General features: G+C 38.4%; 1 protein-coding gene across 1 annotated transcript; it reads right to left on the reverse strand.

Moving 5' to 3' along the window:
- Window positions 1–3,390: 3,390 nt before the first annotated feature.
- Window positions 3,391–40,769, reverse strand: KIF5B (kinesin family member 5B). The gene is made up of 26 exons (XM_076331828.1): window positions 40,423–40,769; window positions 31,635–31,722; window positions 29,892–29,965; window positions 29,338–29,442; window positions 28,877–28,925; window positions 28,505–28,560; window positions 28,313–28,400; window positions 26,656–26,780; window positions 24,820–24,924; window positions 24,241–24,386; window positions 22,214–22,362; window positions 20,666–20,859; window positions 19,801–19,869; window positions 18,471–18,677; window positions 16,386–16,529; window positions 15,581–15,769; window positions 14,606–14,723; window positions 14,198–14,259; window positions 14,001–14,110; window positions 13,717–13,818; window positions 11,503–11,563; window positions 11,317–11,388; window positions 11,036–11,140; window positions 10,307–10,523; window positions 8,354–8,486; window positions 3,391–5,968 (listed from the first exon to the last, which is right to left on the reverse strand). The coding sequence occupies exons 1-26, from the start codon at window positions 40,546–40,548 to the stop codon at window positions 5,962–5,964; spliced, it is 2,901 nt and encodes a 966-aa protein (XP_076187943.1). The 5' UTR covers window positions 40,549–40,769; the 3' UTR covers window positions 3,391–5,961.
- Between the last annotated feature and the right edge of the window lie 31,320 nt (window positions 40,770–72,089).

Consider the following 72,089-nt stretch of genomic DNA (forward strand, 5'->3'; position numbering starts at 1 on the left):
TAACACACTTTTTAATGCTGCTGCTGACAAAAGCCAAATTCAAGCATCGACTGGAACAGCAAGTGGCTTCACAGGTATCTCTGGTATGGTGGCATCAGCTGTGAAGTGTATTCATCTCCGGTTGCAGGAGACAATTTGAGCTGACTTTTGGAACAGGACAGGGGCTCACAGGTACTCGTTACTCACAGCAGGCACTGTGGAAGTAGCTCTCTGAAACACACACCTGGGGGCACCTCCGAGTCATTTCCACACCCAGTTTTGCAGGTTTAGGAATGTGGAGAACATGGGTTATGCTGCTGTCCTTACTTACTGGAGGTAAGCATCAACACTTCCCTTGGTACCTTAGGTAGAAAAGAGAGTTGATGAATCCATCAGCAATACCGGTATGCCTACACTGTGTAGCACACAACAGACCCTGTAGCGAGTATTCCGCTGAAACGTACACCTGCAAGGTATCCGGGGTGCAGATATGCCACACCATGCTATGCAACATCCCTTTCTTTCCCCTTTGTAGTCATTAGGCTCTTATTTTCCTTTTCAAAGGTAAATAGGCCAAATATGCTCTATTACAATAGTCTCATTTGCATTGTATTTTTCTTCTTCAGGTAGCTCTTCCTCTCCCCATTACACCGGATAACCTAGCTGACCGATACCCTCTGCACCTTCAATTTTCATGATGAAACACTTAAAGGAGTTAGCAGCTCAAATTACTCTCCCTGCCCAGTCCCACTTCACTTGTAATTCCCCCCAGAAAGCACTGGTTAAAGATAAAATGATGAACAATCCTGTAGGGAGTTCAGGAAGATTCATTAGCTCAGAACTTCACAGGCAAAAATTCTGACATACCCATCAGTCTTCAGTAATCATCTTCCAGACGTCTCTTCTGTATCATTTAGCGAGGTTATGTTATGTACTTAAGGGACTCGAGACAGTTTTGCATGTAGCACATGTCAAATATAGTGATGCATTTTGACACTTCCTAAATTGGTGTTACAACTTCTCGGTCCACTCAAAAGGGAAGCCGCCCCAAGCCAGTCAACAGAACAAACTTGTTTTGTCAATGAATTCCTTCGCAGTTTGTGGGTTATCAGTGCAGGTAACTGCAGTTTTCCCTTGTCAGAGATGTAATAATGTTTTTTTTCTTAATTTCAGAAGTAATTTCAGGTCATGCCATTGCTCATAAGGAACTCCAGAGCAAAAGATTTACTTTCCTTTTTGAGCATCCCTTAGTCCTTGTCTGCAATTAGAAGGGTTTGAGTTGGTCATGCCCTAGTAAAGAGACAGATCTATTCAAATGCGAGCACTTCACCAGGGTGACTGAGCCATCTTCTGTTAATAGGATCCACTATGAAATACTTTATAGTATCAGATTAGCTCATTATTGAGCAGTTTTGCAGATGCATTTCTTCCTCTTGAGATCTTTTCTTTTACATAACTGTACTGGCAGACCTCCTTTATGCTTTTATATATATATTTATATATCAAAGCTCTATAAATTCAGCTAAATCTTTTTCTGAGAAAACTATCCAGAAGATGATTGCAGCCTCAAATAACTAGATTGCTCCATAAAAAACATCAGTTCAACAGCATTCAGAAAAAACAGAATCAACTGTTACAGATTACTGGGAAAAGATAAATTGGGGGGGGGGAAGAGGTCTACAAAAGTCCAGGTGGCACAGAAATGCTGGAAAGGGATTAATCTCCGAAACAAGAACAAGAGGTCACTAAATCAGCAGAAGCCAAGTTAAAAAAAAAAAAAAAAAAAAAGGTTCATGAAGCAAGTGGTAACTCATGGGAATTCCTTTCCAACCGAAACCAAGGCAAGTTTACATGGATTCCAGAGACAACTGTCCGAGCATGTGGATAAAAGGAGAACTTTGAGCATCACCATACAGACAACTCACACCATACTCAGGAAAGCCCCTGAGGTGACCCATCTAGAGAAGACTATTGAAAGAAATCATCACGTTTGACTGATTTTCTGGGCAACCCATAGATCTGGCACCTCTGGAGACAGATTTAGCTAGATGAGCTCTTGGTCTGAACCGAACCAACCGTTTGTTCTGTCAGACTGGCAGAACAGAAGATCTCCATTTCACTTCCCTCCTTCACTGGCTAACCGGGAGTACCTAAAGCACGAGCAACTACAGCTCAAGCTGAAAATACAGTAGGCATCAGGTGCTGCAGATGAATTGGCAGTTTTCAGAATTTGTAATCTGCAGGCTGAACAGCTGCAAGCAGGCACCCATTGCTTCGTGCATCCTGAAACAGATAAAATGCAGTCATCTTAGAGTCTTCAAAATTAGATTTTAAGTTGCTCAGGAACTAAATCAAATGCACATTATGTGCCCAAACCCCTGATCAGCGTCTACACTGTTTCATTTCAAAGTTTTATTTTAAAGAACAAGTGTTGAATGTAAGTGCATCTATGGTTCCTTGATTGCCAGTAGGCCTGAATTAAGGCAATCTCCTCTAGTTCTTGAATTTCCTTCTGCTCCTGGAAAGAAGAAAGTATAGCTGTCTCTAACCTGGCTTCAACTTACCCTAGAATGCAACCATTAAAAAAAAAAAAAAAAAAAAAAGAAATCCCTTGATGAATAGGATGTAGGAATACTCTTGCATATCTAACTCCTGATTACAGCTAAGAAATAACGACATGTAGACATAGCTTGAGGAGAGGAGGGTTGAGCTTGTTGGTGAGGGGTTTGGAGTTTGTTTTTCAGGTCTGTTTTTGAAAAGCAGCTGAATACTAAGACAGAGATCAGTGCACTAGAAACAAAACCGCTGCTTTGAGCAAAAGAGGAAGTCTCTCCTTTGAGAGAAAGAATGCCCACATCTACACCATATGCCAAGGGAGAACTCTTTCAAGTGTGTGTCACTTATTGTATCCAAGATAGATAGGGTGGAAGTTGGTGTTTTAAAAAAACAAAACAAAACATACACAACCCAGAGAAGCCATTAAAAATGGATATTAAGTTGGCATATTTATGAACTACATAGAATATACACCTTTGGGAGATGTCAAAGTAATCCCAGGTTGAAGGGGTTCAAATTCTGATATACTGCAGCTGTAATCAATTTCTGAACATTGCCACAGGCAGCAGCTGTTGGGGTTTGTTTGTTGGGTTTTTTTGTTCATTTGTTTGGTTTGGGGTTTTTGTATTTGTGTGTTTTTCCTATCATGAACAGTCTTTTGAAGACTAAGACTTAAATATTCATATTTGTGTGTGGGAAAGCTTACTTGTATTAACAAACACTGGAATAAGAGGTTAGAGACACCATGTGATCACAATTTACATAGAGATAACTGGTCATGAAACCTATCAAGTGAAAAATATTATATGGAGACAATTTAACAAACCAGTGTAGAGACTGAATAAATGCACAAAGTTCAAAGATTTTTCTTCTCTTTATTTAAACACAAATACATTTACAGCATGCAGGTAAGTTAAAACTATATGGCGTCTTCCCCAAACCAATTGTTTTAATGCATCTTAAGTGTACTGAAGTTAAATCATATTCCACAGGTAGACTTGTCCTCTCATGTCAAATTTAGAGTTACACACAGTAGTGAGTCAGCATTTAAGTTACGTAAATAATTTAGTTGTTCACCAGAAATAAATATTATTTCACCAAGTTCCTATTCTAAACCATCTTTTAAAAAATATGATCTAGAGGAACATAAGAGTAAGAGCCATTCAAAGACTGCAAGTTGAAAGAGCAGTGTTGAACATTCCCCGTATAGCCTGAATATTTTAATTTACAAAAAACAGTAATTGTCCTGTCTGGCTGACCTATAACAGCCAAAACCAGAAAACAAAAAAAGTTGGTGGTTTTTTTCTTTTTTACATTTTAAGAGGCAGTTCTTGGTAAACTTCATAAAAGGTTTAAAATAAAAAAAAAGTTCAAATATAAAAAGGTGATGTACACTGAGCTACAGGCTAGTCACCATTTAATTTATTTTTTTTTTTTTTTAAAACACAGCGATTTTCAGCACCAAAACCCATGATAATTACCTACAGGAATGAAACCCCCATTCACAGGCCTGAGAAAAAAATCCTGCTTCATTTGAATGTACTTTACAGAAAGTGGGGTTTTTTTGGTTTTATGATTGCATATTAACAAATGAAGGTCTGAAAACCTGTAGTTAACATTGAGAAAGATAATGGACAGTGCATTTTCCATTATGAGAAATTTCATTCAAAATAGTTTGCTGCTCCTTTGTTTTTCTTTCCTCAGTGTGCTGTCTTTAACCATGCTCTAAAACAACTGCAAGTTTGGAGTGTTTGGCAGCCTTAATGAACAAACCAGTCTTAAAAGGTGAAAACTCCAAAATAGTGAGATTTCTGACCGATACACTCAACCTTTAAAAATCAAACCATTAAAAATTCAGACTACTGTATATATAGAAAAAAGTGGTTCAAGGTCTAAAATCTGACTACACTCCATCCTAATATAAATATTTTGTCTATTTATAATATAAAAGTTGAGAGTGATTTGCTGTCTGAACAGTCATAGAGTCTCTACTGTTTCCACAATAACTGATGAATACCCAGCAAAAAAATTCAAGCCAGCACACACAAAGTGGTACCAACTGGGTCTGGAAAGCTAACTGAATTCTTTCAGTAATATTAAGTTCCTTCTTTCTCAAAGACCTGGTAATTAATTTCTATCCAGAAGGCGGCTGTTCTAAAAATTATAGTGGCTAAACCCTATGAATAAGTTAGGCAAATTATACTATAAAATTTTAAAAACCCAGATTCAGCTCAGTGGGAGTACTGGAGCTCAAAAACAAACAAAAAAACCCGTTTCATTTGTTAGCCACTTTACAGGACTTTATTGCAAAGAGAAGAAAAATATTCAACAACTACTACTTTGGACATTTCATGTACCTACTTACAAACGTATTACAAATACAATTCAGGGTAGCACTTTATTATTTTTTTAAACACGTCTCTGGGATTTCCAGACACATCAGTTTTAAAAAGTTGTATCCTTTATTAACGTATCTGAATTCATTGGCCAGTTGCTGAAAATTTTTTTTAATTGGAAGTTAAAATTTTAGCCAAAAATTCTAGTACTGTGTATGTAGTGGAATATCAAGTTAAATTTTCGATTGCGCTCATTTCACTATTATAAAATAGCAAAAGTGAACCCTCACAGCTACAGACAAATTGATAGACAGGCTCATCAGAATGAAGCAGAATGTTTTCACTCCACCAGACCGTACTGTGTGTAGAATCAAGAACAGGACAGATGGGATAATCCATTGCCAAAGTCTTTTTTGTAAACTTCGGTTTACTCTTATTACTGTACAATATTTAATTCTAAATTACCCAATAAATGGGCATTTAATCAGATAACAGTTAAACAGCCTTGTTCATATTGAACTCTAGTTCCATGGTGTAGCGATCGCAGTGCCTTATGGCAGTTGTCGTAAGCACACTTCAGTATTCTTACACTGTACAAATAAATTTAGTTCCAATGCTCTATGCAGCATTCCAAAAGGAAACTGTAATGTAGAGTGCCGCTCTAATTCAGTGGGACATGTAGTGTTATGTGAAGTGATAAAAATGAAAGTATACTTAAACACTGTTGCACATTCCCTAAGACAGTAAGATGTACACAAATTAAGCTAGAAAATTTGAACTAAGATTTTCTCAACGTACATTCAACTTGGCACAGTGCAGACTAAATTTAAGACATGAAAGACAAACTGTGTAATGAGCAGAGCTACACTTTAAGTAACAAGTCATTTTTCAAGACGCCAAAATTGCACTCTAGTTGGGTTTTTTTTGGGAATCAGTTAGCAGAATTTGTAGAAGGGGGAAGAGCTGTACAGGCCAGGTATAATTTATACATTTTCAAAAAATAATCCTACAGTCCCCAAAGGGAGAGATTATTGTCATGGAATGACTCCCTCTACACAATATCCAATCCTCCTCATGCCACGTTTACTTTTCAGCAACTGTAAATGAGAAAAATAACAGAGTTAAGTGCTTGTATCTCATAAGCCAAAAAAGCCAAGTTATTTACATTTACAGTAGACTGTATTCACTATTTACATAGCCTTTAAAAGCCCGCTTCTTAAACCAGTCAGGTAAGTGCTAATAAGACATCTGCTTTAGAATAAGAAATTGTGCAACACAAAGCATTTCAGCAATGCTGTCTGTTACCAGCAAATTGACAGCACGGTAAACTGACTGGGTATCCAATCTTGATTGCCTTAACAGAATAAACATTACAAAGACAAACCAATTATAACCCAGCTCCATTTCCCATGACTGTTGCTACTTCTCCAGGCCAGTGAGAACTGTCTGGATACCACCTACCAGCTGCTGCAAAGTTTTGACTTTGCTATTTTGGGAAGATGAAATGGGAGTGAAGAGATCATTCGGCATTAATCACCCTAAAAAAGTTTGATTTGCATAGGAAAATAACGATTTACCATGTCTGCATTTATGTTTCCAGAATAATTTGTTAAATGGTGGTCTCCAAACGTAAAACAGTACATCATGTTCCTACTGTACCAAAAGTTCTTCTCTAAACAGAAGTTCAGATGCTTAGTATCTGTATTAATCCTCAGAAAAAATGTGACATTACCACAGAGAAAAAGGATACTGCCTACCTGAGTATTCACAAGCTTAGAACAAATTTATATTTAATAGTAAAATAAAGTTCAAAAAAGTTTTGTTCCTTTACTTCCATAAGGGACAGGTTCTTCGAAAAAACAAGATAGAAAAGTTGGAATAAATTATGACCACTCTCCTGCCTTTAAGTGCTAAAGTCTGCTTGGTTCTACAGCAACAGCTAACATGCTGACATTAGAAAAATTATATGAAAGCTTTACAACTGCTTAAGGGATTCTGTAAGCATATTACGTGGGAGTTTTTTGGTTCATTTGTTAAAAAGGGGTTCTAGCCAATACTTAGCAATTTTCCACTCCTTCTACAAATAGTCCAAAAGTCAAAGTGCCGAGTCTCCTATTTAAATTCCCCAGGACCAACAGTGAAAACTCTTCTCCAAAGCAAGATACAAGCTCAAAATTTAGTTAAAGTACTCTTAAAGAAGTATGAGACTAAATAGGCTCTCTTCAGTTAGAATTCGAGGCAACATCAGAGCATGTGCAAACTCATGCTAAAGTAGGCACCTAAAATAAATTAGGTCAATCATACCTTGAAACGTCTCTTCATTGGACAGCTGAGATTGCCTTTGTAGTCCAAGAAGCTATCTATCTGAAGATTAATTTCACCATATCAACATAATCAAGAATCCATGAACTGCTAGCTCCTTGGTCATTCAAGTAGATGTTATTCAAGGTTAAAGTACATATCGCTTCAACCTCTCATTTACTAAGAGACACTACTGAACATGACCAGGTACCCTAACCAATACTACAGTCTGATTTTCTCTAAATTGGAGAGAAAGCTTTGAAAAGTCAGTCAGCTAATAAAAAGAAACAAATGGAAACAAGATGAACGTAAGCTGCTCTGGACCCCTTCAAAAGAGAAGCACCCAGGATTCAAGCACCACACATTCATTTTAGGAGTATTTTCAAACTGAATATGCAGATAACCTTAACTAAGAGAATGCCTAGAAGACATTTAAACAAACACTCAAAAGTGAAGATGATGACAGAGAATACGGCAAAGCATTACTGTTAGGTGACCAACAGACCAACTATAATGCAGACGTTGATTAAAAAGAGACTTGATTCTGTGAGCAACTTAAGTGTATTAAGTACCAGACTACATATAATCACTTAGAAGATTAGAGACATTTTCAAGTAAGCGCACATATTAATTTCAGTTACTGTAACTGTATTTTAACTAAGCTAACATTTTAAATTTACTGGATGAAGACATGAATTTTTCTGTTAAATACTTCCAAATTACTTACACATAAAGCAGTATGCAATCGTAGTAAGAACAGCAAATAAACAACATATAAGAATAGGGTCATTTTTTATTTCATCACTGAATGTTTTCTTCAGAAAACCATATTTTAAAAGATACTAGCAAGCCAACAGAATTTAAAAACTGTCCACTCCTTTCCCAAACAGTAGCTATTAGCTGTGACTGGTAACTGTCTCCAACTGACCGTTTTCACATTTTGTTCGATTCCAGCAGAACAACTCCAGAACTACCATTTTACAACAAACACCAGTTTTATAACAAAAGCAGCAGCAACATTAGTCAGATGTACACGTATGCTGTTCCTCTAACTATAAAATTCTGTAAAAAAGAGAAGTTAATTTGATTATTTGGGTGATTTTATGCCACAGAATGAACTGTAATAAACTAATATGAAGTAGTTTAATTGCACATTTAAAAATCCTACAAGACAAACTTACACTTTGTCTTGCCGTCCTCCACCTCCACGCAGTGCCACTGGCTGGCTGTTCTGAGTGAACGCACCTCCACCACGAATTGCACTTGGATGAGTTGGAGAAGCTGCTGGATGCTGGCCAGGACGGATAGGCTTAGCTGCATGAAAAGAAACATGACTTACAAATACATACATCACAATTCTACCTTGATTATTCAAATTTACTAATGCTTTATTTTGCAGTGTCCCAAATGCAATAATCCAAACTGAACACACTTTGAATAAGAAAACAAGTTTAGGAGATGTTATTTTGAGAACCTAACAGATTAGTATCAACTATAACAAGCCCTGAAAAATACACAAGGTTTTGCTTTTATTGTCCCTATTAGAATTAAAGCTAGCAAAGCTTTTGATAATGATTATCTTCATATGTGCTATCTGCCCCACCTAATGTATTTCCCTGTAAGAGTCCTATTTCTTGGCAATAAGAACTCAAATAAGACACATCGCTAGACAAAGTTTCATGAGGGTTATGTTCCTGTAAGGAACCATTATACCCTGCTGTATTTCCTACATCTACTTGATTGATAAGCCACTACTCTGCTCTACAAGTGGTTCTGCGTATCGATTACTCCACAGATAACATTGCTTCATCAACTTCTTACCACCACATAAAAATAAAACTTGCTCTATTACTGAATTCAAAAACAGTAGTTTTGACAGATAATTCAGAAGCTGCATACACTCGGATAAATAAACTATTTTCAGTCAGTTTTGCACTAGCGCTTAACAGGACATGCACAACAGTATGACTTTACAGAGTTCTCTAATATTAATCAGAAGCATTTAAAGTTTCAGCAGGTAAGAGTAGATATAAAGTACCTACAGGTAGCAACTGCATCAGAGAAACACTTCTCAATTTCTGCCTTATAGGAAGCTGATCTCCAGTAAGACATGCCTAGTTCAACTAGACATTTAAGTACAAGAGGTTTTATACTTGTGGTAAGCTCACTAGAGAATTCTGTTTGTCTTCCTGGAGATCACTTGAGAGAAAGACAAGACAGGAAAGCACCCATCTTCAAGCCACTGTTTGAAGCGACCAAGAAAAAAAAATTAGAACTTTATTCTGCAACAGCTCTTTGCAGACCTACAGAATATGAGCGAAGTATAACTGCAATGCTCATTTTGGTGGCATTAGCATTTAAGAGAAGTGTATTAATTACTGAAGTCCTGACACAGGACAACAAAAAAGCTGGAACACATAGTTGCCTATTACATTACTGTTGTAGAAGTACAGTTAAGTCCTCCACAGGTCACACACCCTCTTGGCCCTCAGCACTTTACAGCATAACGGCAGGTGGAAGACCAAGGGAATATGACTGCCTTCCCATCACATGGTAAGAAACACTACTGGCTACTACAGATTTCCGTTTTTTCCATTCTTTTCTCCTAGGGAGGGCTATGGAGTACTATATGTTTCAGAACAAAGAACCGAAAAGGCAATTAGGGATCTTAGGATGTTAGTTGTGGGTTTCTGTCTGCCCCTCTCCCACCAGATCAAGAGACAGCAAGACAATTTTGTTGTTGTTTAAGGTGATGGCTTAATCTCTCTCCTTACTTTGGAATACTACTTAGTCTTAGAAATTCTTATGGAATCATGTTAAAGACCTAAGACTCACATTCAGTGTATTGTTTTGTTCTAGGAAATGGAACACACATTCAGGCTAGAATTCTAGGTTGGTAAGCCTTTCCCAGCATGTACAAAAATCCAGCTACCAGGAAAAGACCCATTTAAAATAAGTCAATAAAAAAAACCCCCAACCAATGATACACCACCACCCACACACTTACAGTCTATTAACCAAAACATAACTCATGGTAGAAAATACACCATGTTCACAGATGCATACATGCACAAAGATTAAAAAAACATCAGGAGCCAGATGAAGCTTTACGGGGCAAGGGATTTTTTACTAACCAATTTGTGCAGAATGTCCTCTTCTGGCCATATTCTTGGATCTTACAGCTTCCTTTATACGATCTACTTCTTGCTGATACCGTTTGCGATCACGAGAAGCATTCTCTTTGGCTTCCTTCAGTGCAGATTCCAAAGCTTTAACTCTTTCAGCTGTAGCTCTAAGTCGCTTCTCCAATTTAGGAAGTTCACAGCGAAGATCTGCATTATCACGTACCAGCTACAAAACCAGAATCAATTTTCTTGGTATCTCTCTTCATGGGAAGAGCCAACCAAACACCCTCCCACCCCTAAACAGGCAAAACAGTAGGGCTACTATATTATCTTTGCTTAAGCTTTCAGTAAATCTAATAGTTCATCAGTAAGATTGTAATTTGAAAAATCAGTTACCGTGGAAGAACATACTACCCAACATAGGCACTTTGGTTCTTTTTCAGTCAGAGAGAGACAGGCAAGCATCCCCCAGACTGATATACTAACTCTAAACACTAACTTGGATGTTCTTGTATTTAAATGCAGCTATTTTGTTACATACCCACATGCACTTAAAATAGCTATTAATTTACTTTATGGGAAAACTTTAGTCTGTTTTATATCAAGAGACACACTCAAGATGTAGTGTTTAATTATAAAACAGTTACTTTATGACCAATATGCATTCAGTCACTTCTATAATAATGCACCTTAAGTAGTTTGTTTTTAATTAAAACTTGAAATTAAGCCTCATTGTACCTGCTTGTGAACTTTTGTAAGCTGTTCAAGATTATTCTCAAGGAAGGAAATCTTCTGTTTTTGTGCAGCACTGCCTCCTGTATCATCCGAGTCAATCTCAGCGCTCTGCAGTAACAAAGGTATACGGAAGGAGAGAGGAGGCTGAGTACAAATCTGAACTTGCATATTAAGATCAAGCCAGAAAAATTACACTGCATAAAGATCAATTCCTAATGTAGTTCTAAACTGAAATGTATGTAGCATTCTCAGAAACACCAAGTTTCTCTACAGCACCACATTACCTTTTTCACTCTAGTAGCCAGATCCTGAACAAAGAGCTTCCGAAGATTATGTAGAGTCTGAAGTTCTTTTGCCTACAGTTAAGGACAAGGAGTTAAAAACTAAAAAAAATTTTAAAAAATAACTCTGAAGTGTGGGGGGGAAGCAAGTATTGACATTTGCTTTGAAACATATTCTGACTATCTTACCACAGTCTCTTCCAAACCCTTTAAATCTTGCCTCGCTTGTTCCCGTCTGTCCTGCATAACCCTAAAAGAGAATAAATTCATCCTGAAACATCCGAGCAAAACTGGAAATTTTAATGTTTTAGGAGACTAGAGTGATAAACACTATATGGTACAAATGAAAAATGGTTTTCAGTTGAAGTCCTCAATTAAGGATGTAACCAACAGGTAACACCACACTCAAAAATTCATATGGGGTGGGAGTGGGGGAGTTGCAGGGGAAAAGAGGGAAGTACTTTAAATATTGAAGGAATACAAACAAGTACATTCAGATGCATAAATTATAAGGTTCTAGAATACAATCATAGAATTGTTTAGGTTGGAAAAGACCTTTAAGACCATCAAGTCCAACCGTTAACCTAGCACTGCCAAGTCCACCACTAAACCATGTCTCTAAAGAAAGACTCTCAGAGCCAGGTTCAGGATGAATACTTGAGGAGATGTTGTTATCCTACAAATGTTCTTAGCTCTGACCAGCTGAGATGACAAGTATCATGTGACAGATTAAGGATTTTTTTTGTTTTGTTCTACCACCTCACTCCCAACACATTTGCCAAAGCTAGCATCATAAACAACAATCTCGGTTTACAGGAATATAACCTAATCATTATCACTTTACAGAGCTTCTGTCTTCCTATGTAATGTGAAAGCATTTACTGCACTGCTAATGTTATCTCTCAGAATTGTAAGGCTAATTACTAAGATGACAGGGTACAGGAAAGGAATTTGGACTTTTCTTTTCATGACTCGAGGTTGAAATAGGAAGGCCAGGGACTGCACAAAAATGAAGTGTTCCTATTAAGTAGCCAAAAAGTTTCCTTTCCTCTTGAAATTTCTTTTCACTTGGCCAGTTTCACTACTAGTTCACAGCTAAATGATTAAACATTTGAGGTAATAAAATATTCTAAAGAATATCTCAGCATCCTATCCATTTTCCAGACCTCACTGGAAAGTAGTTCCAGGTATCTTATACAACTCTAAGTAAAAAAAAAAAAAAAAAGTAAAATGTGAATAGTCTGCACTGTTTCTGGCCTGTCATTTGCCACAAACATTTATGACATACAATGGAAAATAACTGGATTCAAAAAGGCTGGGGGAGGACACAGAATACCAAACTAATTCTTAATGTTTCTTTGCAAGTCATTGAAGAGGAAAGTTTCTAATATAGCAAGTGCGTTTAAGGGATCAATGCTATATATAGTTTAGCCTGCAAATTGAAATAAGAAGCAATAATGTGGTATGTATATAAAATCTTACAAGACAAGAAAACCTACTGTAACTAATGTAACTTTTGTAATCATTGTGGCATATAAATAAATCAGAATAAGATGGATTCACAAGACCAGAGTACTGTTAAAATTTTAGTCAGTTAAACCACCATTGTATTTCACAATAAGGCTAAAAGAAAAAAGAAAAAAGTGTTGCTTATTGGTTACCAGTAGAGACCAATCAGGTCCCTCTGATTATTTCAAATTCTATGACAAAATCCTGAAAGCCACTGTGTGTTTTTAAACATGGCGAAAAAGCATGCACTTTTGAAAAAATATTTTAAGTATAATGTAGTTTTAACTTCTGTAAAGATAAATTTATATATGCCAGAAAGGGGTCGCTACTGATACTCTAGAAACATTTCCAGGAGATTTTGGTTAGATTTCTAGAAGTTCAGAACTGTTTTTCAGCTTGACCCTTGCACACTTACCTGAAAGCAGAATTCAATGCTAATTTTTGCATTAACTTTTCAGTCTCTAATTCACTAATACACTGTATTTAGTCACTCAATGAAGTATGCAGCTGTTTAATCTCAAGAATAAGCCAGTTAGAACCACCTAACTAGTTAAATCACACAAGAACCAAAAAAGAGTTAGGGAACTCTTACAAGCCTCTTCCAGTCTTGGAGCATGCAATACTTAGCTGCAAATTGAAAAGTTAATTACTCCAACCTATAGCGTATTAACAAAGAAAAAGTTGTGGCCTTCATATCTTTCATCATTTTACTTCCAATTTTAAATATTAAGGTAGTGCAAAGGTTTTAAAAAAAGTTAAGTTCAAGAAGGCTCTGGAGCATCTCTCTTTAATAAGCATATCATACAGTGAGAGCCACTTCATCATATTAGATCACTAGTTTTTAAAATATAAGTGTTCCCCCACACGTTTGCTTTATGCGTGACTGTCACTTACGTAAGTTCATGCAGTTTTCTACTTTTTTCCTGATCAGTCGCTTTCAACTTCTCATGCTCAACTCTAAGGCGTTCCTGTTCAAGCATCATCTTCTGGTTTTGGCTGAACACAGAAAGTAAATATTACATCAACTGAACCTGTCAGACACCACATTCAGTAAAGCAACACAAGTTAGAAAGACACTGCTTGAGGAAACCCTTGCCACTTCCTTCCCACCATACTGTGCTCTGTACTCACACAGTCCAGAGACATTTGGCACTAACAAAATAATGACAATTACTTACTCCTGAAGTTCAGTGATAAGTTTCTCCTTTGCATCAACTTCATCTCTTAGGCTACTGATTTGTTTCTGATGCGTCTCACGATGACTCTGAATTTGCTGTTCCACAGCTTGCTATTAGAAAAAACAATATGTATTATATGCTTTAAGAAGCTGCCATACTTCACTTTGTTTTTAAAAAAAACAATGAAATTAACTTACCTTGACTTCATTTGCAGTTTGAACCTTATTTAAGTGCTCTTTCTCCATCTCATGGACTTTTTCTAGTAGGGATAGAGGACAGAAAAGAAAACACATTTCAGCCAGGTAACTAGGCGATCACAGAGAAGATGGTGTTAATTCCCCCCTCCTTCCCCAACACCTTAACATTTGGAAAAAGTCCCCTCCCACCACAAAGATCAATTAAATCAGTAACATCTTTAATTTAATCCTATCCATAGCAGTTCTTTCAAACATGCTTTCCCATTGACTAATTCTACATGTTCAGTAGCATAAAGCCATTCTATAGCTCCGCCCTTCAATCTAAATAGAACAGAACGATTTCCTATTTATCGCTATATACTTAAAATGATGGTGGTGGTGGGTGAGGTGTAGGGAGGCAATTCCTACCCTGTGCTCGGAGCTGAACTAATTCTTCATTAAGGGAATCCACAGACTCTTCCAGTTGCCTTTTTTTCTGTTCCACATTCTGAAGATATTCAGTCAATGACTTGATCTTGGCTTCATGCTTGTAGAATGGAAAGATTAATTTACTTTGGAACTAGGTACCACAGAATTACATCTGTATAAACAGTTTATACTTATTTTTAAACAAGTAACCTGATCTCAAAACAAAAATGGTGCCAACTAAACTCTAAGAATACTATGATTACTAAAGTAGATCTGTAATGTAGCCTGTAAGACAATGTCTTTATTCTGGATTGGAATGAAATACATTTTTGGCTAGGAGAAGAGATGTTTTGAATGTTAAATACTATCAGAGGCAAGAGAGTCCCACTGTATTTAGAAGATTGCACTGAAATATGCATCTCCTGATTTAAAAAAAGATGACCATCTGTATGTAAAAGAAAATATAGAAAAACTAAATCGTAGATCACAACTTTCAGAGTTTTAGAAGTCACATTACTGATCTTTTCTAACAATCGCATTAAAATGGCTTTTCTTACATTAGAAGTAAATTTAACCTGCTATGGAAGCCTACTGAAATCTTACTGTGCTATTGCTACCTCTCCCACTTCCAACTTGCTGCATTAGTAGGCAGAGTGCTCACTAGCCACTGCTTCTGTAAGACTTGTATTTGTAAAGGATTCTGTGATGGAGAACATATGGACCCTAGTATTTAATACAAATGCTACAAAAGCATTATCAGGCTACAGACATATTGCAGAAGTTCTGATATCCTGTCACACAATTACTCAGAAGCAGTCAAACTGAAAAGAGTATTGAGGATACAGCTGAGTCTTGTGGCTGTTCGATCACAATGTACTTTGTTAGGTGTGAAGAAGAAATTGCAACTTCCCCCCCCCCAGCAGGTTAATAAATTCAAAAGAACATTTAAGGAGTACAGTGTAAAGAAACATTTACCTGTGAGATACGGAGCTGGCAGGCAGCCAACTCCTTTTCATTTTCTTCCATTTTCTTATTGCTTTCTGCTTGTGTACCTTCTAACTGTTTGCAACGTTTCACCATTGTTTTTACTTCTGATTTCATTTTACTAATGTACAGTCTCGCAACTGTGAATTCTTCATCTATCATGCCAGTTCCCTCAGGCTGCTGAAAAGTGTGGAATGACGCATTTAGAAAGCTCAGATAATGAAACAGAATTAAAGATGAGCTGGAGCACACATCCGCCACCTCGACTGATAATCAGAGCATTACACACCAAAACGTAACTTTTAAGTTTTCCGACTGATTATTTAGAAGTTTGCACAAAGGTAATGAGTCACTTGAAGAGGGAAATACAGTTCACTATAGATTTCTAACACTGCTCACATTCTTGTCCTACAGTGATCTTTTAAATTTATCTTTTATTTCAGTTCCTCATTCAATTTTTAATAAGTAACATCTTGATTGCCACTGTAGGTCAGCATAAGATTTCCAAGGTGATGCTGTTGATTATGAACATTTCATATGGCAGTTTAACAGTATGAATGAAAACACTACTTCAGAAAAAAATCATACCTGCTCTTCCTTGTCTTTGCATAATCAAATTCTGTTTGGGACCTGATAAGTCACAGCATAAGCAAGGGATAAGCTTATGCCCAAATTATTAATATACATGAGGCTTCCTACGGTGGTTATTTTTACTGTACTAAGAAAACTGACCCCACCTATCCACAATGTACATGCGTAATACATGGCATTAAAAATTGCACTTACTAATTCTTACCTTGACATCATTATTTCCTACTGCGATTCCTATCTCTGCAAGATCTTTTAGTAAGGAGGCCATCATCTCTGTCGCTCGTTTCTTCTGATGGTTGGTCATTTCTTTGAGTTTCTGAAGCTCCGCATCTATACTGGCTAGAGTGACCTACAGTAAAAGAAGTTACACTTTAATAAACAAAACTCACTCTTGTTTTTAGAACTAGTTTCATATTACTTATTTAAATACAGCAACATGTGGTCGCCTACTGAAATGTCCCATTTTTATATCTAAAACCAGATTGGTATCAACCTGTGTGAATACACCATACAGTAAAAATTTAGGAGTCCTCGAGTGACAGTATTTCTTCTGAAAGAAATGTAAGTACTGGGGACAGAGGCCTTCAGCTCACAAAACATAATCTTACAACTCTGCAACAAAATTCACGTCAACATTGTTAAACAGCATTCAGAGTTATATACAGTTAAATATTGCAGAGGACTGCATTTATAGGAAAAACGTACACGGACAAGTCGAACACTTTTCACCATATTTTAGTAAAGGAAAATAATTTCATCTTTACCTGCAGAGCTCTTAACTCTTTCCTACTTGCAAATCAAAAAATGGCACGCAGTTCCGAAAGTTCATAAGCACTACACTTACTCTAGAGCAGTTTTTCAGCTAGTTTGAGCTGCTGTGGTTGTAACGGCTGCAGCTCAGCAGCTTGCATACTCAGAAGTTGTCTGCTCTTTGTTCTCCAGTTTTAAAAAAATGCCGGAAGTTTTACAGCAGGAAAGTTTCAGCCAGTGATACCAAAGGATGGTTACTGCATAGGTTAGCTATGACAGACTGAGAACACTGAAATGACTTAATTTTACTACATCTCAGAACAGTTGTTGCTTTCTCGTGGATTAAGTTATTCATGACACTCAATGGACATTAGTTATAATATCTAGAATCACTTGATTATCTATAAACTAATTAAAAACAACAAAGCAAACAAACAAAAACAAACCCAGAAAAAACAAACCACACACTTCAGAATCATACACACATACAGCTAGCCTATTCCACCAAAGTTTAAATGCTGCTCATAATAGGAAGACCAGAGATCATTTGACTTATATCACTTTAAGGTCAGCTGAAAGTTACCAATAAAGACTACTCAGCTCAGAATACTCAGAAGTTAAAAGAGAGGTTTCATGATCTTGTGAACATCATTTAATCATTTTAATACCAGTGTTCTATCTAGTCAAATCTTACTGAAAATTGAAAGCCACATCCACTAGAAGACCCAGACCCACTCAATTTTCATCTTCAAGAACAGAGAAGATTGAGACTTGCACCATCACATATTCTGTCTGCAATGCCAGCAAACAAGCTGATCTTTTCCAGTACTTAGAATTTTAGGATAGTGGGTAGAGTATTAACTGTTTAAAACTGATTGAAGTCTGCCAAATAATTGGCTACCAAAACTGTCAGTCAATTCAGAAACTATGCAGGTATGTGAGGAGGCATATGGTACTCATCCTGTGGGACTGATGCTGCATCTGTATTTTAACCAGGGCCACCTTTTGGAATATGTCCTCAGTGTTCAGGACTACCCCTTTCAGAAAGTAAAATCAACTGCCTATTTTTGAAGGCATCAGGATAAGTTATATTTTAAATGCCTTAAATACAGCATGCAAATACACATTCCTTTCAAGAAAAGCTGTAGCATGCTCACTGCAATTTCAAGATTGGAAGGAGCAGATTCTTAAGTGAGGATTACCTCAACTGCACCAGAAAGACAAACAAAACTGAGTCAGATCACCAGCATATAATGAAAGTGTTAACTTCTGATATCTAGGATTTCTCTGAATACTCTTCAGGTAGTAAAATGCCATAGGTACTAAAAAGATGAGAGCTATCAAGGTCAATATTCACTGTGCATTTTTCTGAAGCTTAGTGGTTTAAGAAAATCATCCTTTGCTAAAACTAAAAAAGTTTAGACTTAAGCTCCCATCTTCCCTTGTGAAAAACCTGTAAATGACTTCAAGCAAGAAACACAGGTAAGGCAAGAAAAGTTACATTGAAGACTGTCAGTAATTTCTTATCCCAGTTTCATACCGATTTTTGATTGAGTTCATCACTAAGCAGTTCATATTCCTTTGCCTTATCTTCTACTTCCTGAGACTTCTGATCATAATTGACAGCTAATTCTTCAAGGGCTTGTAGCACCTCTTTCACTTCCTCTTTAGAGGCATCATTTTCAGCCTGAAGGCGATTCAACTCTGCTTGCAGGTTGTCTTGGTCCCGTCTGGTTGATGCTAGAAGCTGCAACATTGATAAGAGATTTATTTAAAATTGCAACAACAAAGTCATCACAAAAATTCCATATATAAGTTGAATCTTATTAATGCTTTTAGCTACTACAATAGCTTATATCTACATTTTTAGTGTCTAGCATCATGCAATAAGGATGCCAAGGACAGGTACAGTGAGACTATAACAACTAAATTTATCATCTATATCCATAGTTCCTTAACTTTTAAAGTATTTTCAAAATGGAAGTGATTACAAATCAAGACACATAAGGACAGCAACTGGAAACGCACATGGAATATGCAAGTTCTCAAAAAAGCCACTGTACACTATTCATGAGTCTGAAATTGTCAACAGGCTAGGGACTAAACTTCTAGCATTTTAACACTGTTAGCTGCCGAAGAATAACTAGACAAAGTGAACAGTTGCTATAAAGAGGCAGATTTCTTATTTAAATAAGATTAAACAGTAGCTCCAACTTCCTGAGTCCTTGACCCATTTCCTTCTTGCCATGTACACAAAGATTATTATTTTTTTAATCTTTGTGCTATATAGAACTATTTTCTCTAATATCTTGGCTAAATGAAATTAACAATTTCATTATTAATAGGTATTTTCCCCATTTAATTAAGTTGCATCACTGGCAACATGTGCATACAAATAATTTGACTATTCTAGCAAGTATGGTCTGAAGTAACACATAGATACTTCCTTTTTCATTATGGGCCATTACATTTCCCTCCTCCCCCTTCTCTCTCTGTACAGCAACTGACCAAAAGTAAACCTTAAAACAGATTTCTAAACAGTAAATCAAGGTATCTTCAGTTTTGACAAACTGCTAACTTTGCATGGGGAAAACAGCTGCCAATGTCTTTGCATAAAATATTTAAATTCCTTCAATCTTCATGGATAGTTAAGGTTCAAGTAAACTGGTTTAAGTTTAGCCATTAGCGCAGTGTAAGTGGGGGGAATGAATAGGCAGAGCATTTAGATAAGGAATAGAAGAGAACTATTGTACAGTAGTAAGCTGCCATTCTACTCCTTGGTCATAAACTGTGACCTATTCAGAACATCTCAGATTTCTTTAAAGGAAAGACAAACAAAAATAGAATAAAGATGCAAGAGTGAAACTCACCTCTTCCTGGTCCAACATTTGTGTTTTCAGTTTTTCTACTAGTTGGCTCTGCTGATTAATTTCTTCATCCTGCAATCGAGGTAAGACTGTGTTCAATAAACTGACAAATACCACTCAGGAAAAATAATCTAAGAGACAGCAGATGTTAGGCATCTAACTTTTTCATATTCTGAGAAATTATACAAATGAACGCAATAAAAGTAAAAAAATAATCCTTTTGATTTCACTGGCTGATCCATTAGGCTCTTAACCTGGCATGTACCTGTAAAACACCATGCTTCAAAGACAAAACTCTTACACCTGTGCTTTTGCAAGTCTTCTCCAAGTTGTTCTAACTTCCAAGAAACAATTAAGATTTTTCCTCTCCAAATGTAGCACTACTGCTTAAATTTAAAATTATGTTCAAATAAATTATGCATAACATGGAAGGAAAACATTGCTGTCTTCAAATTACTCATTTCCCTGCTTTCTCATTATTTTCCTTCTTCTGGTACAGTATTATTCCAAACAATCAGCTAGGAATGTTCTACACCCAGAAAGTAGAAATACCGTTCAAGATTCTCATTAATTTTTCCTTCCTAACTTTCATTTTATCTTGTTTTCTATGTACTGATACTTTAGTTTTCAGGACATTTTTTTTAGTAGTTTCAGCAAAGGAGGGAGAGCAACTAAGAAAGGATGCTCACTTAGCATCAGATGAGGCAATTTTGATTTCTCTTAATCAGAGCTTCAGAATTAGAGTATGCACTCCCAGCAAATATTTAAGCAAGCTGTACTAACAAAAGATGACTGGCAAATTAAATATTACATAATATAGTTCAAGATATATTTCCAAGAGGTCTTACATTAAATAAGAATGGCATACCTTGTCATCCAGTTGTTTGTATAGTTTGGCAATTTCTTCCTCACATTTTCTTCTCTCAGCATCAGTGAAATTGCCGGTAACTCCAATTGTGGTAGCTGGTTTATCATTAATAACAGTAATATCCTTGTCCACTGCAAAAGCTTCTAAGTTGGCCTTCTCCTTGTCAAACTGTTCATCAACTGGTACAGTCTCCCCTTAAAGAAAAGAATATACTTAGTTTTAGTATAGTCAGCCATGAAGTATCTTCCACAAACCTAGCCTTGAGAAGTATTGCATACTCCCTGCTAACAGTACTGCTCCTCTGTTAATAAACAATCAAGTTCACATGATTACACGGTAAAAAAAAATGACCACTAGATCATCCAGGCTATCTCCTGCTTACCACAGAACATTGTATTTCACCCAGTTACTCTGCTATGAGCTCCAAATCTCATATCAAACTGTATCTTCTAGAAAGGCACCTAACTTGCCCTGAAGACAGAAAATCCTTTCTTTTCCCTTGGCAGTCTGTTTTGCTAGGTAGCCATATTTACTTTGAAATTGCTTTGCTTCTTATTTAAAATATTTGTTCAGTTACACTTTTATCCTTTTATGTTCATTAAGCCTTTTCTGATGAGAACACTTTACTAACTTCGCATAGAAAAAACACCACACGCGCTAATCAAGGCACTTCTCTGGTAAGCAAAACTAAATTCCTTAGCACCTTATTACAAAACATTTTATGCAGTCCTTGGATGATATGGGCTCTTTCCAATGCTCCAGTATCTTGTGTCAATATTCTGGAAGAACTATACTTAACATTTCAGGTGCGGCCTCATACCATCTCTATAAAAGATTTAAAAAAAAAAGCACATCCCACTAAACTTACTTAAATGAGCCCATTCTTCTCAGATTTACATCAGGATGTGGTGCAGTTGTCTACAAGATTGCAAAATCGTCTTCTGTAGCTACCAAACTCCAGAATACACCTGTAAGTATGACCTATGTTCCTCCTTTCCTGAATTTAAGGCTTCATATTTAACTTGCATTTGGCCAGACACTTCAACAGATAAGTCGCCAATTATTCAGGAAGAAAAGATGGGCACACATTCTGTACTGTCAGCGATTTTGGTTTTTGGGTGGGTTTTTTGCCTATTAACATGTTTGAATTTTAAATGAAGGTAAGATCTTGTAATATTGATTTGAATTAGAAAACCAAACCAGAGGAAATTTTACTCAGTTTCTGCATTTAGAATTAGTATCATTTTTTCTTCCCCAAAATAAAATATTTAGAATGTATGTAAGTCTAGTTCTGTAGTAAACTAAGTGCTGAAGAACCTAATACCAATATACTTCCAGACATTTTTGCCATTATGTGATTATTAGAAGTTGTTCCAGTTGCAATACAGTGAAAAATATGAAGTTCCAATATCAACTTATTATCCTAGCTTTAATATTCCTACTACTGTCTTGCATAGTGGTCTTAGTTGTTTTTGGTATCCTAAATACTAATTCAGTGTTTATCATCTTGCCTAAAGTTTGCAGAACAAAAATATAATTGCTTCTCACCATTCCGCCATCTGTTGAGTTCATTTTCTAGCCACTGTATGGTGTTACGCAGAGTCTTGTTTTTCTCTTTTTCCTTCTCATACTTTTTCTTCCATTGTTCTGCAGTGAGCTCCACGTTGACGCAGACTGTGTTCTTAATGGTCTTCGCTCTACATAGAAAGAGCAAAAAGCTTTGAAAAACTTTTCTTTTTTAAAGAAAAGAATTAAAGGCTCTTAAATAAAACTTCTACATGTCACTGGTAAAAGTGTAAACAATTCCCACCTCTTCAAAACGCTTATTTCTACTCCCTGCCAACTTAGTGTTCTTTCAATTGGATTGATACAACTGTTAATGGACAGAGCAATACAATAAACTTTGGAAAGGCTAAAAATATCAAGCTGGTTGAGTTGGAAAAATTCAGCTGCATACCTTCACCTGAAAGAATTCGAGTCAGGACAGCACACAGATTTGAACAAAGGGTAGCATTCACCACACCTAGCAAACATTTCTCCAGTGGAGATCATAATACTTTGAGGGTGTAAACCATCAAGCTTACTTAAGAAACAGCCCATTTCAACCTAAAAATCCAGTTGTTGGATCTCCGTTAACCAAAAAGGTGTAAGAGCTATAAAGTTCAGATTAATTGTCTTCATTCAGTCAGGCGAATCTCATCTGAACACATTAGCTTTGGAGATGAAACTACAGGCACTAATAATACATCTTCATGAAGTTAATGTACAGTTTTTACTTTAGTGCCGTTCCTCACTTACCTCAGTAATTCTTCTGTATAGTCTCCTACTACCAAATACCTCCTGCCCTCTCCTCTCCCCCCCCGCCCAAAGAGAACAGGAAAAAAGTTTAATGGTAGTTAGAAATTTCCCCCCCCATATTATGACTCGTATAAGCATCTTTCTGCAAAGTCTTATTGGGACTGATTACTACCAAAAGGCACATGATTTCCTACTAAGTTATGTAATATTTATCTAGCTTTCAGTTACTACAGCTGAGGGTTTCAGCATAAATTTAATACCTCTAGAAGGTTGAATTAATATACCAGACTAATTATGGTAGATGAGATAGAAGCATACTCTATTAACTCCTGAAGAAGTCAAGAGCATGAGGCAGTGAAACTACAGAGCAACAGCTGGAAGACGCTTCGCAATAGCTCATTCAAGAAATAAAGAGGAAAGGAAAGGACCTCCTAGATTCTAAAAGGAGACCAAAAAACCCCACTGTTGCAGAATGCAGCAATTACTCCACGCCCACTAACTACCCATATTCTGCCAGGTTTTTAAGAAGTTCTGAAGTAATCTAGTCTCCTTTCCGTAATAAAAATCTTCTCTGAAAAGACCAGTGGAAAACTATCTTGCTGAACTAAAGTGGAAGAGGTATGATAACATAGAAGACCAGATGAACTAAGTGAAATGCTGACAGCTTTTGTAATGTGCTCCAGTAAATGAAGCGATTAGATCTAGTGGTCAGGAACTGGAGTATTATGATGAAGCATTAATAGTAGAGTGGCAAAGAAGAGATACCTAACAAAATACCAAATTTGAAATGGGTACTTATAAATTCAATTACAAGTGAGACAGGAATTTAGAAGTATTAACTCAAATGTTACTGGAATGCTAGATACAGTAAACAGACCAGAAGATGTAATTCAGCACACTGTCAAAGAAAGGTTGGCAGAGGACAGGCTCTCCCAGCACATAAAGAATTCAACTTAACAGGGGAAAACTCATTCCTCCCTCCTTCCACTTAAAAAAAAAGTATTAATTACCCTCCAAGTCTATACATTAAGTTGCATTTTGAACCAAACTATACGCTGTCTTCCTGTAAATACACAGTCTTCAGGATCCTGCCCAGTTTAAGGATTTTTATATAGATAAGGTAGATCACAACACTTCGCCACGTACGCACTGAAGAATTACAGAAAGTAAACATTCTAGTTAGTTTGGTTCAGGAATCTTAGTGGAATAACTTACTTATTTCTCATTCTGCATTTACTTCCGAGCATAGTAAGAGCAAAATATAGTCATTTACTCACCTTTGGCCGAACAGAAGAGTAGATTTCGTTTCAGATTCATTGTATGAAGACGGAGAACAGCAAATAACAATAGTGGTTCTGCAATTACCCCCTAGTGAATCTTGAAGGATTCTGGTCATTTTGCTATCACGATATGGAACATAAGTCTATCAAGAAAATGGTTAAACGAATCAGTCACGGTTTTTCAGATATATTATTTAGTTTGTTGAAATAAGAGCTATGCTTTTGCTAGGTATAACTTCATTAGAAAAACATTAAATTCTACTTTAATTCATAAAACATAAGACTGAACACGCATGGGGTGACATAAAATTGTACTCCTATGTTTGGTAACGTCTAGAGCACAAGAAAACTGTCAGTAAGACGCTTAGGTCCCTCAACATTAAATGTAACTTTATTAATCATCAGTGTCAATACAGTACAAGAATAATGGCCACTTGCAATGCACTGATGCAATTGGATTAGTTTAAAAGACTCCATGCATATCACAGAGATCAGTAAAGAATTTCTGCATAATATCATGTTCAGAGATGCAAGCCTTTAACCCTGACGTATAAAAATATAAAAGAGAACACTTACACTGCTTTCAGCCAAAGCTGAGATGACATTTCCAAGAGCAGACAAAGACTTGTTGATGTTCTTAGCTTCATCTAGCACAGCACCTTCTGCTCCAGTTTTACTAACCTAAACAATATTTCAGTAAATTACTAAATGCATCTTCAAAAAAAAAAAAACCACCCTCCACATTTAACATAAAACTTGAGTAAATTTTCCCACTTCTAAGTCAGTCTCCCTGACTTTACGAGGTACTCGTAAGCAAGTTGGATTAGAATAAGCAAACTCCTCCTCAGACTCCTTCCCTGATTCACCATCAGTTTTTCATTCAAAACTCAGTGTTTGAAGATGTTTGATTTTTTAAACTGAAGTGAATATTTTCCCTGCAAAGTACGCCTTTTCATAGAAGATAAATGTATAGTTAAAAACTTTTACCAAACAACTTCAAAAATTGTTTGAAGTTTGTCAAAAGGTTTGAATTCCTTAAAGTAAAAGGAAATAAGCATTATGAATAATTTACAATATCAAAGCAACCAAGAGTTAGAACTTTGTCTTAATAAGAAGGTCTACATAGTTTGTAGAGATGGTCATCTTTCAAACAAAACAAAAAACAATAAAACAAACAAACAACAACCAAAAAACAAAGAAAACTCCAAAACAACAAAAAAACCCAAACAAAAACCGAACAAACCACACACTACCACTCTCCCACCACCACACACACACCCCCAGAAAAACAGAGCAGAGAGTCTATATTAGCAAGAATTTGTGAGAACAGATTTTAGAGGCTGGATCTGACCTACAAGAGTGCTCTAGGAACTTAAGTAGATATCAGCAGAAATGTGAAAAAAAAACCCAAACCCACACCTCTACCCTGACACCATTCTATTTACCTTAGCTCTTCTGCCTCAAGGGCTGAATTTGACTTACAGTTCTATAACCCTCCCTTTACTATTATTCTCACCAAGCTGTGATCATGACTACAACTAAGCAGTTCTGTTTGCCTATGTTTAAACCAACCCAAGACAAGGCACCAAAAAAAACCTCATGTACTTCAAAAATACTGGGAGAAGTGCGAAAGCAAAGTTTGAAATGAACAGTGAAAGGAACAAAACTACAGAGAAAGGAGACTCACAACCCAGCCTTTTTCTTTAACTTTGTTCTTACTTTAATGCTTCATTTCATTCTCATTAAAGAAAAAAGAAAAAAAAAAGACCACTACTAAGAAACACGTTTCAGAATAAACACAGGATCAGAGACAACAATAAGGCCATAGAACAATGACATGAGGAAAGACAATAGCAAGCATAAAGGACTGAAAAAGATGGGGATTACCCCAGAAGCAAAGATGAAAAGAACATAAATCCAGCTCTTAAAAGGCTAAATTACTGTCTATAAGTGATACAGAATAAGCAAAATGGTATACACTTCCTTCCCTGCTTTAAGCCATTGACACAGGAAAGCAAGCTGTCATTTTAAACAATTAATCAGAATTTCAAATTAAGAAACTTGGTACCACTAAATAAGAAAATTCAGATATTTCACATCCATAAAACTCTTTATTCCAGTACCTGACTACCTAATGCACCTGTACACTTTTTTGCTCTCACCGATACTGAACTCTAGCCTATTTCCCCACCCTATTCCGTATTTACAAACACTTACTGCAGAAATGCAGATCAGCTTAAAGAGGTAGTATCTAATATCCAACCCAGACTAGGACTCAGAAACCACATTTCAAAGTCACAATTAAACACTTCAGAGATGACAACTGAACAATCAGTATTACATTAATGTAAAATATTTGATTGTAAAGAATAACCAGAGTTTTTCAGAGCAGAAAAAGAAATTTAGAATTACCTTTTCACTACCTGCCAAGTCCACAAGGTAAAGTTTTCCACTTAGTTTCTGTTCTGTTTGAGTATTCTCTTGTTTTACATTAATAAGAAAAATACTATGACTTCGGGAGCTGTGTTCATTCATATCTATAATCCAAAATACATAAATTGTCAAAAATATTTGTACAACCAAACTAACTTAACAAAATAGTATCTTCCCACAGTGAAGCGACAGATCTAAAGCTAATGAAACTGTATGGAGTAATCTCTCAATGACAATAAAACTAGAGGCAGCAAAACCAATAGTATCATCTAATTGAGTAACAAAGATCCAGTCTCCCTGGGGTTCTATTAATACCATATAAGCTCACTGACAAGATTTGCTAGCCTGTCAACTATGGATTTCACACATTTAATTTACTTTATTAGAACAGAAAGCACATTTACATTCCGATACCAGAACGTTTTGGTGGGTTTTGGGGGGGTGGGGTGGTGTTGGTTTGGGGGTTTTTTTAGATTTACAATGTATCATACTTTATCCTTTTGTGAAAATTTGAACTAGATGGCCATAACCTTTCACCCCTTTCTGGTTTAAATACCTACTGCACTGCTCCCTCTGCTGTGAAACAAGATTTACTGAATTTAAAGAATGGTTTTAATTCATTAACAAAATTCAAGGCGACTGCGACCTGAATGAGACTATCTGCCTATTTCTTCTTCCTTTTAACCATAAATCCCTCACAGGCCTAAAAGGACCAGCTTATTGATGCCACAGAAGCAGCTCAACATAAGATAATATCCTTTTATCCAAATTTCTGCTATTTCTCCATTACTTAGTCTAGTCCCCACTTCAGAACCTTACTACCTAGGAGCAATGAAATGGAAGTGCAGGACTGAGTCATTCCTTAAAAGGAACATCGTATTTTTATTTTCGACCCTTAACCAAAGAAATGAGAAGAAAAACCTTTTTTCTTTCCTTAATGACTGTATATTCTTTCTTTTCCTGAATAAAGAACTAGACACAGGAAGACTGTGAAACTCACCCTCAAACGGGCTCTCAAAGATTTCTGACAGTCACTTCAGTTGCTAAGAACTGAAGTATTATTTTTGCATGCACCTCAACTTCCCTTGTCTTTTTTTTTTTTAACCCTCTATCACTTCCTAATCCTGCTTCTTGTGGGAATTCGGAGACCTCTGACACACCTCCTTGCAACTCGGCTGCATGCCACAGGCCAAAAAGCTTGGGACATCGGGATGCTGCTTAAATCTGCAGCATGTCTGAATATATATTCTGACCAGCTTTTCTTAGAATATGCAACAGAATGGCCAAACTGTAGACAAGCCACAGTGCCTTACTTATAGATTCATAGGTTAATTGAAACAAATGCCACAAACTGCAATTTTGCACGATTCCTAACGCAAAACTACACCTTTTTCTCCAATGATTCAGAGTTCCTCACTGATCACTTACTCTCTCCTTTCAATCCAACTCTAAGTAACAACATCTAACAAGAAATGAATTTAAATACTTGTTTCTGAAAGACATGCTGAAACTGCTTATGCTACACCCTTTCAAAAACCTGAATTATTTAGCTCACTATTTTTGTCTTCCCTACTTTTTAAGGCATACCAGAAGCAAATCGATAACATGCTAAAAGGAGACAAAAGATAATACTTACTTGTAACTGCTACATGTCGGTTTGATTTTCCTTCATCTATAGTATCCATAACTTCTTCTGGACTACATACAAAACGCTCTGTGCAACCCTTTAAAAAAAAAAAAAGGCAAAAAACCACCACACCAACGAGCCAGAAGTAAATGGCATACACTAGAGGAGTGAAAGATGAAAACATATCAGATTGATGCTTACCTTTACGTAGGGAACTCTATTTTTGTCCTCATGAACAGAAAGATTGGTCTTTGAAACTGGAAGAGAAAAAGTTATAAAGCTAAGGTATATATGATTTCTTTGCAAAATGAACGAGCTGTGTACAACGCACGTCCAAGTCATAGATGTTATTTCTCAGCAACACTTTATAAAAAATTTAATATACATTAAACAACCACTACTGCAGCTTTAGTATTATTCCATAGATTAGCTCCATACTTTCTTATTTTGATGTATCCTTATCATTTATAGGTTATTAGCATACTGCATACCTATCTTAGTATCATGTTTGGTTTTTTATATCTCTCTCCAGAACAATTTATTTTCTATGTTCAGTATAAATAAACGGCTTACCATCCAAAAGGTCCCTTATTTTATCCAAGTATATTTCAAAATATGACACCTAGAAGTGGGAAGGGGAATAAAGATATAGCATCAGAAAGTAAAAATGCTTTGCTTTTTAATCAGAAGGATTCAGCATGATTATTATGACCTCCCCCATAATACCACATCTAACTCAAGTCCTTAAGGCTGAACTAAAATACACCTTTAAGAAGAAACTATTTTGATCAAAAGCTTCAAGCACTATCAGCACTGCCATAGGTTACCAGGGTAGCTACCATCAATGTTTAATGGAAACAAGATTAAAGCGTTAACGTAATTTTTCTTTAAGAAGAGTCAGTTACTTCAGAAATAACTTACGTTTAGATTTTCCAAGTTACAGGCATTTGAAACAGATAGAGAACGTCCATTTAACCATAAACTACTTCCAGTTTCAATATAGATTAAATAAGTAACAATGAAGAAAAGTTTACCTTAATATGAAACTCAAGATTCTCATCCATAGAGTAAATATAATTAAAAATATCTTGCACTATTCTTGGAATAATACCCATTCCATCCGGGTCGTGAAGCTTCCCCTTATTAGGAAAAGATACAATAAAATGAAACATTCATACTGAATCCAACATCACAAACAGTATCCAAAGGCAAAACAAACAGTTAACAGACAAATTAGTTTTAAAATGCTGACTGGTATGATGGTCAAAGTCTTGACCATCCATTTAGGCCCAGCATTTGCCAGGAGTGAAAAGAACAATCTCAGATATCTCCCAAACTATTAAAAGTGAAAATGTACTCTTAACATTATTCTTGTGTTTCTCATCCTGCTACTGAGGGCTGAAAAATACAGTAATTGCTATTGTCAGTCCTAAAAAAAACATTTTGGGTATCAAAATGTTGCAATGGAAAGAAAATTAAAATTGCAAGATGAAAACAAGCAGACATCTTATTTCTAGAAAGATAAGACTATTGTGATAAAAAGAGATGACAGTGACATTAAAAGGAAAATTATTTTAAGATTTCTTACTTCCATAGTGTGTGTCTTTCCAGATGATGTCTGCCCATAAGCAAATATTGTACCATTGTATCCCTCAAGTACATCTAAAGGGAAAGAGTATATTCATTAAGGTTCATTTCCTTCTTCTAAAGGAAAGTCAAATGAAATAGAATGCAAGCAGGCAGTTCCTAAAATGTTCAGCAAGTTAAATGATTCAATGTTTGGGAACTCTGTACTAGAGTTGGGGGGAGGGAGGGTGTTCCTCCCTACCCCTTTTAATGCATTCAGTCACCACTGACTGCATTTTAGAAGTTTACTGTATTAGAAACATCTGTTCCTTCAACCAGAAAAATCAGGGCTTCAGAGTCAGGAACAAAAAGGAAATCAATACAACTGCCAGGTTGAACAGATAGTCTTTGATAACTCAGAAGAAACCACCATACAGGAGAAGGCTATAGTATTTTCTGCCTTCAGGAAAGTTTAATCATCCAATTGTGAAGAGAATGGGCCATGCCGTAAGTTTCAAGCATCTTACTCTTTGGCCATAAGCTTGTATTTCAAATTATGAATGAACCAACCCAAAGTTTTAGATTGATGGGTGAAGGACTGGCGGGTTGGTTTGTTTACAAGTCAGTTACTGCAGAATCACAACCTGCAAGCAAACTTTTGTTTTCGAAAAACAAGCATGAGATACTCCAAATGGAGAGAAGTCTTTGCCATAATCCATCTGTACCACCACTAGAGCTCATTTGCCACATGATGTAGCACAGCCTAGAAATGCTGCACAGAGAAACAGAGATCAGATTTTTCTACGGAGGAAAGGGGCAGCATTACAATTCTTAAGTAACTCCAATTTTTAAGGAGCAAACTTCTGATCTAATCCTGATAACTTCTGATCTAATCCTGATTACTATTTAACTTATTAAAGGGTTAAATACTTGCAGCAGCATGGATTTTCCACAGCAGTTCACTTTTCTAATGATCAAAACAACCCTACATTTACCCAATCTTCTCTTGTCACTAACAGTTGATATTTCAGAGCAAAGCTTTGTTAAAGTTGTTTTGAAAGTTGTGTCAATTAGAACTTATTACTGATCTCCTCAAGAAATTAATCAATTTTATTTTCAGGAAACTAATTGCTTACTACGACAACTTAGTGTGGTATAACGTTCTTTGTGATAAGACTCGATTTTCTGAAGTTACTAGGCCAATTCTGACAATTCGAGTTTGGAGCAACTGTACACCGTGACATGCACAGCAATAACTCATGTTTAAACTTTTAATTGTGAAGCTAAAAATCACATTCAGAAAAATCCCCCTTAAACTGTGTATAAAATAAACAAGCTTAGAAAATATCTATAGCATACACATGATTTCACAAGTTTCCTTTCCTCTTATATTCCTCCAAACTAAAGCAATTGTAGGATGTTTTCACAAATAAATTTGAAGGAAAAAAAAGAGAAACTATTCATTAGAGTTATTTTGATTAATTTCTGACAAATTGTTTTAAACAATCTTTTGCAGAGAACTGCAAAAAAACCAAAACATGACATGTAAATGTTATCAAACATTGCAGTTGACTGAAACAGCAGGTTAAGCATTGACATAATTTATCAGCTCAACTACAGGATGATTTTATACTGCTATGATCCATGTTGCCTTTATTAAACATTCAGAAGGTAAAAGGGAACAACAGAAGTATCAGTTTTCAACATTGAAATCCACACGAATATGAGACTTTTCCTTATGGTTAAAGTTGCTGTTCCACCTTACCTTTGACAATCTTTTTAGCACAATCATTGTATACTTGTTCCTGCGATGTGTTTGACTGGAATACACGGTCAAATATATATGGCTTGGACTGGGGGGGTGGGAAAAAAAAAGACACAGAAGAGGTATTAAAAAACCAGATAGTGGAAGTAGAACTGCAAGGTGTTTGTTCCTGTAGTTTAGAAGTAGCCTATACTGTCTCAACCCAATCTTTTATTTTAAGCACTTGAAGACTGCAGCAAAGAAATCAGCTTATATAGTATTGCCTAAATCTTCACATGCTTGCCTACAAGTAAGGCCTTGAATTAAATATATTTGGTTTCCAAGTGCAAGCTAAACAGTTCTCCAAAACTACTCTGCTACACGACCTCAATTTACTTGATTTACAAGGTAAACCAATGCCTAGTCTGTACATCTGAGAACCCCTTATTCTCTTCTACTCTGGTAGCAGATTTACTCTGGTAAACCCACATTATTAAAAACAGCTTATACCACATCACACAGAATATCTGTCTTGGTAATATTTGTTGAAAATCTCAAAACAAAAAGAAACATTCAGATCACCTATAGTCAGCACAAGAACTATTTTCCTATACATGATATCCTTAAAATAAAGCTCCATAAGAAGAAGGAAAAGGCCACTTTGAAGGAAGGGAACCTTTCACAGAAGACTCATTTTGGAAGACACTGTAAGAGGAAGCTCTGACACAGCTTTTTGAAAGGAATGTTGGCTTTTGCTTTGTTTTAAAGAAGAGATTTTCATAACGCAGTTCTAAGCAGCTGACAATCCATTAGGATATGAACTATTATGCTCATCTTATGAAGTTCAAATTTTTGTAGCATTTTCAGAGCTTGATTTAGTAGGTAGCCAAGCAGACAGGCAAGGTTACAAGGGACCTAGGTCAGTTAACAGTTGCAGTGAGTTTAGCAACGGTAAGTGCTCCATTTTGCCTAAATTTAATTCATTATCATCCTCCCCCAAGGATATTCTGGAACTGCCTCCCTGGCAAAGAAACAAGTAAAGCTTCCATCTCTCACCCACCCACCACATTCCCTTCCCCAGCCTGACCTTCCATTTGTCTTTTAATAACATCTAGCATAACACCAAACAAAGCTTTTTAGATTCAACACATATCTGTCTGCTGAGAGGGCTTGAAATCAGGTGGATGAGCTCCCTCTTGGAAAAAATAATTACAGCATTCACTGTGTAAATACACTCAAGAAACCACAAGACTCAATAAGCAGAAACTATCCCCAAGGTGCTGAAGTTTGTCAGAACTCTTGTTTCACAGCAGGGAAATCACAAGCCTTCTCGATTACTCATTTTAGCTTCAAATACACCTCAAATTCTTATGTTCTACAGGCAGAATTGAGGCCATTACATACACCAGAAGACAAACAACTAACAAGTTCAAGTAACCCTGAGGTAAGAAAACAAAGACTGAGAACACATTACATAAAAAGCTAAGTCACTGTAGAAAAGATAACACTAGCTATACATTTTCTGTCTCACTAGCAGCTGTAGTTTCAAAAAGCCTCCAACTTCACAAATATCAATCAGCTACACTACACACTGCAAGTCATCTACATCACAAAACATTAATCGGATCTGTTTCATGCTCAAGTTCTTCTGCATATTTGTATGCACTGAAATAATACCATTTTGAAGGATCGTATTTACCATTACACATCGGAAAAATATAGTGAGAAGAGTTATAGCGTCCAACATCACTGCAAACAATCTGTGCATTAGTAATTTGTGTGTTTGTACTTGTAAGATTTAAACTCTTCTCCAAATTACTGCTCCAGAAAATATATAGATTACAATTATTCCAATTAAATTGATTGTAGAAGAATTAGGGAGAGTTCCTGGATTTGATCTTCTGACAGCGCATGCAGCAACTATTAACAATACTCACTATTTCTCACAGATCCGAACATATCTGATCTTTGTGGTTCCCAATAAAGCATGACAAGTATGAGAACAGAAAAGTACATTAGAATGCAAACGTTATTTTGCATAGCATATGTGTTTGAATGTATACACATACATTATTATGTATTTATATGTTACTACAGAATATTTCTGGTGCCAAATAGGAGATTTTATTTACTTCAGAGAAATCCAACTTAAAAATCAAGCCTAGTTTCTGGTACAGGAAGATACCGTGTTTAGAAAGAACTGTAGGCACAACCTGCACTAGACTGCAACCATCCTGCAATCTACAGGTATTTGGCAGGAGGTTCTGAAAAAGCTTTCCTCCTCTAAATTTTTAAACAGCGTTTAGAGGGGTTTGGGTTTTGGTTGGGTTTTTTTTTTTTAATTCTTCTGCCAAGCAAAGGTTGACTGAATTGAACTATTCTTCTTCATCTAAGTTAAAGGAAAATTATGTTTACTAATTTGAGAGTAATCCGTAAACACAGAATACTTTTAGACTATCTACTCTCCAATTACCATTCAAATGCCTTCATAAGAGAACAGAGCCAGATTACAGTATCTCATATAATTACAGTCTCTTTTGTTTTACAAAATGTTAATATAAAGAACAGCACGTATGATGAATGCCACGGTCTAGTAAGAACAGAAAACCAAGCTACAAAGACTTCACTCGGACAGTAATGCCTCTAAATCTTGTTTATTTATACAGTGAAAGCTGCTAGGCACATGACAAATTCTAATTTCCCTCAAGTTAACAACTGCTACCAACACACGCACAAAAGTTAATAATTGTGACAAAAAAAAAATCATTACAAGGGGTCCTGTTTATACCACTTTGCACCTGCAAGGGATAGGGAAGTGACAAGTGGAATATTTGTTTACATGTCCTCAGTATTATAGGTTCCTAGATGAAGCCACGATACAACTTCAAAGCACTCAAAAATCCAATTACATAACTCCCTCCCCTCCCAGGTTGCAGCACATTTATCACACCTATTAAAACCCACATTAGAGGCATGTCCCTGCTCCATCATTACTGAATCAATACCTAACCAAGTAGGTTTAGCCAAGCAGGTTCCAGGATAATTGTGTTTTAAGAATACAATTTACTCCCACTCATACGGTTTCACATCTTTGACATCTGCAATGCTATGTCTTATCACTTCTCTTTACAGTCTACTTTCTGCTGTAAACAAAGCTAAAACAGTATTACACAGATTACCCTGCCCTAGAAAGCCTCCTCATTACCTTTAAGAGATTAATCAAGAAAGATTAAAGTGTGAGATATTTTTTTCTATACCAGATGCCTTTTCTTCCAAGTAGTAAACAATCAGATATTATGATAGAACTGAAAACACAAAAGGTCCAAGCAACATTACCACATGGTGTCCATAACAGTGGTAGTAGCAGTTACACTACCATGCTATGATGCTGCTTTGACATACTCCAGAAATTTTCAGCAAATATTACTCAAATCCTAATAAAAATTTAAAACATACAACCTATAAGCAACACAAAACATCAAGCAATATCAAGCAAACAAGCAGAGCTTCTGATTTCCTCTCTCCAAATAGAGAGAATTCAACATTTACTTTTACTCCTTGCCTAGCATTTGTTCTGTCAGTAATCAACTACAAGACAACTTCAGCTCCTGTAGTTGCTTGTACTGAAGGGATGTGGTCCCACTGCAAAAACTTTGCAAGCACTCTCACAGCCCTCAAAAAAGTACATCTGCCAACATGATTTAGTGGTAGTTAAAGGGAATCTTAATAAAGTGTTTAAGTACACAGTTCCACAGTTAACTTAAAAACTAGTCACCAGTTATCCTTATATAAAATGATGCTCAGCCCCTCTAAATTCTACAAGATTTGGAGCACACGTGAGAGTTCGTTAGAAAAGTTAGTTTTTCTCAGTACCTTCAATGAGGACTACACAAAAATCTGTGATCACAACTAGACTGAAATCTTACCTTAAAAGTCCTAGAAATACTTAAGGTTATCTCCACAGAAATAATTCAAAATACCTTTCATTTTCGCATTGTAACTTTCTGTAAACTACAGAACTGGTTACTCATAACACTACCTTAGTTCACCTTATTTTCTGTGCATTAGTATCTGAAGCAAAGTCAATAGTGAAACTTTACTTGAAAATCAGTGGCATATTTTTCTACCACAACATACCCAGATGCTCTTTACTGGTTTTTGCTAGAATGGACTGCTAGAGTAATATTATACCCACCCATGGTTAGCTTATTCTTGGTAAGAGGTTGAAGTAATAAGTAATGGGCTTACCTCCCCTTTAAGTTTCACATCATTAATAAAGAACATTCTTCCCATCAGCACAAAATATGGTAAAGAAAAATCTCACACCGAACAATTTCTGGAAAGTATGATGTCAAATACCTGACTCAGTTCTTCCTATTACTAAGCTAAGGTATTGCTGCTTTGACACACCTAACAGAGTCCAACATTGTGAATGAGTGAAGAGGTACTGTTCCAAATTAATATTTTATTTTTAGGATAAGGAAAAAGAATTGTCTTCGTGTCCTAGCTCTATGCGTACAAAACTGCAGCCGACACAGAACAGTTAGTGGATCTCAGCGCTTTCTGCCCTATTTTTCTTATTTGTGTGCAAATACTGCAACTCAAGTACAGCAGTTATTTATTGTTCTCACAGAAGAACTAAATTGTGTTATTTTATTTTTAAAAAATTGTGACTTGAAACTCGATTTCCAGCATCAAAACAGAGAGAAATTTTGAAAGAAGAGTTTTAGCCAAGCTTTGCTTTAGTAAAGAGTTTCTTCTGAAGAGAAAAGTAAGCACTGCTGGCATAAAAACAGTCACTGAATTTCAGAACAACCACCAAATATGAGATGAGTGAGGTGTTTCTAGGCAAGTGGTACAGCAGCTGGGAGGTATAGCTCTCCCTTTACACATTACTGTAAGCTAGAATATTTGCTTTCCGTTAAATCATCGTACCAGTATAATCTGAAAAACTTCTCTATTATCCACCATTTCATGGAATGAAATAAAAATTAGAGAGTAACACTGAAAGAATATTATTGTTTCAGCTACAGATTGCAATTTCTGATTTATGTTTAAGTGGCACTGCAGACTTTAAGCATTTTTATTTGTGTGTTTCTAATTAAACGGTGCTTTCCTTCATGCTAGCAAAATAACTTAAAAAAAAAAAAAGTTGTTTTATGAATGCACCTTGTTTCTTGCATTTATACGATCCGGCACAGCCTTTCTTTCAGCAACGCACACGAATTACATTTTCCTTTTAAATAATCTGCTACCAAAAGCTGCAGTAAAAGCAAGTGATATTCATTAATATCATTCTAACATAACTTAAACCTAGCTTTGCTATCATTTACTATCCAATACTAGTTTAAAAGGTAATGAAAAGGAAAGCTAAGTGTCTCAAGCTCTTCCCAGGATCACAGGGATTACATTTTACATACAAAAAAAAAAGTATTCTAAACAAATACGAAAATACAGGCACGTAGCCATGGTTCTTTCTTAAAAGCCATAGAAATAAGGAATATACTATGATCATTACTAGAAACAGCTGGATGACAGAGGGATACTGCCCATTTCTGTGAATGCCCACAACACCTCGCCACCTCAGCCATTTGACAGTACTGTTCTCAGGTTAGGCTTCAGTCCGAAATCCTCGAGCGTCACTGTATTCAGTAATCTATCTTACCTTTTGGACAACTGTAAGATGAGCAAGACTAGGTATAGAAATGTTTTTAAAAGAGAAGTATAGATATGTTATGCAGAACTATAAAGCTACTCAGTTGCAAGCAGTTTTGCATTTGAAAAAAATAAAGTACATAATCATATATATAAGCTTGCTATTCCTCCCTGTTTCATCTTACTCAAAAGCCTGAAATGCATGAGCAAATTGCTACCAATTTTTTTATATAGGCACATTTATGATGTTTAACATAAAAGCCATATACTCATAACAAGTCACCCTACTATCTGTTTTAACAAAACCTTTATGTTTACTTAACAGGAAGAGCCATTAGAAAAAAAAATAATAAAATATTAAAATGGAAAGAAGCCCCCTTTAATTAATAATTTAAAAGCTCTTTACTAGTTAAAAAAGTTTCATCCTGCGGAAGGACAATACTTTGAAACAGTCTGCTCTTTAAAACAGACCAACACCATGTGTCCCCTCAAATTGCTGTTACACACTAGCTACAATTAAAACAAGTATTCTAACACAAATCAAAACAACTCACTTGTCCAGAAAGACAACCATGCCAGTAATTACATAGGCGCTAGGAAGAGAAGGGAGGATAGATAGCTCAGAGATGACAGGGGAGTCAAGGAAGGAGGAGGGTTTGGTTATAGCCACTGATTTCCCTCCCGACCCTCCTCCACAGAGGAGTCAAATCTGCAGTCTGGTATAAGCTCTGCTTCCACCGTCTCCTAGTTTTCACCGCCTATCTACCATTACAGGCAACTCCCAAGTATTATTAAAGAAGCCTTCACTGTTTCAGAACAGACCCAGGCGCACACAGAAGATGCAAGTCCTTAAGGCAGCTGAGGAAAGCAGTTATAGAAAAAAAAAGTGGCTCAATTACTGTTCAACAGGCAGCCAATAGGACATGTAGCAATAAAGACAGAAATCAAACAGCTGAAAGTAACCAAACATACAGCTTATTGAGGAATGTTTTTAGAAACTGTTTCATGAGAAGGACTGTTTCTGTTACTATCCTCCCTTGGGCAATTCTACAACACACATGCAAGAGATGGCTGGCTACAGCCTCAAGCTAAAAGGTTCATAACTTTGTAAAAACTTAGTCAGCTTGTTAAAAAAAAAGTAAAAAACCCCACAAGTTATTGCCTCAACAGTTTTAGAGAATCAAGTCATACCTTTAAGAACATCAATCTTGTCATATATCCACCATTATAAGAACAAAATCACAGAATATCAATCCTTTATTAAGATTTTGTGAAACAGTACTCAAATAAATACTGTCACTGCTACTCAATCTAATAATTTTGGGGGACATTTTTCCCCCAAAGTCAGACACAGCAAGTCCTGGACCTAGGACCACTGAAGGATTTTTTGTTGTCATTTTTATCAATGCAGAAAACACCAAAGTACACTTGCAACACTAAATATTAACCCCGAGCAGAAAGCCCCACACGATCCCTCAAGAGCATGCCATCAGACTGTTCTACTCATATATAGTACCACCTCAGCCCAATTTCCATTTTAGATATTTTTAAAGCATACTTAAAGAGTATTTAAACAACGTTAAGTTTTCTGTTCTCTTTAGACTAGAACTACTGAAAGAATACATGGAAAATTTATTTTTAAAAAGTCAGAAAATATCAAAGTTTCTAAACTTAATCATGGATTTTGAACAGAATGTGTAGTGTCACAATGAATGGGTATTCACTGATGGAAGTGAGATAATTTGTTCTAGTTAAATTTTCCATTTTCCAGGCTTGGTTCCTTACTCTGAGGAGTTTACCTGTACAACCTCAGGAAGAAGAGATGTACTCCTTGATACTAATTTGCCAGCTGAAATAAGCCCAAATTACCTCATTTCACAAGCATGCTATCGTTCTTGTAGCTCCAGACTCATGGAATTCCATATTTTATTGACAAATTCAGTTGAATATTAACAGACTAGAGCATTAGTATTTAGTAAGTCATATTAAAAAAAGTATTTTATTAAATCGCCTCCGTCAACTTCAGATACTGCGCAAAAAAGCTATTATTGGTAGCCTCAAGAAACAGAACATAAAAACCAAAATTTGAAGAGAGATAATAACTGACATCTAAGTTACTTTCAGCAATGCAGAACCAGCACCGTCTCTAGAGAGAAAAGTATTTATATGAAAACAGAAATTAAAAGTTAGCAAAAATAAAACAAACATTGGGAACAGCGTGCTTGTACAATACTAACCAAACCAGGCAATAAACTACTGTACTTTAATTTTATATTCAAGTTCCACTTTGTAGCTAAATACGACACCCTACACAAAAAGGAAAGAATTATGTTTTCCACTGTAACATCCAGACTGTTTTATAACCGGCCTCATACTTTGCAAGGTGACTTCAGTTAAAATACATTTACAAACATGTAACAAGCCAAATGGTCTGTTTATTCCGATTTAAAAAACAAAAAACCAAAACCAGTTATCAGCCGAAGACTGATTTACAGATCACAAGCGCCAATGAACTGGAGCCTGCACCGTTGTTCTGCATTTTCGTCCCAAAAAACTCTCTGTAGACAATTACTTCGATGGTAGCTCCAATGCATGCATTTTGAGCACGTATTTAGCGGTCAAACTCATCACGCTCGCCAAAACCAGGGACAGCCTAGCCGGGGGACACACTGCAGGACTCGCCTGCTACTCTCCACCTCGTAATTCAGGCGTTTTCCGCGGATACCCGAAGCGTGCACTGTAGCTCGGGCTCGGCAATGAAGCCTCACGCTACGCCTCAAGTTGCAAGCCTTTCGCTAGAGCCTCTGTCAAAGGTTTCCTGACCTGCTATCCCCGACGTCCCTACAACCCAACGCCCGCTGCTCGGGGACCTCTGCCCCACCAGCTCCCTGCTCTTTGCCCGACCATGCCCACATCCAGACTAGCCGGCCCCGTCCACAGCTCTGCCTGCCCTCCTCCCCTTCCCCCCCCCCCCATCCCAAAAAGGCCGCCCCGCTTCCCGAGGCGCCACCGCCCGCGGGCGCTTCCAAGCGCCACAGCCCTGCCCTCTCGCCTCACACCGCGCCCATCCCCGCGGTATCTGACCCCGCCGACCCCTGGCACCCCCTCCCTCCCGGTGCTTCTCCCGCCTTTCCCGTCCGGGGCGGCCCCTCACCGCGATGACGACAGTGTCTTCGCCCTGAAACTTGGCGATGTACTTGTCGCCACGGGTCACTTCGGACTCGTTGAGGGGCCTGAAGCGACACATCACTTTGATGTTACACTCCGCCGGGTCCGCCATCTTAGGCCAACGCCGCCTCCGGGGCGCTCAGCTCCGCCGCCACTCGCTGCTGCCTCTACGCCGCCCGCTCCGGGGGTCTCGCAAGCCGCCGTTGCCGGGAAGCCTGCGTCCGCCCAAGCAGAAGGGAAAAGGGAAGGGCTTCTTCCTGGCCGCCGCCGCCGCCTCCCGCTCTCACTTCCTCCCCAATATGGCAGCCATGGCGGCGCCTACAGCCGGCAAGTCCCGACCCTCCCTCGCCGGGCAGAGGCGGCGCCGACGGCAGGGCAGGGAGGGTGACGTCACCCTCTGCAGCGCCCAGCCCCGCCCCCTCGGCTGGGACCTGCTGCGCAGGCGCGCCGATGCCCGGGCGGCCAGGCCCGGCTCCACAGGAGCTTTACGGCGCAGGCGCGAAGTGGTTGCTGGGGTGGAGGGACAGCTGCCCCCCGCGGGGTCGACGCCCGTGGGACTGCCGTTGGGCTGAGGGGGCGGGGCTGCGCGGGGGGCGGGGTTCGCGAGGGGGCGGGGCTCCCCCTCAGGGGTGGGCGGAGGGTGCGATGGGGAGGTGCTGGGGGGTCGCCTTCCGCCTTCTCACCGCCGTACTGGCGCACCCCCCGCGCTCCCTCCGCGTGGAGCGGAGCGGGCTTGCGGCCGCACGGCTGGGGTTAACCTCGGCCACGGTGCTGCAAGGAGGGATGAGACCTCGCCCAGCCGCCTCGGCGGGGAGTGGTCGAGCATCGCGGTACCCCTGACGGGGCGGGGGCCTCCCGCCTCAGGCCGGCGGCAGCGGTACCGCGCGGCGGGCTGCGCTAACGGCCGGTGCCGGGCGCTCGCCGGCCTCGGTGGCGGTGAGGGGGGTCAAGACACGACCCTCTCACGCCCGAGCAGGGCAGTTCGGGTTGGAGCCGGGTCTTGTAAGTGCGCCTGAAAACTGAGAGGCCGGGTGTGAAGTAAAGGCTTAAAGCGGACTGTTGAGATGGAAACCTCCGATATTTCTTTTGCGGTTTTTTTTTTTTTCTTCCTCGCTCGGAGAGCTAAAAGGGAAAAAAAAACATTTCCATGGGGTGGTCACAGATGTCAGGGAACTGTCAGTATTTTCTAACGTGCCCGTGAACCTTGTTGCCTGCATGTCCTCGAGCCGGGAAGCAGATAGTATTCTTTGGGCAAGTGGGGATCAGAGTGCACTGCAGCGCACAGCTTTTGGTGTCACCTCCAGTGATGGAGTCTCTCCCCACCTTTTCATCCCAATTTAAAAAAAGACTCTGCACGGTATTTTTTTTAAGCTTAGTTTATTGCAAGTTTTATTTATTTATTACAGGGAGCTCTAATTCTGGTCAATTGAAACTTACGGACTGTGTCTAGAGTGAAAACATTGTCAGGAAAACCATTCTGATCAGAGATTCTCAAGAGTCTCACAAGTTTATAACTATACCTCTTCCATCCAGGCATGAACTTTCAAATTGGGACAAAGTACAAACTTGCAGCTTGGCTAAGTTAAATCTGCTTCCTGACAGAAATCTCGATTTGTACTGGAAATTTTCCAAGTAGCCTTGAAGTTAATAATAATTAAAAAAAGAGGGAGCCTTTCTCTTAAATTAGTAAATTTTAGTAGGCCAGAATGACTCATAATAGCAATGTCCTTCCCTTAAAGGTACTCTCTTTTTCATTAAAAAAGGGAAAAAGATTGTGAATTTTAATGGAGACCATCTGAAATCAGGCATCGTTTGTTTTCAAGACCCTTCTCAGTTTAGGGATTTCAATGGTGTATTTTCACTTAGGATAGGTGCGCAGGGTGAACACTGCTTCAGAACTACTCCATGTGACAGAAGAATTGCGTAATAATCTAGTTTCATTGACAGCTTCTTTTCACACAGTAATACAAAAAATATTTTTGTGCATAGTTTATCTTATGAGGTAAGCTGAGTCTTCTAAATTGCGTTCATGTTGTTACAAGCTTATCTTTCTGCTGTGGTTAAAAATTCTGCAGGACTGTGCTATCTTATCCAGGGCAGAAACACCTCCCCACCTATCAGTACATGTGGAAATAGTTGTCTGGTAAAGCCAGGATACATACTCAGTCTTTTGAAGGTGCAGCACTGCTCCACAACATCTAGCACATGAGATATATACATATAGACATCTGTCTACAGTTCTGTTTGTGTTTTCAATAAAATGTTTTAAACATCATCGTTACTAGCCTTTAAGTGTCAGAAAGCCTATTTTTGTTGATTGTTATTTTAGAAATTATGAATTTATATCGCAGTCAGCAAGATACATTAATGCATCTAACTCAACTATTTCTGGAATTATTCACATGCTGATGGCTAGGGATGTTCTTACACAGCTGCTGGATTTGGATCCTCACAGATTTCCTATGATAGGAAGTTATTACTTTTATGAAAGGTGTGTAAATTATTTACTACTTTTTCAATTAATTTGCTTTCATACATGAGGAAAAAGAAATGTTAGCTGCAAAATGAACAGCTTCATGATTATTACTCCCAGAAGTCAATGTTTCAGCTGCTGAGACATCCTTTACCCCAATCTACTTAGGAAACTTCTAGTCCTCATTATCCATAAGCAAAGGGGATGTATCATTAGCTACACTTGCTGACACAGAGTACCCAATGTAGGAACATCTCAGTAAAGGAAGAAACCTCATAATGACAGAATTCTCAAGAAAATAGGTGCTTGGGCTTGCTTACCTTTTCAATGTTTCAAACAGCAGACACTGCACAAAGACAACATAGACACATGCATAGGTAATTACTCATTTTGACTATGCTGAAACAAAAAATGTCAGCATGTGTGAACAATGTAGAAGAAACTGCCTACTTCTAAGCTGTTGCTTCTGTGCAAACTCAGAGGAGAACTGACTGGTGGTATCTCATACCGGCTGTGGGAGCCCTTACTAAATGAGCTCCGCTGAACTGAACACGTGTGTTCTCATACCCGTTTCAGGTATTCTGTCATGGAGTTTCTCTTCTCTGATCGGATGTTCAAAACACTCAGCAACCCTTCTTTCACATGACCTACTTAAAGTCTGACACAATGATGCAGTGTGCTCAAAGAGGGCAGTATGTTATCTCCATTGGTGCTAAGATATGTCAAAACAGCCGTCTCCAGGACTTGTGCTTAAAGATGCGGTGTCACTTTCTTGAAAATAGGACAGAGACCAAACATCCTGGTAAGTTTCCCATTTTGTCACAGTTACAAAATACTCCTTCTTTGCCAATTGGAAATGTATTTACTGTCTTCTGTATTGTTATGTAATGTCTGTAGCATACATTTTTTGTCATTTAGGATAAAAGACTGTTTAAAAGTAATCTATGGTAATGTGAAAAAAATGATGTATCAGTTGTCATAAAAAGTGAATCTTTCTGTTTGGTATTTAAGCCGAGTATGACCATATAAATCAAATTCGTTAATACATTAATGAATTTGTGTCTGTTAGTTCACTAACCATGTTTCTTCCCATTTATGATCTGTACAATAAACCTCTAGAAATTCTTTTATGATTTACAGCTCCTTTAGATCTCCACTCTTTCCCAGCAATAAAAGCATGTTAAGCAAAGGGAATTGGCAAACCTGAGCCTTACAGTGAAGCTATATCTGGGTAATGATGTAATTAACCATCAGATTGTTCCAGCAGAGTAAAAGTGGTCTTGATTTGGTCTTAAAAGAATATTACATATTTGAATAAATCTTTAAACCAGGTGTTTGTGGAGAAGCAAATTAAAGCTGCTTCCTCCTGCCCTTTAAAGAATTAAATTCTGAGATTCATCAGTTGACACTACTTGTTGACATTCAGTGTTCCTAATGCAAACACAAGTGCTCTTCTCATTTTACTTTGCAATGTGCTGGGAAAATATAGCATATGACTTCTGAGAATTTAAGGTGCATTCCAGATCAAATTTATTCCAAATTTGCAAGTCAATTTGTAGGACAAAAGAGTGATTAATCTGCCAGATATGGTGTACCTCAAAGAAAACTCTTTGCTGCTTGTAACACACTCTGTAAATAAAGGCTATTAAGATGATTTATGAAGTCTAGCATCATTGCCTGACACTGGAAAAGCATAATTAAAAGTAACAAAATTTTATGGTTCAGACAGCTTATTCAAATACATTTTAAAGTCTCTTTACCAACAGACTGTGTCTGGTCAACTCAGCTTGGGGAACTCAATAACTAAGTAAATTATTGAGATTAGCAGGTTGGCGGATGGAGTTCAGTGGCCTAAGATACTATTGAAGCCCAACTAGATTATCTGAAGCTCTCATTCGTTTACAAAATTCTAAAGCTTCTTTTCACTCCAGCAAACAATATGATGTGGAATGTATCTCCTGTCCCAATCAGGTTTAGGCTTTTTTGTGAACTAGAAGGATGAAACATACTTTGAGGATGCATCTGCTGATACACATGAACTTCTTCTTGACAAAAATATGAATAATTCTAAAAATCAGTTTTATTGTTACTTTTTAACTAGAAATGCGTAAAACCCAGAAAAATCTCTAGGTTTTTCCCGATCACCAAGATCATATTTAATTATTTCTAATAGTGTTAGACTAATTAAAAGCAAAAGTAAGCTCTGGGAATAGTATCACATTTTAGATGTTTATTTCAGCTAATTTGTGCAAATTCATGCAAACATTTTGTCAGCTTGCTTCCTAAAGCATTGACTCTGAATTCTCTTTGGAGAAGGAACACAGTTTTGGACCTCGTTTATTTTTAACCATTAAAAACATCCGGCACCTTTGTCTGAAACATTGCATCATAAATCCCTATTCTCAGTTGCTTTTCATTATTTATAACCCCTACTAAACTCACCACTGGATTGTATCTTAGCTTACTGGGTGCCTGCCTGAAGTAATTTTTTTATAGTTGTGACAAAAATGGTTTAGCTGTTTCAAAGAGTGAGATTAGACAAGCATTGTTTGCCAGTGTTGCTGAAGGAGAACTCTTGTAACCGTTTCATGTGGGAGTTACAGTAGAGAACTTAAGGATCAAAATTTGGTGGGGAAACCCATGTCAGGCTCCGCTTTTGATTATCTAAAATTACTCAGACACACCTTGGGGAAAAAAATCTCGTATGAACATATTCTTTAGAGTCCTACTGAAGCTTTTACTAGAGGTAAAACCTCCATCCCATCACAGCTACTCTCTGTGACTGATGTATATATATGAATCACTGAGCAAATTAACTCACTCCATGTCTGTGCAACAGGGGTTTAGCAGGCTTTCCTTTTGCATTCTATCTGTTTGATCTGGGAGCTGGAGCTGAAGGCAAGGAGCATGACTTTCTTGAAATTGAGAAGAAGGAAGATGCTTTATTGACAGAAGGAATGGGGAAAAGTGGTTGGGATAGAAGAGGCAAAGTGGAAGAGCCAAGTTTGGGGACATGAGAAACAGGCAGAAAAGTCTGTGATTGCTGCAGGAGCTCCTTCTGCGTCAAGAATGGGATCTAAGATCCCTCATTTTCTACTGTCAGCAAATAGATATAGAACCCTTCAGCAAAGCAGGTGAAGCTCAGACAGCACACATGCAGAGGCACACCACCCTATAGCTACCATGTGCTTTGTTAGTGAAAGGGGCAGGGGCAATGGACCTGAAGGGCAATCATGAGGGTGTCTGTGTGGTAACTGAGGTACTCCAGAAAAGAGTTGGCTCAGGTGCTGCAGAACAAAATTGATGCCAGTATGGTGTTATATACAGAAATTTCTGGGCTTTTTAAAAGACAAAGAAATTATGCACTGGACAAGCTTTGCAAAAAAAAGCATCCAAATGTTTAAAAAGGACACAAAATTGTTCGTGGCTGATCCAACCGTAAAGATATGTTATTGACAGGAGCAGTGGTCTCACAACAGCCTGATTTCAAACCACGGATGGCTATGAACACCATTACTTTGCATCTCAGGTTGCATTCAGAAATGACAAGAAATCCCACTGAGGTGATCATTCTACCACATACTTAGCTGGTGGTGAAACTAGCATTTCATAGGAAGCAGAGACTAGATCCTTACCTGAAGTGCAAAATGGAAGTCAGCCTTAACTATGTAACACCAGTGTATTCAGAATGCAACATTCTTCTTTGTCCGCATTTTAGAGTTGCTTTTTTTTTTGTCCTGTTTGATTTCAATTTTGTTTTCTCTTCCTCTTCACTGCAGGATTGCTCTTCTGAAGGAGCGTATCCCAGTAACTTTGCCTGGAAGTTGCAAAAGTGTGGATAAAAGATTTACATTTGAAAATATAGCCCTGCTTATTTGTTCACTTGTAAATGGCAAAAAAATTTAGGGGACACAAGTTACATTGTGAACTTTACAATCAACAATAGATCCAAAGATTGCGCATCCTTTAAAGTGTCAGTCACAGCTCCTCATTGGTATGATGTATAGATCACCTTGCTGTATTAATCTAAGTGTTTTTATGTGCCAAAACCCATCACTCTAATATAATCCAGGTTAGGTCATAGCTAATTTGTCTTCCTTCAGACCCCAGACTCAGAGAAAGGAGAGAACGGAAAGTAGGTTGAATGACAAGAAAATGTCAAACTATGTATTATGATCATATATCTATATGATATGTATTATCTATCAAAATACATTAGTGTCATATATCTTGTGTACGTTAAAGCACATCACAGTGTCTCCAGTGGTCTCATATAGCTGGCTATAAGGGTGTCAGAAATCGTATGCAATGTCCCAACTTGAGTGTGGAGGAACAAATCCCTGGGTCTTTTTTTTTTGAGAGCTTCTGTCTTTCTTGAGATTGTGCAGGTGATTCAGCAAGGTCTTATGTTCAGTGATTCAAAAAAATTTTTGATGGAGCTTATGGAGTCTTCTCTGACACTTTTGCCTCCACTGTCATTAGGAGTAGTTCATCAGGTGCTTGCCAAAAAAAAGTCTAAATTCATGTATTTTTCTGCATTTTGCAGAATGCATTCTGCATTCTGCATTTTTGAATTTACAGGTACCAAAGGAATAAAAAAACCCCTAAATGTAGCAGTTCAAACCCCATCTTTTCCTATGTTTCTTCAAAATCTAAAGCTCAAAAGATATTAGTATTTGGGAAGGTCTAGTTGATTTCTTAAGGAAAGACCTAAAAAGCTTTCTTGAGCAGAGCGAGCATCTTGCCTTCCTTCTTGTTTATTAATTCTTGCGGCTCACTGGCCAAGCTTGTCACGCTTCTATCAGCCAATGAAAATTAAAGACAGAATCAGTTTAAGATGTATGGGGTTTACCTCCCACTGATATTGTTCCAAAAAATTATATCTGGCTAGATCTTTTTGTCCAATTCATGCATCAAAAAACATCGGGGTCTATGACTGTTGAAGGAAATGGTGTTTTTCACAGTCGCTACACACAAACACACACACAAAGTGATTGTAAAATCCGTATTTATTTTTTAAGTATCATTCTGTTTAGAAAGATGACCATACACAGCTTTTTACTCAGCAAATTTGAAACATGCTTATACTCAAAATCATGTCTGAAATCTATTGGCAAAAATGTATTTTTTGAATCTCTACTTTATAAGTTCTGCAGAAATAATGCTGAAGGAGAGGAATCTAAACCTTTTTCTAGTTTTTTTATCAACAGAATTATCTCAATGCTGACATTTATTGTTGCTGACAGCACATGAGATATACAGAAGAGAGCTGACTTTCAGAGTCCAGTTTGAAATTGCTAGGCTGAAAGCGCTTTTTCGAGTCGTATGTCCAAGAAATTTATCTGGCAATGGTAAACAAACCATTCACGGGGGGTGAAAGGGTGGGACAACTGTGCTTTAGAATCAACCTTTTATATTAAGTTTCTGCTGACCTCAGGCAGACTCACCATCCTGACTTGTAATCTTCCCATAAATGGATGTGTGCCTTGCATGCAGAAAAGTTAAAGACTCTTCATTAGCTGGAGAGCTGCCACAAGTGAAGGGAGTGGTGCGTGTGTGTGTGCGTGCATGCACATGTATTTGTCATAGTGCAATTCACACTGTTTTCTCCATCTCCTCAGAGTCATATTTTCATCAAGCTCATTTACCACGCTGTCCACAGGATACAGCAGAGAGGTTTCATCAGCTTTTCAAGACATTTAGTAAAAGTCTTTCTTTTTTTTATTCTGGATGTTTGCCAGATCTTACGACATGATGTTACTATGTGGGAAAGCAGCAGTTCTTGGTGGTTATTCAGAAGCTTTGGTGCTAAAGTGCTGATATAGCACACTAAGGAGTGGCTGAGTAAAGAAAAGAAAATCAGGTAAGGGATGAGACAGGTACTAATCCCTTTCTGGCAACATCTAAAGAGCTTTTTTCATCCTAAGTAAACTTCCATCACATCCGTATTTCATTCATGTAGGTGGTCAGTTTTCAGCTTTTATATAGCCATACCCTGTCTATCCAGCCCTGTAACGATTTTCCCTGACACATTCGTTGCTTTCCCAATGTCCAGCAGGCATCTCAAGCAGTTCAAAAAAAGTATAGCTACTAATATAACCTTTCTTGCCCCTTGCTTTAATTATATTTAATTTTCTCTTCCTTAAGTACCTTTGCAGCATTAAAGATCATTGTTTTTGCATTCCATGATTTGTATGACCTTTCCGCTGTTTATCTGTCCTTGCCTCTGCTCATGGCCCTCCTGTCCTCTTTTCTCTGGTAGTGATGACAGGATACACTTTTTCTCCCAGAGTTGCCACAACGCTTTCTACTGCATCACTCCAGCTATCAAATCATCTGGAAGAATCACTTCTGTCATGATGCCTTCCAAAATGGTGAATAATATGGGCAAAGACAAAAGAACAGTGAGAACAATTTATGAAACCCCTTTTATTTCTGATATTAAGAAGACATGGATTCATCTTCAAAGCTATTCATCCTTTTGACCATGGTACTTCTAAGTTCTTCTTCTTCTTTGCTAGACATCAACGAGCTTGTTGTTTTCGTAATTGTTTGGAGAACATTATAAAGCATTGCCAGAAATAAAGAGAAAAAATGGAACAGTGGAACTGAAATTGCCTTTGTGATTCCCACGCCTCTTAAATAATTGTATTCTGATTTGTCCATATGCACCTCTTTCACAAACAATAGTATCATCATTCCTGGCAAAGAATGCTTCCTTCCTTGGTTACAGCTGTGAAGACAGGGTTTGTACTTAGATGGAAAAATAAGGAAATGGATTCCTCAGTTGGTATAGTCTCCATTTTTGGAATCCCCAAAAAGCATTAGACTTGCCACCAACTAAAAGGGAAGGAAGCATAATAAAGTTTTCAATAAGGTTTATGTCCTTTAAAATGGGAAACGGTGCCCCTTGGAGTAGCTGGAACTTACATAGCATAACACAAGCAAAATTAGAATTTTCTATATGCCCTTTGCACTGGCCAAGCATTTAAAAGGCAGCACACACGGGTGATAGATCTCTCCGTTCCTCTGAGTACGGTTCAATGATGTGGGATTAAAGGTTTACCTTGAAGACTATGTGAGGGTTAGGACAGAAGGGGAGGGTTGGGAGCTGAGAGGGAGGAAGCTGAAGCACATGGTTCATTGGCCATTGCAACTTCGCAGATTAGCCTGTGAAAGGTTATTAAAGCCGGTGTAGATTTGAAGCCTCGTGTGGCCTTTAGTTCCTCTTATCTCATCCACCGGACCTCCTCCCAGTCATGGCTCAGCAGGACAGTTAGTCTGCATAGACCTCATGCTGTCACACTGAGATCACTAGAGGTATCCAAGTTAGCTACTGTTCACATACTTGAGGTATATATATATGCATACTCAAAATATGCAGTGTAGCACAGATGAGCACTGGTTTTGTAGCCTGTTTAGAAATGAAATTCTTACAGTGAGAATTTCATTTGCATAAGGAGTATCATGTTTTTTTCCTTCCAGTACTGATATCTTGTGTTGATATTAGCTCCCAAAGGGATGGAGGAGTGTCTTGGTACGGGCAAATTTAAAATGCTTTGAAAAAACTTAAATGAAACTTTGATGGGAAATACTTTCACTCATCATAATCAGTGAAATACTTTTAGAATAACTTGTAAAATAGTTTTATAGATAGACTTTAAAGTTCTTCAGAATATTTTCTAAAGTGAAGATGTATCTGAAATTAATTGAGTTAATGTCAAACTTCTAGTATGACATTAACAGTCAATTTATGAGACAACTATGAGACATCAACAGTCCTTGTATGCTGTAGGCTGAGTTTACACTGTTCTTAACGTTGGTCAGAGTTAGCAGCCTTGTAACAAATATCTGTACAGATATCAGGGTCCTTTTTCAAGTGTTTTCCCTGGAACAGACCTTTCTATGTTTCTGTTATAAAATTCCATCTTTGTTTACCTGTTAATTCTAAGCCTCATCAACATAATCTTCCTTTTTACTTCCAAGTCAATAATATTGGTGTTTTCCATTTTCAACAGTTTAATTCCTCCTATTTTCAGATATCATCAACAGCATTAACAATATGCTGAAGTAATTTTAGTGCAGAAAATTTCCACTTCTATTGTTATGTGCATTTGTCATTATTCAAAAGTAAATAGTTTGTATTTATTTACTTTGTAAATATACTATCAGTATTTTATGTGTGATATTCAAATCATATATATATTTGTCACTATTAATACAATTAAGTACTGATGATCGAGCATGCAGAGCAGATATAATTCCCCAAATTAATTTAAAAATGGGAGAGGAAAGAATACTTCTTTAATCCCTTCACAATTTCTGGAAATCTTCCCTCTCTAACATCAGCATCTCATGGTTCACAGTGGCAGACCTAGTATGCTTTAAAAAAAATTATGCATATATGTGTTTTGCATTTAATCTAGGATTTGCAAGGTTAATTGTATCAGTCTTTTATGCATCAGTTGACTACCTGGAGCAGCTGTGTAAGGATTACAGATTACACTGATTACAGATACATCAGTCCTACTTCCATTGCTGGAAGGTACAGCCTGGTCTACAGGAAGCAGCACCGGTTGTTCTTATTTTAGACGTATAATATTTAGCAGAAAAATGTAAGGGTTAACACACAAGTTCATGTTGTTTTAAGAGAAAAAATGCATTAGATTCCTGTTGTATTCCCCATGGCTAGATTTCCCTGGGAAAAGATTTGGTACATTATTATAAGAAACTCAAAGTGTTTTAAGATGGAGGTTCATAAGTTTATGGATGGGGATCACAAAACAAGGTAAGAATGACTCTAAAGTTAGAATTAAAGCTTGAGATAACTGTTCTTTTGTATCCAATTCATTAGTAGGGCTGGTACCCAAATGCATGTTAGAGAGGAGATTCTGTGTGTTCGCAATGTTTCAGCCTCCCACTACAGGACTTCTGTTGCTTAGCTGTGGGAGTCGGGTAGGGGGTGGAGGGCTTAGTGCTTGGCGAGATGCACTGCTGTTGCTTCTGGTGTTAGAAGCTCTTGGAATATCTTAGGATCTTTTGGTCAATTTACTTCCAATTCTTACTACTGTAAGGATGTAGGGAAATGATCACTCCTGCTTTCTTCTTATGGTACACCAGAGGTACAGCTTTTGTCCTTTTCCTCCGTGTCTCAGGTCTACAGGCAATCAGGAACGGTGTGCACTCTGAGGTATGGGATTGTTCATGGAGTAGTTGTATGGCTCTTTTAAGACTAAATAGCTGTTGCAGTGGTTCTTGGATTGCCTGGGACATCATTCGGTGACCTAAGTCGTCTTTTTCAGTCCTCTGTTGCTATGTTCTAGACTGTGCTAAGATCTGAATCCAGAGAACGCGAAGCAGTGCTTGTAAGCTTGGAAGGCTGGCCATTTGCAACTCTGAACTGCTTAGGACTCTTCTTTCTTGGCCAAATAAAAGATTTCCTGAGAAATCCCAATGGAACATTTTGTTGAATGTGTAACAAGAGCTGGCTTTTGCTCTGAGTACGAAATACATTTTTGTTTTCTCCTATTTGCATGTAGATGTGGGAAGTGGCCCGGCTCTTTCCCTGGGAGGCAGGCATTCCCTTTCTTTCTTGTACTTCACAGCTCAACGGCATGACTTGGTCTTTAAAAGAGACAAGTACTAGCATGCTGGTTGCATCACTTTAGAATTAACTAAAAAATCCAATGTGGTATAAATGTTAATAAAGATCACTGAAGGCTTTATGAGATATACAAGATTGTAGAGGAAACCCTTTCAGAAAATCTCATATGTAGTAATGAAAGTATAGCACAGTCCTCACACCAGTGTGTTCGGATGCACAGAAGTTTTTTACTTTAAATAGCATTTCTGTTCTGAGAAAAAAATTATATGAACATGACAAATTTTTACTTAGCAAATCCGTTTCTTTGTCTGTAAGGATTTTATCTGCACACACAAGTGACAAAAGTAATTTTGCTTTGTTTTTTATTCCTGTTAGACATAGTAATTATGTATTAGGTAATAAGCTGAATTCTGTTCCTTTCTGTACACAGTCAACAGAATTTACTGCATTGCTAGCAAGTATATTTATGTAACTTAATGAGAACACTGAAAAAGGGGCAAAGGTTTGCTTTGCTTCAGACAGGCTTCCCATGAGATTACCAGTGTTCATGGCTTTGATCTTTCCTCAAGGTTCAACATTAAAACAAACAAAATCATATAAACAAGACTTTAAAGTTGCTGCCAACTGGTTGATTGATTATTAATTTTTCCAGATCACCTTGCTCCTACAAAGAAAAAACAGCCAAAATAGTAATCTTTTATCTATCTGTGGTAACACTGTTCTTCTGCTAATAACTTTTTTTCTGGAGAAATATCAAGAGAAAACAGATTGTTTAAGGACACATCATATACCATAGTATATAGGAACCTTGGTATTCATGGTCTGTAGTCTGGCTGGTGTCCAGGAGAGTCTCTTCAGCATTTTGACTGGGGAGAGCTGAAGTTCAGTCTGCCAGACGGGTGTTACGTTCTTTCTTTGACCTGCCTGGGGCAGGAGGCTTCTTAGAGTGTTAAACAACCAGAACAGTTAAAACCCAGAGCAGATTTCACCTAACCTATCATAAGCATCTAGAATCTAGCCTAGCATCTAGTCTAGTCTTCCTAGTCTCCTCTTATAGTCTATGGACAGATTTAAATACCCCAGAAGGTGATTTATGTCATTGTAAGATAGGTCAGATAACTCGTCCTTTGGAGAAGCCCATGTACCTTCTGTTGACTCTAAAAGAGCCCAAGTAAACTTACTTAGCTTTGGACAACCAAATCCTAGATGCCTAAAGCTTAGGTAGGATGAATACTGAGTTGGACTCCTAAGTAGGGGAATTTTATTCAGGTGCTTAAGTTTACTCATGGAGCTCTTAAATGTAAATTTGAATCCACCTTAAGGAGATTTCCAGAAAACTCCCTATAGCAGCAATGCATCAGTCTCAGAACATCCTTTTTAATTACACGATAGTCTCAGATGTGTTGCACATATTTAATACACTTTTTAGAATGGTTTTTCCAAAGCAGAGGCTGTATTTGGCACTCATTTGAAGGGAAGTGTTCAAATGACATAGAATCAGATTGGTTCTCTGTCTGTATGTTGCAAAGATCAGATAGAATCCATTCAAATGTTATTGATTCAAACTTTGTGCCGAAGCACTCTCTGTAAGAGCTCTGTCATTAGCTGTCTGAAAGGGCTGATTAGACTCCAACATGAGTTATGAGCATATAGAAGCTACCAAATGCTATTTGTGTACATAGTGAAAGGCGTAGGACATTAGCAGGGGGGTAGGACTAGGTGATCTCCAGAGCTTGCTTCCAACCTCACCTATGCTGCGGTTCTGTGATAACTGCATTTCTGGCACGCACGTACGTACATCCCCTCCCCTCCTCCCCCTGTGCCATGACTTCTCAATTGTTCTGTCCGCTCTATTATTGCACTTTCTCTATTGAAAAAAAACCCAGACTGAAACTGGCTTTTTAAATGTTTTAAAGAAACATTTTACTTTTATGTCAAAGAGAAAAATTTGGCAAATGCCTGTGATATATTTGAAAGAAAAGTAAGGAACAATCAGCTTCAAAATGGAGTCCTTTACAGATTGACTTAACAGCCTGCCAGTAATGGACTAGTATGCGCTTTTCCCACCAGGTGGGAACAGAAACATCACTATCAGTGAATGCATGTCAAATTGAATGAAAAAAAAACCCTAAGTAGAGAATTGTGTAGTGACATTATCTACCCACACAGGGTTAAAAAATTTGATCTACTGGTGTATTATATGTATTTAATTGACACTTTGCAATGATCGAAATCAGACATTCCACTGGCAGAGCACAGCATACAATTTTCCTTTTAATTTATATATTGTTTTACATGGGTATCAGAGCGATCATCTTTTTTGGAAGGGACAATAAAGACAATCGCATGAAAAATAAGCTACCATATGTTATGTTAGCGGATATTTTTGCTATTTTCTTTTTGTCTCTAAATACAGTTTGTTTTCATAAGCTCCAGCTTATGAAAGCTTATGAAATGGTCCTTATTCTCATTTAATGTATTTCAATAATTTAGAATCAAATCATAAAACTCTCAGCATGTGCAATCAAAATTAAATTTAAATAGAAGAGCAGTATCAATATTTTGAGTATTTCTGCAATCTTTTCAAGTTCATTTTTCCAAGTAAGAGAACGTTTTCACTGTTGCAATTGAGTTATAAGTGAAAATAATTAATTCCACATGATTCAAGATGTAGGATTTGAAGATAGGAAATGGTTTAGTACTCTAATACCAGATTCCTGAAGCAAGTGCTCATAGAGTTGATTCATCTATATGCAACAGTCCTCATTCAAACAATCTCTATGAATTTTTTTGTCCAGTTTTAACCCTGCAGCAATTCTTATGATTTCCTAAAGAATCGGAGAAAGTTGATGACTAAGACTATGGAAGTTTTATTTGCTGAAATCAAAATATGAAAGAATTATTTTGATTGAACAAATTTCCTTTTGATTTTTTTCTGCTTTGCCATATTGTGTTTTTAGATGAGTCAAATTGATGACTGAAGAATAAGTATCATCTCTTACCATGACATGCATATGATGGCACACTGCCAAAATTCAAACTCTTTGACTGCATTACGCTTGCTTATATTTTCAAATACTGTTAATGGAGCTTCAGGGCTGTCACAGAGATAATCAATCAGGTGACGGATGATTTGCCTTTCAACTGTGCAAATGAATGCAATGGATGTCTATCATAAACATTTTGATATTTCTGAGGTTGCCACAATAAAATATCCTTTTCAACAGAATGCTTACTTATTTTATCAGAGGAACAAATATATCATTGACAAAACTTGAAACATTTGCCCTAGCAAGCTGTATAATTTTAAATCACAAACATTAGGTCTGTACAACTGACTGTATTATATTGTTTTCACAACATGCTGATTGCCTGCTGTCTGACAATCTACCATGAGCAATTCTGCATAAACTACTGTGAGTCTGGGCAGAAAACTTTTTCATTCATTTTGGAAAGTACAAACTGTTTTCTTTTCTTAGGGCGTGTATTTTTGCTTCTCAATGTGAAATTATCATTGTCATCTATGATCTTGCAATTCAGGTTGGGAATTTAACCAGGTAAAATTGCAGAAAGAATATGTAGGCTCAGCCCAACTCATAATCGTTATGTTTGCTCCGCATTCACTGCATTTTGCACCAACAGACTCCAAGTATTGGCTTTTTACAGCTAGCGGTTAGCTTGGGATGCATGTAAAAAAAACCTTGCAATATCAAAATGTTAATTAAGAGTGTAATTCTAGCTGCAGATCAGTCTGAGCTATTTTGCAGATGCATTTCAATCTTACCTTGTATGTCTGTATAAAGTTTGTAAAGCAATATAGGGTCCTTCAATGTTGAGGCTGCTTGGGTATTCACCGAATCTTTGCAAAAAAAGCATTCCCAGTGCCCATACAAGGCAAGAACTGCTATTTACACAGGCATTAATGAGCCTTTCCAGCACTTTTCTCCCTCGCATGCCATTTCTCTGCCTGGGTTACAAGTGCAAAGACAAAGTCCCAATGTTACAACTGGCAAAGAATCAAACACAGAGCCATACCCCTGATCTCTAGTTCAAGGCGCAGATCATCTTATTTTAATCCATTTATTGAGGTCTCATACTTTTACAAATGAAGTCCTTCTTCATTTTTCCATTTCTCGGTGATTTTCTGCTCAGTGAGATCATATCCAAACCCATAAGCTTTTCAGAAACAGTTGCAAACAGTTCTGCTTTATTTGATCTGCAAACACAAGCCATTGGGCATAGAGTTGGTTGGGTTTTTTTTACATTTTGTTTTACTTCGTCTTTTCTGCCTTTTACTTTGGAGAGCAAAACATCTGTATTGCCTAAACAAATGATGAATCGAAAGAAGATCACACACTGTCTGTATATATTTAGAGGGCATAGCAGGTCAGCTGCATGTGAAATACACATGGCAGTTCTTTACTCTGATTTATTTTGATTTGTATTATTTCAAGTTTTTTATCAGAGGAGAGGTATTGAACAAGAATCAGCTTTTGTTTTTACATTATAAGGCCAAGATTAGGCTCCCCATTCAGTAGTTGGAAGAAAAATAGGCAGAGGTTTGAGCAGTTTCCTTTCATGCTTAAACAGTACAAAAAAAACCCCCTCCAAATTTCTAAAATGCCCAGGTGCTTTGCAATGGGAGGCATAACCTTATGCTTCTAACAAACAGTTCAGGACAACTCTCCCATCAGCAGCAGCGTATTAATGCCAGGTATTTGCTTCGTGTTCTGCAAGGAGCAATAGGCCCGTTCCCAGCACAGAGGTGTCCTCAGCGCCCAAACTACCATTTTTGTCACACACGTAAGCAATCCGGGCAGCAGCTAGTGATGGATGAACAGAAGAGTGACATCACTTTCTCATCCTACCAGTGGTCTTTTCAAGTTAGGACTGAGATACGTTAGCAGTGGGAGAAAACTGCTGCTGCTGCTCCCTTCAGTCACACAATTGCAGCTATAATTGCAATGAGTGCAGAAGGCCCACACAGACTATTACTAAATTTCTCTTAAGTCTTAGTTTGGGTATAGTGGGACTGAAAAGAATGTAATTTAACTATGTGCCTCAGAGCACAGTACAGCGCCAGTCTAAGGAATGGTGCTTTTGCAATTGTCCTCTGAAAACAATGTTCTCCTCCTGACCACAACCCATGGTAAAGTACATACCATCTTGGATGGGATTTTTCAGCTGAGAAGCAGAATGAAACACTAGAAATTCTCATCATATTTTGTTTTTTTCCTGTCCTGTCTTCATCCAAATTACATCCAGAGATTTCACTAGCATAGACAAAAGCAGCAGAGTTACTGTCCTGCTCTCTGAAAAGAACTCAGCATCGCTATTCTGAACTTGACCAAAGTAATTTGGGGAACTAGTCAAAGCTAGAACTAGTTTTTAATTGAAAGAAGAAAACAATTACGGCTTCCTTGGTGGTCGGATTATTCCTCCATCATAATGCTGAAATGGATTTAAAGGAAAATGCATGTGCAGGTAGATTATGGAAGCCGTAAAGATATTGGACTTTGCTGACAGCAGAGCCACAAGAAAAAAAGAAGTAAAAATAGCCTGGGCAGCCTGTGTGGCAATTATAAACACACACAGAGTAGGCTTCTCATCGCTCTCAGTCCTCCTCTTGCCAGCTGACCCATCTGGTCACCGTGAAGGTCCTCTCATGTGATTTCTATATGAAGTGTTGAGGTGTTTTCTGAATATTGACAATGGTCTCTTTGTATGCTGAGTAGAGCAGGGTACACTCTCAGTCAGACAGCTGATAGGGGTAACCAAGAGAAATTCTTCTAAAGTTTTTTCTGGGTTGAAAGTTGGAGGAAAGGTTATTGTTAGAATTTTATAAATAATTTTTTTTTCTGTTCAATATAAAAAAGGAAAGAAAAGGAAAATTAATCATAAAATCAGTAAGTGACATTTGAAGTTAAGTAGATATATTCTAACCCCAGCAAAATTTCCTGAAGTATGGCTTAATTCATGAAAAGAAGGATAATTCTTCCAACAGTATCATGTGCTTTTCCTCTTTCCAGAAACAGAAACTTCATTTGCTTCCTCTAGTGAACCCAATCTAATTTTCCTCTAGGAGTGCCCAGGGGCTATGAATTCAAATGGACCAAGGAGGCCAAACAGTGTTTTGGTATCCCTCACCTCTCACAGGAGTGAAGAAATGAGTGACACTGACAAAAAGAAAAGGGTATAAGGATTCTCACTGACCTGTACAAGCGTCTTTTCACAGAGTCCAAAAGATCTTTCGTAACGAAGTCTGGGTACTGCAATAATCCTGCATCCCCCATCTCCAAGGAGAGAGAGCAATCAGCAGGGTGAGGGTAGGGATACATGCCAAGCCCTCCTGCTGGACCCGCATCTATCCTAAGACTATTTAGCAAACAGCCAAAGTTAGCTGGGGACAAATGCTGCTCTTGCCCACAGCATGTCTCTTATCCCCACCCGCTGAAAGGAATCCTGCGCTTGGCACCAGATTGCCGGGAGCACGGGATCGCTCCCCTTTACTTGTTCCTCAGCCCGTTGTAGTGCCAGCCAGAGCAGAAGTCAGCCTATGGAATTTGGATTTTGGAAACTAAGCAGCAGTAATTCAGCATTTTGCCTCCAACCTCCAGCAAATAGGTCTTTGTAAAGCATGTTTTTTTAAATTTTGCCTTAGTGTCTGGTTAGAAGATTTCATCTGTTCAGGATCTCAGGAACTCTTTTTAACCTCAATCAATGCTTTGAGGAACTAAGTTACTAAGTGTTTGAGACATTACTTTACCATCACAGGAATATATATATATTAGAAACATGTGCTTTGCTAAAATGGTCTTGGAACAGTTTCTGCATGCCTCTGTGTCCCCTTGGATCATTACTACCATTCTTTCTGTGCTGGCATTCCAGAGCTGCTGATTCACAGCCTACATCTGGTTCTGTAGCGTTTTTGCCAACTCAAAGCCTGATGCATTATTTGGACACTTAACTTGCTCGAGTCATTCTCCCTCTATCACTGACTTGTTTGTTTTAACATCCTGTGTGTTATAAATATATTTCTGCAGGGCCTTCCCTCACTACATTTCATTAGACTATTTGACTTATCACAAATGAAGTGGTTTTTTTCCTTCTTTCTTTCCTTCATTCTTTCTTTGTGCTCAGTTTTGCAGTTGAGGCTAAGATGACAGTTGCTGATGGAGGCCTGCTGACTTCCGAAAGGCATGGGGGAGGTGAGGAAATCTGCTTAGGAAGAGCGACCAGGCCCGGGATCAGGATCCAGCTCCGTAAGCTGTCACTGGTGAGAGCAAAAACTGAGCTTTCCAGACATGTTACTGTGGGCAGTCAGTGGGGTTTTTGAAACTTAACATTAAGATGTTTGTAGACTGACATATACCCCAATTGTTTTATGTTGAATTGTATCTGTGTTAATTAATTTCTAATTGTTACTGAGTTTGAATTCTTCAGTCATGTAATACAACTTGTGCATCAAAGACAACATGTGAGATCAGATAGCAGCTGAGATTTCTGCCTAATTTGTAGGCTATAAAGAGGCTGGGAACAGTAGAACAGTGACTACGCTTCACTACATGCATGTTAGGAAGGATGCCCTTCTTCAAATTCCTGCACTAACCCATGTGAAAAGTTAAATGACTTGCCATCCTATGGAGTTCATCTCCTCTCCATCAAAAGTGGCCAAGATCCCATCCTATTGAAATCAATGAAAATTTGCAAGTAATTTCAGTGGATCTAGAATTACTTCCAATAAACATATATCCCTTGCCTTAACCAAGGCTGTTTTTTCCTCTCCAGCAATTTCGGTGAGAGTTCCTCACTGAAAAAGCAGCTTAGGGCATGAGTGGCTTTTATAGAGTGAGGTTTCCTCCACTGAAATGTTTAGTATGGGTAGCAGCTGTGCAGCCCTCTTCATCAATGCACTTCATAACTCTTATTTCCAGCTTCGCTAGGCAGAAATAATTTCCAAGGGTGCGATGTGAATGTGGTGTCCATAGTCTTTCAGTCTTTTTCTGTTGAAACTTACTTATACTGCCGATGTGGTCGTGCATTCGGTGATAAGGGCAATGCGCACTGAGAACAGGATGGGCAACCTCCTAAGCCGTTTCACTACAAAACTGTTTGTACTGTGCTTTCAGTGAGTGCTGGCTGTTGTCCAAAAGCCAAAACCAGCTGTCTTTCAGGAGACCTATCTATAAACTGACACAGAAACCCACCATTAGTGACTTATAACAGCAGTCACGTTATATTTTGAATGGATGGAGGTGGGCTAGACATTGGCTGTAGTGGTCGTTGTCCGTAGCATGAATAAGCAAAACAATCCAGGCTCAACAGAGTCCTGGGTTCCTGCAATATGAATGTTGTCAGCTGCCCCCAGTTTACAGCAAGATTTGGAACACCAGTTTTTTTTCTCCAACCCTAGATTCTTGGAGTCTGACAGTTATGTGGGAATTTTCACTTTCAGGGATTTTCTTGCTAAGAAGCATGCCTCAGGTCTTTGAAAAACTCCCAAGTGTACACTTTACTGGCTCAGAGCCAAAGGGCACAATCTGTGGGTTTTTTATTTGTTTTCAGCCTGTCATGATTTTTTTGATTGCTTGAGTTCAGCTTAAGGACTGAACCAATAGAAGTATATTTTAAGATATATTCTTCAAATGCAAGGTATTAATTGCAAGTTAACTAAAACAGGAAGCAGATTTAAAGATCCCCAGTCTTGTTCCCATAAGCTTTGCATCTCTATATTGTCCTGCCTCCTTTCTCTGCTTTTCTCTCCCCTGAACACATGCCCTCAGTAGCTTGAAACCGCTTTGTGTCTCACATCACAGCAGCAGAACGGCCGCTGTGACAGGACAAGCCTACCTACTGAGACCCATGCACCAAAGCTTGATTTCTAGTGGGGTCCTAGCCAGCTAATCTGAAGTTAGCTCAGAAACCAGTACTGCATTGCAGACAGGAGCTGGGTTTCTCAAGAAGCCATGCACAACCTTTCCTTACATGCAGGAGGGAGGGAGAGCTGAGCTCAGGTTTTCATCTTCCTTCTAGACATTGTCCCAGAGCAAGATGCTACAGGAAGCAATATGATTTCCATTGCAGGCATCTCTCTGTGAAATTCATCCTGAAGGTTTTCAGTCTAAATTATTTAAAGCAATAGTGACATTACGGCCAAAAAGAATGTCTCTGTCAGCAGACGGAGCTAGGCTGAGGTCACAACGATCCCATTTGCCGTATCCTGAATAAAAGCCTTCAAGCTGACAATAAAAAAAAGGTACACGAGATATTTCACCAGTGCTGAAAACAATCTAGTTTAGTGCTGGCTATTACTAGTAAGACAGCTGTGCTTTCTGAACAAATACTAAGTTATAGAGATCAGTGCTGCTACTCCATGCAATAGCTCCTCTATTTGAAGTGTCCTGACAGCCCTTGTGTCTACACAGGGAATGATAACCCCTGAAGGCCTGCTACATATCCTTGATGATGACCAATCCTTTTCTTTCCATGCAGTGATAGCTGCTATCAAACAGTGGAGCTCCATTGCCAACCAGTGTAAAGTCAATCTTCTGGCAGAAAGTCAGACTTCTGTTCTGAATATTTTTTCTCATAATCTTTCTACTTTTCTGAGTAGAATTCCCTTTCCTGTACTTTCACTGAAGTCTTCTCAAGCCTGAGAGCTGGCCAAACAGCCACGTTCACAGTGAATTGATAGAAATTTGTACAGGAAATGGAGTGGGAAGGACAAAGAACAGCAAAATGAATCCAAAATGACTAGCAAAGAGAGGCATAAAAGCCAAACTAAGTTAGAAAGATGAAGCTTCTGGGTGCCAAACATGTAATCACTAGAAATCTTCTAATAGTTATGGTATTGGTATTTTGAAGATATCTGAGGGAAAAAAGTAAATAAATGGAGCCAGATACTAAGTCACTGTAGGAATATATAGTAAGGGCCATATGAGAAAGGCCACTAAGTCCAGTGGCATGGATATAATTCACTCCCAGGCACTGTGCCAACCCAAGGCCTAATCTCTGCCGAATTATTTTGGGCCTGGTCTCTGTGGTTGCTGATGAATCTGTCTTTTTCCATCTTACTGTAACAGGGTGTTTAGCCCCAGCAGACATATGAAACTGAACAAGCAATTTATTTCAGGGAATGGGCTTAATGTTCCTGACAAGATGGAAAGTTACCAGCTGGGTTATCACAGAACCAGAAAACAGTTTGGGATAGAAAGGACCTTTAAAGGTCATCTACTCCAACCTCCGTGCAATGAGCAGGGACATCTTCGACTCGATCAGGTTGCTCAGAGTCCCATCCAGTCTGACCTTGAATGTTTCCAGGGATGGGGCATCCGCCACCTCTCTGGGCAACCTGTGCCAGTGTTTCACCAGTCACTGTAAAAAATTTCTTCCTTATATCTAGTCTGAATCTACTCTCCTTTAGTTTAAAACCATTCCCCCTTGTCCTGTTGCAACAGGCCCTGCTAAAAAGTTTGTCCCCATCTTTTTTATAAGCCCCCTTTAAGTACTGAAGGGCTGCAATAAGGTCTCCCCGAAGCCTTCTCCCCTCCAGGCTGAACAACCCCAACTCTCTCAGCCTTTCTTCATAGGAGAGGTGTTCCATCCCCCTGATCATTTTCGTAGCCCTCCTCTGGACCCGCTCCAACAGGTCCGTGTCTTTCTTATGCTGAGGGCTCCAGAGCTGGACGCAGTACTCCAGGGGGGGTCTCAGCAGAGCAGAGCAGAGGGGCAGAATCACCTCCCTCAACCTGCTGGCCAGGCTTCTTTTGATGCAGCCCAGGATACGGGCTTATCTTCTGCATCTAATCCAAGTCAGATATTTTCATCATAATGTCTATTAGATCAAGCACAACTGAAAGGCAAATTTTCCCAGTATCCACAAAAATCTGTAGCAGTTGAGAAAGAGGCCATATGTTGTGTCATATTTTATATTGAAACAGTCTGTATCTAATAAGGCACGAGGCCTTGACAGGTTTCCATACACTAGTGAGTGCAATTTTGATGGCGTTTTTATAGCAATAATCTCATCATTGAAGATTGTTTGTTCAGCTGATCTGGCAGAGCTGTATGTATTATAGAAAGACGGATTATAGGATGTCTCCCTGAAACTTCTAGGTTAAATGTAGAAGTCTTGTTAGAAAAGGCAGGATACGAAGACATCCAGCACCTCAAACCAAATTGTTCTTGCTGCTGAGACATGACCCTGTGTACAACATTTGACACAGACATACAAGTTCTTTCAGGATGGTCTACTGGGATCATCATCGGTAGCAGTGTAAGGTGCCCAAGTGTTAGCAAGATTTCTCCTGTTCTCATTACAAATTCAGCATGGAGTGTCATATGCAAAGTGGGTCCTAATCCCAATTAGATTATTTTGTTTTCTGGTACTTCAATATTAGGTAGAGTTTTTGTGCATGTTATTTTCCTTACTGCTTAGTCTTGTTGCTTGCTTCTTTCTGTGGATCTCTGCTGAGACCACAACTTCTTCTCTAGGGAGAATTCCATATAATTCTCTTGTCACTCTGATTTACAAGGAGTGAAAGGTGTTATGTCCCTGAGAAATCAGGGTTGTCATCACTTGACTTACCCTGTGGGTTTTTTTTGAGGCCATCAGCAAGGAAGTAATTACATAGCTGGATTCAGTATATCATCTAACCCATCTTTTTGGTGCCTTTACTTATGTAAAACACTTTTTTTCCCCCCTATACCTGCTTGATGCAAAGGTGCAGGATCACTTTAGTACCACTAAATCTGAGGTGGGAAATGAAAATGCAGATTTCCCATTGAAAGGGAGCTGTTACATCCTGTGCTGGCTCTGATAAAAACCTAATCTTCAATGCAGAGCACTGAAGCACATTTTTGTTATTTTTTTTCAGGACTGAGATTGTATCACTTACGAAACCTCATGTGTCTGCTTACAGAGGTCCAAATTAATTGAAGTTGTGGTGATTTGTTTAATGACAATGATGATCCATGTCTGTCAGGACCTGGCTTGAGACCAACTGTGCACTTTTATGCTACCAAACAGCTAAAAGATGTCCTTTGTTAAGCTCTGGCCTGTGCTGCAAGCAGACAAACGTCCTCAAAGCAAGTCTCTGTACCCTATTGCAATGCTTCTGAGCTTTCAGAAGTCTAAACCAGATACCTTAACTATACCAATTTTGTCTATGTCACGAGAAACACCAAGGTAAAGCAGAAGGACAATAGGCAACCTGGACCCGTGGACAAATCTAGAGGAACGGCAGGAAAAAAAGATTCAAGGATTGGTGAGCAGCTTGGGAGGACAGATCTATGAACCGTACACCAGGAGAGAAACAAGGACAAACAGTTTGACATACTAGATATAAAAATGCCTGAAAGTGGGTTTGGCTGATGGCATCTGATTGCCGTCACCAGCCACAGTCAGGCATTGCTCCAAAGCACCAAGATGAGCAGTCTGACAAAGTGCTTATCCCAGCGGCTTGCCAAAGGCTGTGCTCCAGCAGAAAGACCATCGGCGCCAAGGAAACTGCAACAGAGGCTGTTAATTTTCATTCTCAAGGTTTGTTCAGTGTTTACCCACATCCATCTCCTCATCCTGGGGCAATCTTCTCCTCCTACCCCCCCTCCCCAACCCGCGTACAGTGACACAAGCCTTCTGCAGAAAGGACTCTGCATTCTTTCCTTTGCCAGCTGTGACCCTGAGGGGCAGCGGTTATCATGGCCATCAAGGCTATCCTAGTGCTTATCCACACAAACACGCAGAAGCGTTTGCTGGTGCATTACTCCCCTCCTGCCAGCTCATACAAATAAGGAGGCTGTTTATGGAAATAAAGAGTGGAATATATGATTTCTTGATGGGCACACTTTAATGCCCTTCCTGAGCCTTAGCATATGCTTTACTTTCCAAGATACAAATGATGCTGATTATCTCCAGAGCACAAGCAAAATGTTAAGTCAAACAAAACTCGGGAAGTTTTTCTTCTGAAATTCTTCATTTTGACCATATTTCCAACAAAATACTAAAACACATCACTGTTTCCAACTCTACGTGGCAATCTACACTAAAGCAACAGCTCTACCTATAGCAAAGATCCAAAGTTTTAAGCTTTAAATCGGGCATTTTTTGAAACTGGAAGTTACGTCTGCTCCACTGATGACATCAATGGACCACAAACTAAATACTCTAAAGAATAAAACAAGCTTTGAACTCACAAGAGATGCCAAACTTCAGATTTAGCTATGCTATATTATCTCTATTCTGATTTTTGACGCGGCTGCTTTACTTTATCTGTGTATAAGCATACTTTAAGAGAGAATTATCACACCGAAACGTGCAATTATGAACAGAATGCAAGCTTTCAAGCCTTATGAAATACACATCTCTAAAACTAATATTGCTCCTAACGATGATGCCATCTTTATGCTTAAAAAACATGACTGAACATGGAAGTGCATTTAAGTGATTTGATCCCGTTTTATCTGTAGTCTTAATTATACAATCAAACACGTTAAACAAATTGTTTCTTTTTTCAACTTAAATTCTTTGATGATAAAAACCAAGTTTATCCCAGAAACTTAATAAAACAGAAGGCAAATTTAGAAAGCATGATTTCTAACACCCTCTCAAGAAACTGGTCCATGATATCTTACGTTGCAATGCTGGGGTATGGTTGGCAGTATGGTTGTTGGTGTCTGCAGAGTGGTACCCTAGTGCACCAATTTGCTCTGTTGCCATGAAAAAGCCATGATCCTGGTCCATTTGCATATATGACATCATCTCAGACTTGCATGGAGACTAACCACTTTCTCAGGCACCAAGTTTTGTTCTGACCCCTGGGCCTTGTGCTCATGCCCTGTACAGCATTAATTTTACCTAACAAAGGTTGTTCTCTTCGACTGCATCAGTCGGGGCCAGACTGTTAAGATTTTAGATAATATAATCAGTGAAACTTGCTTTAAACTCTTACCAAGATTATTTACAACCAGTGTTTTCAAAGGTCTGCTTCTCAGATAGATAGGTGCTAGCACTCACATCTGAAGTTCCAGTAAAAAACATACTGCTGTAAGCAGTACGGGAAATTAGCTTCAGTGACAGTGACCAGAGTGGTTTTGATCCAGTGACTGAGAAATCCTCTCTTTTGCCTCCAAGAAGCTTTTGACTTCTCTGCACCCACTGCAGCCTGAACCACCACTGTGGGGCCTTCCAAGCCCCTAAGTTAATCCGTCCCTTTCTGGTGGTACTACAATTGTTCCCTTCGTAACTGGTACTTACCTATTGGGACCTAGTGAATGCATTATTTCCCAAGACAGTATGTTTATCTTGTGAGGACTTAAAAGGAGAAAAGAAGGGAACCTGAGTTTTTCAGCGTGCTTTATGGTCACCCACTGAAGAGACCTACTCAGCTTCCCCTTAAATGAAAGTGAACCCTGCAGTCAGGTCAGCATTTCCTTCGCACGTTGCATGACGCACATGACAGTCTTCATCCAAGCAAAGCATACATGTTCTTAAAATAGCTGAGAAATTATATTATCATTAGTATTGTAAACTTTTTTTTTTAATATCTAAACTTGAATGGGAACTTCTAGTTTCTGAGCTGATTCAACTTCACCAAATTGATTTAATAATTTTATAGATCTCTATAAGAGCAATATCTGCCCCACTAAGCTTAAAATACTAAATATTGGCTTCCTAATTTGACAATTAAAATATATCTCATTTTCTGAATGCTTTTTCAGTTACCTTTCACTTTTGCCGTCAAAGGAATTAGTTTTGGAAGTAATTATCGTACCCCTGTACTCGGCACTGGTGAGGCCGCACCTCGAATACTGTGTTCAGTTTTGGGCCCCTCACTACAAGAAGGACGTCGAGGTGCTGGAGCGTGTCCAGAGAAGGGCAACGAGGCTGGTGAGGGGTCTGGAGCACAAGTCTTATGAGGAGCGGCTGAGGGAACTGGGGTTGTTCAGCCTGGAGAAAAGGAGGCTGAGGGGAGACCTCATCGCTCTCTACAACTACCTGAAAGGAGGTTGTAGCGAGGTGGGTGTTGGTCTCTTCTCCCAAGTAACTAGCGATAGGACGAGAGGAAATGGCCTCAAGTTGTGCCAGGGGAGGTTTAGATTGGACGTGAGGAAAAATTTCTTTACTGAGAGAGTGGTGAAACATTGGACCAGGCTGCCCAGGGAAGTGGTTGAGTCCCCATCCCTGGAAGTATTTAAAAGACGTATAGATGAGGCGCTTAGGGACAGGGTTTAGTGGGCATGGTGGTGTTGGGTCAACAGTTGGACTCAATGATCTTAGAGGTCTTTTCCAACCTCAATGATTCTATGATTCTAATTTATTCAAAGCTACAGACTCAGCTGAATAAAAACCTGAATTTATGCCCTGTTCTTTAATGAACTTTTATGTTGCTGATTAAGGTTAGCTACAAGAACATGAGCTTCTAGTCCATAATTTCATTAGTGGACTGTACCTGCAGTAGTGGATGCATTAATTTGCTTTCCCTAAGATTCTGCTTTTCATGCTCGGTACTGAGACCAATTATTCAACTGTGATTCGAGCACAACACAGTAAGAGATGAGGCCAAATTAAAAGCAGCGATGGAGCAACTTCAGGACTAAGAACATTTGCAATTACAGGGGACTAGAAGACTATGACAGCTAAATGGGTAAGGTAGGTTAGGAAAGCTTTTTTTTCAAAATGGGCAGCAAGTATTACTAAGAATTATAAGAAGCTATTAACTTGTGAATACAGGAACAAAGGATAGCCCAAATTTAAACATGTTTATATTACTATTATTGTATTTATATTATTTCTATGTGTGTAGCTCTGAAATGTTTAAGTCATGCCCATTTTTTCCAACTATCCCAATTTATTGTAGATGCAGTTCCTTTGCTAGAAAGTCATAGTGAGCCCTGTCACATCAGTTGTTTTTCAGACAGCGAAATGCAATCCTGTCTGCACCAGAAAAGGGAAAGGCCATTGCTTATTTCACCATGGAGGTGCAGCAGAAGCCAGGAGAGCTGTGGCAGCAAGCACCATCCCTTGTGCCACATTGATTGTGGGCTGCTCCAGAGCAGGGAGAAGCTCCTCAGCACCACCCTGCCCATCTGTGTGAGCTGATAGTCCCATGGTGGTGCCAGCAATCAATGCTTATCCCCCATGCTCGGCAAGAGGGGGATATGGATGCTAACCCTTTGTTTGCCCCCCCCCTTCCCCTGCTGCTGAGGCTGGGCTGGCGGATGTGAACGCCTGTGTGACTCTCCTCAGCCTCTTGGGCTTGAAGCTCATTTTGCTTTCAGACTTTGCTCCTGCTCCCACCTGTTTGTTTCTTCTCATTCTGCTTTTCTTTGCATTTCTTTTTTGGAAATACCGTTTTAAGTTATAACTGGGTCTGTGCCTAGAATGGGCCAATCTGCAGCTCTAAATAAGCAGAGAGCACGATGCTTCATCCAGTCCTTCTGCAAGAGGGAGTCAACAAAAGTCACATTCAAGTGCCGTACACTGCGCTTTGTTTGCTTGAGAAGCCACAGGGAATATTTTACTTGCACTACTACAAACCCTAGGAGATGAGTATTACCCGGGGGCAGATGGTGAAGAGATAAATGAAGTGTCTGCTAATTTGGAGGGCACAATCTGAAAATTCATTTTCTCAGAGTTCTTGACATCAAATATTGTTTTCTATGTGTAATATATATTATTTGTATTCATTTTTATGATTTTTTTAGATTTCATTTGAAGTGCTGCTCCTCTTAATTTAGTTGTGAATATTTAAAAATCTGTAGATATGATGTTGAAGTCCTAGGTCAGACAGTCAAACAATGAAGAGTATACCATTACAAGGATCCACAACAATTAATTTTATCCTAAGAGGTGAGCTCCTATAGATAATGTTTTTCACTTTTTTAAAAAAATTGGAGGCCCCTCCATTAGCTTCTCAGGAATATCCGTATTATGTAGTATTGACACTGGCTGTCACCTCCAGCTAGTAAAACTGGGGTCAAACTCTCCATATCCCCTCCCGTTGTTTGTGTGCTCATGCGTTTGAGGATATCTGTGAATTAAAAATGAATTTAATTTATTTTGCAGACCACGTTTAGACGTTGCTCAGTCCACACTGAGAAACATTGATTGGAGCGGTGTCTAACTTGAGATTTCAGATCACCTTTGGAGGAGTTTGTCCTTCTCTACTGACCATAGAGGCTGCTGGAAGAGACTCCCTAAGTTCAAGGTAGCCTTTGAAATATTGACCTGTCAACGCATCTGAAACGTTTGTTTTAAATGACTTGAATCAGCAAAAGGAAGAACGTGGCAAATGTGATGACAGAATCCAGTTCTCCAGAGAGGTATTCCATTGCCTTGATCACAAAAACATCCCGTCTCATCCCTCGGCTGCCTTGTTCCCTGCACACCTTCCAATTTTGGCCACAGGTAACTACAGCAGTCTCCTTTGCTTTCCAGTCTGGGGCGAGGACCACAGCAGCTGCTCTTTGGGCCCTGGCTGAGGTGAACATGCTGAGCTGTACTAACTTGTTTAGAAACTGTGCTCTGTGACGGACAGTTACCATCACTCCGAATGGTTGAAGTTGCAGGGACCTGAACAGAGATCACGTCTTTGGAAGTGTTGGGTAAGGTTAAAATACAACAGGTTAATACCAAGCTGCAGTATCACATCTGCTACAACTGCCCTAGATGTGTTTAAATGACCAAAATGAAGGGTGAAATTTTCAACCGTGAACAATTCAGTCTCCCATGTATCATCAGAATGAGAAAGGAAATGCATTTGAGGCCATGAATATTTACATATTTGATTACATATGCAAATTAGGTGCCTAAACATATACAGGCCTAATTTACTTTGCTAGATAACCACATATAAACTGGATCTAGAATTTGAAAATCTGGCCCTAATTTGACATAATTAATAATTGATGGATATCAAATCGATCAGGTAGTCTGCATCTGAGTGATGTTCCCTAAATCTTACAGCCACAGTGTATTTAATGAACATTTATGTGGGAAAATAATCAAAGGAAGAAACATTGACCAGAATGGTTACAGAGCCTCTAATCTACTAGTTTCAGAATAGATAGTGTAGATATCTAAAGGAACTTGAAGATGCATCAGAAACTCATGCAGAGCACACCATGAATTCAGTGGAAGTCATATAACAATAGATGCTTTGATTTTTTTTTTTTGTATACCAACTGTTCTTGTTCTTAACCAGGTTACCTAGCCTCTTTCAGGTATATGATGGGGAGAATTTTCACAGAGGTGAAGTGTGTCTTTTATTCTTTTCTCTAGTAAGACCTATTTTCTATGAGATTGTGTTTGATGCAATCATAGTAGACTAAATTAGCTTTTATCTAGAGGCCACTCTTTTATTCCTTATTGCTTGACCATTTTGCTTACAGTTCCTCTCTGTAACCCATTCACAATTCAGGGCAGTAACACACAGACAGAAATCAGTACCGTGCATAATGGCTTAGCTCTAAACTTCAGTGTACTTCTATTCTTTATGCACTATAGTATTTGGTACTAAAACGCTAAAGGTGTTCAGCTGCACTACAGAGGTGTGTGGAAAGGCTTTTGCTAAATATGGATTAAAAGGTGAATGACCTCTGCTACATGTACCTGAAGATCAGGGTAATCCCTCATGGCATGCAACTGAAATCCACTAAATCCATAGACAGAGAGTCCTAGGCACTGCTGGGTAGAACACAACTTACCTGCTCATCGCAGGAACCCTTGGTACAACCAGAGGGTGGAAAGCTTGCCTTGCTTCCCTTTCTTCTTAAATCCCCATGTGGAAGGTGGCTGTCTACCAGGGAGGGAAGGAAGGAGTATCAAATGGGGAGAATGGAAGCCAACTGTTATGGTAGAACCAAGTACAGATGAAAAGATGAACACAGAAAAGTTTAACAGTTGGAAATTCGTCATTTTTGCTAGTCTCTTCAGATTACTCTGCATATGCAAGCTATATTCCTTAGCAGCTTTGAGAGAATAATAAAAGTGACTCTCCAGAAAATGGTTGAAAATAAGATAAAAACTAATGGGAATCCATGAAACAAGGCAATACAGGGTAGCAATGACAGGTAGGTACCTCTGAGGCTGAGAAAATGAATCATAATGGAAATATCACCCTCTGTCATTCCACCGTTAGATGTACCAAAGAAGCGTTGTTAAAGTCAATGCCTGGTGTTTATGGCTGGGGATGGATTTGACCTCAAGTTCTTTCATTTTGTTGTTCTGCCAGTAGTTAAAAGTACACATTGTACTACCAGAACAGTGGCTACCCATGCCTCACTTCAGGCACTTTTCTTGTTGGCCTGTCTTGCCTTGGACAGTGTGAATTAGCTTGTGCCCAGAAGCTCTTACGCCATTTAATTTGTATCATTAGCCTATTTGCTGTGCAGCTGGGAAAGCAAGGGATTGATAACCGAGACATCAGAATTAGCCCAAGTAAAGCACAAGAAGTTTTACCAAAAGGAATTCTGCACCCACAAGGGTTTTTTATGGCTAGTACTTGTGGTTTTGATAGGTAAAGATACAATTCCAGATTTTTACATGAGGAAATAAATGTAAGATATATGTGGTTTG

This window comes from Aptenodytes patagonicus, chromosome 2 (genome assembly GCF_965638725.1).
Source record: "Aptenodytes patagonicus chromosome 2, bAptPat1.pri.cur, whole genome shotgun sequence".
NCBI lineage: Eukaryota > Metazoa > Chordata > Aves > Sphenisciformes > Spheniscidae > Aptenodytes > Aptenodytes patagonicus.

Coding starts and splice junctions, on each gene's coding strand:
- KIF5B (XM_076331828.1), bottom strand. CDS start 40,548: ATGGCGGACCCGGCGGAGTGTAACATCAAAGTGATGTGTCGCTTCAGG. Junction 31,723..40,422: donor AAGACACTGTCGTCATCGCG/GTGAGGGGCCGC, acceptor CCACCCCCCCAG/TCCAAGCCATATATATTTGA. Junction 29,966..31,634: donor TGCTAAAAAGATTGTCAAAG/GTAAGGTGGAAC, acceptor CTTTCCCTTTAG/ATGTACTTGAGGGATACAAT.